Source organism: Xenopus laevis, chromosome 2L, assembly GCF_017654675.1.
Source record: "Xenopus laevis strain J_2021 chromosome 2L, Xenopus_laevis_v10.1, whole genome shotgun sequence".
NCBI classification, from domain to species: domain Eukaryota; kingdom Metazoa; phylum Chordata; class Amphibia; order Anura; family Pipidae; genus Xenopus; species Xenopus laevis.
The window spans coordinates 158,477,082-158,529,026 of record NC_054373.1 but is presented as its reverse complement, the minus strand read 5'-3'; the positions used below and the strand labels follow the sequence as shown (position 1 = coordinate 158,529,026).

Below are 51,945 nucleotides of genomic sequence, written 5' to 3'. Positions count from 1 at the left end.
TTGGGTTGTCTGTAACCATTCTCACAATCCTCCTCATATGTCGCTCCTGTATTTTTCTTGGCCTGCCAGACCTGGGTTTTACAGCAACTGTGCCTGTTGCCTTCCATTTCCTGATTCCATTCCTTACAGTTGAAACAGACAGTTTAAACCTCTGAGATAGCTTTTTGTAGCCTTCCCCTAAACCGTGATACTGAACAATCTTTGTTTTAAGATCATCTGAGAGTTGCTTTGAGGATCCCATGCTGTCACTCTTCAGAGGAGAGTCAAATAGAAGCACAACTTGCATACCACCTTTTTTCATGATTTTCTCATGATTAGACACATGACTATGAAGTTCAAGGCTTAACGAGCTAATCCAACCAATTTGGTGCTGCCAGTAATCAGTATTGAGCAGTTACATGCATTCAAATTGGCAAAATTACAAAGGTACCCAAATTTTTGCACAGCCAGTTTTTCACATTTGATTTAATTTTATACAACTAAAAATCTTTGTTCAGAAAACACCCCAGTACTTAGATGTTCCTGGGAAATGAAAGACATACCACGGTTATCTTTTTTGTTGAGAGTGGAGTAAATTATTATGCAGAGAGGGGTTCCCCAACTTTTCATATGACTGTTTATATATTCAACATACTTGCACTCCAGTTGAGTCTCGGGTGCTCCCCGTTTAAAGCATGTAGTAGTAGTAGTAGGAAGTATTGGAAGCACTCATGGGTATAACAATAAAGAAATTTATTGGAGCTTCATATGTTCCCCCACAAACATATGAAACTCCAAAAGCTCCAATAAATGTCTTTGTTTTCAATACTTACTAATTATATATTTATATTTGGGGCAGATTTATTAAGGGTCGAATATCGAGGGTTAATTAACCCTCGATATTTGACTGCCGAATTAAAATCCTTTGAATATCGAAGTCGAAGGATTTTGCGCAGTTCGATCGAACGATCGAAGGAATAATCGTTCCATCGAAGGATTAAATCCTTCGAATCGAACGATTCGAAGGATTTTAATCCATCGATCGAAGGATTATCGTTCGATCAGAAAAAACTTGGAAAGCCTATGGGGACCTTCCCCATAGGCTAACATTGACTTTGGTAGCTTTTAGGTGGTGAACTAGGGGGTCGAAGTTTTTTCTTAAAGAGACAGTACTTCGACTATCGAATAGTCGAACGGTTTTTAGTTCGAATCATTCGAGTCGTAGTCGAAGTAGCCAAAAAAAATTAGAAGTATTTTTTATTCTATTCCTTCACTCGAACTTAGTGAATGGGCCCCTTTGTGTTAATAAGTAACAAAACTGTGTCCTCGTATGTACAAGAATAGAAATTGAAAGCACAAAACAAAAGGGATACAACACAATTAAAAGTAGACGCTGCCAAATCAGAGCAGTGCCAGACATAACTGATCTCAGCCTGTGGAAAATCTGCTGCTCCACTGCTTGATGTACCTGCACATTGTCTCGCCAGGTACATGCAGTTTGTCTTCCAAAACCGATTTGTGTGTGTGTGTGTGTGTCTGCTCCTGGGCCTGGGATTCTTCTGAGATCTGCTATGTCTGCCACTGGCCTAAAATCTGTTCCTGACACAGTGTGATGCTGTTTCCTCTCTACAGGCAGAGTGTATGATGGGAGAACTACTGTAATTGACATGGGCAGATTTATCAAAAATGTGAGTTTTGAGGATAATCAATAAAAACTCACCCACATTCTATTCATTCCTAGGGAATTTTTGAAACCGTATTTATTAAGTAGAGTTCTGACTCTCACCCACTGATACAATACAATTCTAAAAATCCCATAGGAATGAAAAGAACGTGGGTGAGTTTTTATTTATTAATCTCTAAACTCACATTTTGATAAATCTGCCCCTATATGTGCTGTATCTTTGACTTGTTACAGTTAAGGTGGCCATAGACGCACAGATATCATACAAAACTAATTTTCGTCCGATATTCGTTGCGTGTTTGGTGGAAAAAGAGCCGACCGATATCGGCAGAAGACTTGGATATCGGTCGATCGGGCTGGATGGAAAATTTTGATCGGGTGCCTTTGAAGGGACCCAAACATCGGCCATTGTTAGTGCTGAATCGTCAGAAACAGGTAGAATTTTGTTGTTTCTTCCCGTATATCTGACGATTCAGCTCTACACGCGTGTATTGAAACAAACGATCTTTCTTGGAAAAATCTTTTCCAAGAAAGATCGTAATTGTTACGTCTATGGCCACTTAAGTCATAAGAGCACAGAACATCTCCTTCCCTGTCTGCATTTATCCATATACATAGTCATGTCGCTTGTTTTATATTATTTTTTATTATATATGAACTCATTAAGCCCAAAGAGTAAATAGAAGAGAAATGCCAGTGTAGGACTGGGATGCAGCACCTTCTTTCTCAGTCGACCCCTTCTTGGGTTTGGTTTTCACAGTTTCCATGTGCTTGCTGCAGTTTTCTCACTACTTGCTGTGAAAGCAACAGGAAATTCAAGTTCTTCTCTGCACCAGAAAGCAGAATTAACAAGTGCTGACTCTCTGGTCTCAGAATATACAGACACACTGTACCAAGGGAAAGCCACTCCCCACTGGAAAGAGTTTCCGTCTTCCATTCATTTGACTGTAGACACTAAAGACTTAATATAAAGTGCATGTTAGCAATGTTCTTCCCTATAGGAGTGTGAGCTGCCATGCTGCGGTGTAAGCTAAGGGTGGAGCTGAGGCTGAGCCCCACAGGCTGTAGAGTCTACTCTAGTGCAAGGATGGCACCAGGACTGTGACTGGCATTCAAAATAAGTCCTGGTATTTCAAGTATCCAAAGTCCAAACAGCCCAATAAATCATCATCATTTATTTATATAGCGCTGTCAAGATACGCAGTGCTTTAATAAATAGTCACTGTCAATGGCATATACCAGAATCCAGACCTGCATGGTACAAGTAAGGGACCTGTTATCCAGAATGCTCAGGACCTGGGGTTTTCCAGATTACAGATCTTTCAGTAATTCGGATCTTCCTACCTTAAATCTACTAGAAAATCATGTAAACATTAAATAAACCCAATAGGCTGGTTTTGCCTCCAATAAGGATTCATTTTATCTTAGTTTGGATCAAGTACAAGCTACTGTTTTATTATAAGAGAAAAGGGAATCATTTTTTAAAATGTGGATTATTTAATTATAATAGAGCCGGCCTTTCTATAATTCGGAGCTTTCTGGATAACGGCTCCCATACCTTTACTGCTTTTCTACAGTCTGTGTCTCAGCCAAGGCAGGTAATATGGCCTCTGGCTTCTTGTCTAACCAGTGAAATATACAAAGAAGGAATATGTGAGCACAATAAGCCTCTTTAAAGCTGAAAAGAAAATGGCTAAATATTGCAAAGGCACGTGGGTTTCTTTGGACTCTTTGCAATAAGGCTAGTGGCACACTAAAAGCCTACTTACTTACTGGTTTTTTGTACAAATCAGTATTCGGTTCAGGATTCGGCCTTTTTCAGCAGGATTCGGCCGAGTCCTTCTAACGGCTGAACCAAATGCATATGCAAATTAGAGGCAGGGAGGGAAATCGCATGACTTAGTGTCACAAAACAAGGAAGTAAAAAAATGTTTTCCCCCTTCACACCTCTAATTTGCATATGCAAATTAGGATTCGGTTCGGCCGAATCTTTCACAAAGGATTCGGGGGTTCGGCCGAATACTAAATAGTTGATTCGGTGCATCCCTAGTTTGTACACTGACAAGCACAGCAGGAATTGTTTCTGTGCAAACAGGACAGAGTTTGGCATCAAAAGCATGATTTTTTGCACCAAATTTAGCTTGAATTATCTCTGCATTGGCACAAATTTATCAAAAGGGTCAGCAACCCCTAAACTGAGCTTCTCACCAGTGCCCACAGCACACTGAGCATCAAGGCTGGAATTAGGGGCAGCAGAGCAGGTGATTGGGGCACAATAGGGTGGGAAGGGGGGCTGGGCACATAATCTTCTGCCTATCTGCTGGTCTTGGTGCTTGACTTGTGTGGGAGGGGGCATGTTGGGGCAGGTGTAGGGTTGCCTATCTGGTTTTTAAACCCGCTGACCTATTTGAAAATATGTGCTCTAAATCAATTCTGACTTTTAGAGGTTTTCGTATTTTTCTTTTCAATGGGAATTGTTCAAAAACAAGAATATTTAGAGGTTTTCGAGGTATTCAGATTTTTTTAGGATAGTAATTTTTCTTTTTCTCCGATTACCTAGGGAGCACTAGAGTAATTGTGGGCTAAAATTCATATTGAAGGCTGGGGCTTCAAAGGGGTGGTCCATCTTTAAGTTAATATTTAGTAGGATATAGATTGACCAATTCTAAGCAACTTTTCAACCATTATTTTTTTTATAGTTTTTGAATGATCTTCTTCTGACTCCAGCTTTCAAATGAGGGTCACTGACTCCATCTAAAAAAATGAATGCTCTGCAAGGTTACAAATTAATTGGGCTCCCCTTGAGCCGCAGGGTCTGCTTCCTCTGTTGTTACGCCCCTGGACCCTAGCAACCAGATTGCTGAAATTTAGGGATGCACCGAATCCAAGATTCGGTTCGGGATTCGGCCTTTTTCAGCAGGATTCGGATTTGGCCGAATCCTTCTGCCTGGCCGAACCGAATCCTAATTTGTATATGCAAATTAGGGGCAGGGAGGGACATTGCGTGACTTTTAGTCACAAAACAAGGAAGTAAAAAAAGTCTTCCCCTTCCCACCCCTAATTTGCATATGTAATTAGGATTTGGTTCGGTATTCGGCCGAATCTTTCGCAAAGGATTCGGGGGTTCGGCCGAATCCAAAATAGTGGATTTGGTGCATCCCTACTGAAATTACAAACTGAAGAGCTGCTGAATAAAAAGCTAAATAACAAAAACCACAAATAATAAACCATGAAAAACAATAACAAATTGTCTCAGAATATCACTCTCTACGTCATACTAAACCTTCATTTGAAGATGAACAACTCCTTTAACTATGGTGACCATGTCTAAAGGAGGAGACTTCGGTGACTAAAAGATAAGTGTGCTCATTATTACTATTGTCCACAAGTGAAATATGTTTTATTACTGTGGAAAGTAATTGATACTATTAAAAACAGCCTGGGATAATAAATGCTGGACAATCAGGGACAAATATACTGTAGCTTGTCTTACACATTTCATAAACTCCCATGAACTCAAAATTAAAAAAAAGAAACCCACTAGTGATGCACCGAATCCACTATTGTGGATTCGTGCAAACCCCCAAATCCTCCACGAAAGATTCTGCCGAATACCGAACCGAATCCTAATTTGCATATGCAAATTAGGGGTGGGAAGGGGAAAACATTTTTTACTTCCGAATCCCGAACCAAATCCTGGATTTGGTGCATCCCTAAAATGACCAATCGAATTTTTCAAATTCGAGTTAAGGGGAATTCACAAACTCAAATCGAAATCAATATTCACCAAAAAAGCCTTGATTTTCAGGATTGATTCCAGGACGTCCCCCCATAGGCTAAAACAGTAATTCAGCAGGTTTAAGGTGGAAAATAGTACATGATAAATTTAGAAATTCGATTTTTTTTCTTTAAAAAAACTTGAATCATATTTTAACTATTCCCTAGTCGAATTACACTAAAATAAACTCGAAAATTCAAATTTTTAAATTCAAAATTCAAATTTTTAAATTCAAATTTTCACTTTGACCCTTGATAAATCTGCCCCTAAGATGTGCTCATTTGTTGAGGTTGCCAAACATGTGGATCTTTGTCTGATTTAGCCACAATCTGGTTAAATTGGAGTCATACAACGGTTTGGCTCCCAAGCATCAACATGCGACGTGGTTCCTGCCTGACAGGATTTCGAAAACTTCCCAATAGATATCTGGCAAATTTTCACATATCAATCAGGGTGGCAGGCAGGGAGAACCCAAACACAGGCTGATAAGTGTCTTAAATATGCCCGTGTATGGTCAGCTTTAGTGCAGGAGGCAGTTGTGCTGATGTGGCTGTTCAAGGGGGGAGCTAGTAGGGAGAGTTTTGTTTCCCTTTAAATAACCGTCTATTTAAAGGAGAATTCAACCCGTAATGAAAAAAAACCCTCCCCCTACCCTGGGTAGACCCCTCTCCCTCCTCCCCCGAGCCTACCTGCCCCCTCGGGCAAATGCCCCTATTTTTTTTACTCACCTCTCCGTGCAAATTCTGGCCTCGGAGTTCACGGCAGCCATCTTCTTCTTCTCCGGTAATCTTTGTGTCTTGACGGCTTTTTCGTCGCATGCGCAGTTGGAGTAAATTTCCGGTCCCGAACCACTGCGCATGCACTGAAAGTCACGATAATTCCGAAATCATAATTTTCAGTAATTTTCGTGACATGCGCATGCGTGAATTAGGAATTTTCTGTAATGCGCCGAAAGTCACAAAAAATACAGAAAATTCCAATTTTGCGCATGCACTGAAAGTCACGAAAATTAAGATTTCTGAGCTCTCTGTAATTTTCGTGACTTTCGGCGCATGCGCAGTTGTTCGGGACCGGAAACTTACTCCATCTGCGCAAGCGCCGAAAACACCGTCAATACACGAAGAATAATGGAGAAGAAGAAGATGGCTGCCGTGAACTCTGAGGCCAGAATCTGCACGGAGGGGTGAGTTAAAAATTAGGGGCATTTGCCCGGGGGGGGTCAGATAGGCTGGGGGGGAGGAGGGAGGGGGTCTGCCCAGGGTAAGGGGAGGGTTTTTTTTATTACAGGTTGAATTCTCTTTTAACTAAATTGGACAAGGATAAAACCCTAAAATAACCCGTGGATTGGTTGCTGTACAGTCACTGACATTTATTATGAAAGGAGAACTGGATGAAACTGGGAAATGCAACTGATTTCCTAGGGTTAAACCTTGATTTTTTTCTGGTTGAGTTTTTCAAGGGGAAACACAAATTTTTAGAGGAAAAAAAAAAACCTTGACTTTTCAGAGATTTATTATACCCCAATGCTGCTAAAAATAAAAATCTGAAGATACTTCAACTAAAACCTGTCCAGGTCACATAGAAGTCAATGGCAAATGTCCCTGAAGAAGTTTTTTCACATTGTGACCTGCCCTGGTTTTCGTACTATAATCTGAAAAAGCCGTGGGTTTCGGGAAACAACTAAAAAAAAACCGAACTATTTCGTATTGTCGCTTGATTTTGTTGAGACTTTTCCCGCACCGACTTTTTCAAGCTGATATTTTTTGATAATGAGTTTAATTCATGGATGGGAGTCTGGTCGACTTTGTTTTAATAAAAAAACGGAGAAATTCGAGTTTTAGTAAATACCCCCCTAATGTTTATTCTGGTTATGTCTGTTGAAAGACAACCGCTGCTCAAAAGTGGAGCCTGCAATTATTGCAAGACAGGAAATCAATATGGCTGCCCACTGGGTCTGAGAGACAAACAAATGGAGTCGTGTTGTTACAGCAGCGAGTGCTCAGTGTCTGGCTGGTATCTCTGCTTGTAACTGGAAACTTGACACATTAAATGCATTTATTAGAAAATAAAATCAGCAGCTTTATTTAAAATTGGGCAGATCCTTCAAAAGCATCAGCACTTCCATTTCTGCAACTATCAAACCTGGCACCAAGCTGAGAGATGCAGTTCAATGGAAAGTCACAACTCCAGTAAATACCCATGGGGGGTTCACAAAAATCATCACACAGAGGGTTAAATCAAAGTTTGAGTAAAACGGTGGTAACCACTAAAGCCTCTCCAGTTACATAACGTGACATTTTTGGACACTTTGGATATTAAATTGTTATTGGAGGAAATACTGTCTAGCTCCGACTTTTTTAAAAAAAAAAGAAACGAAACATCTTCTGCCATAAACAGACAGTTTACTTCACTTAAATGCCACTCCAGCGCTAATGCCACTTGGATTTATTAAAACATGAAAATGAAGGAACAGAGACAAGTTGTTACATGTGAATATTGACCTACAATAAAAACAAACATTTCCAGTATTGTGAACTGCTGAATGTCAGCTGAAAATTAAGGCTATCGAGTGAGATTTCCCAAAAAAAGTCAAACAAAAGTAGTTAAAAATACAAAATCATTTATTAGGACATACAAAGGGGGGGGGGGGCTTTTTATGTCTTAATAAATGATTTTGTATTTTTAATCTAAATTTGGAGAAAATCTCACTAGATATCCTTATATCAGTAGATAACGCACCCATAGACTGGGGTGAACAGTGAGATTTTTTTTCCCCTTATTTCTACTTTTTCACTCAAACTCCTGAATATACTTGAGTGTTGCCCTAATTCTTATTTTTTAATGTGGGCAACTGCAGACTGTTTATTTTCTTTATTTTCAAAATGCAAAATGTCCCTGTGCAACTCACAGAAATACCCACAAACAGCAAATGGAACCCAGTGAGTTTACCCACACAGGCAGATAGGAATTGGTACCTTGAGTGATCACTTCCAATCAGTAGAGAGCTCAAAGTGATCACTTCCAATCAATAGAGAGCTCAGAGTGATCACCTCCAATCAGTATAAAGAGCTCAGAGTGATCACCTCCAATCAACAGAGAGATCACTTCCAATCAGTAGAGAGCTCAAAGTGATCACCTCCAATCAATAGAGAGCTCAGAGTGATCACTTCCGATCTGTAGAGCTCAGAGTGATCACCTTCAATCAGTAGAGAGCTCAGAGTGATCACCTCCAATCAATAGAGAGCTCAGAGTGATCACTTTCAATCAATAGAGAGCTCAGAGTGATCACCTCCAATCAATAGAGAGCCCAGAGTGATCACTTTCAATCAATAGAGAGCTCAGAGTAATCACTTCCAATCAGTAGAGAGCTCAGAATGATCACCTCCAATCAGTAGAGAGCTCAGAGTGATCACCTCCAATCAATAGAGAGCTCAGAGTGATCACCTCCAATCAATAGAGAGCGCAGAGTGATCACTTCCAATCAGTAGAGAGCTTAGAGTGATCACCTCCAATGAAAAGAGAGCTCAGAGTGATTACCTTCAATCAGAAGAGAGCTCAGAGGGACCACTTCAAATCAATAGAGAGCTCAGAGTGATCACTTCCAATCAGTAGAGAGCTCACATTAACACATTTAGGGCATTTTCATTTCTGACCCTTTAGGTCTATGGAACATGGGTTTTCAGTTTAGTGCCAAAACACCCTAAATTGCCCCTTACCATTTCCCATACTATTAAAGGAGAACTAAAACCAACCACCCTAGAATTTTGACATTAACAGTCATGGGAAAACAAGTTTCAGTTAATAGTGCTGCTCCAGCAGAATTCTGCACTGAAATTCTTTTCTCAAAAGAGCAAACAGATATTTTTATATTTAATTTTGAAATCTGAGATGGGGCTAGACATATTGTTAGTTTCCCAGCTGACCCCAGTCATGTGACTTGTGCTCTGATACACTTCAGTCACTCTTTACTGCAAGTTGGAGTGATATCACCCCCCTCCCAGCAGCCTTACAACAGAACAATGGGAAGGTAACCAGATAACAGCTCCCTGGTAGATCTAAGAACAACACTCAATAGTAAAATCCAGGTTCTATTGCGACACATTCAGTTACATTGAGTAGGAGAAACAACAGCCTGCCAGAAAGCAGTTCCATCCTAAAGTGCTGACTCTTTCTGAAAGCACATGACCAGGTTAAATGACCTGAGATTGCGGCTACACACCATTATTAGAACTAAAAAAATACACTTGTTGGTTCAGGAATGAAATTTTATATTGTAGAGTGAATTATTTGCAGTGTAAACAGTGTCATTTAGAAATAAAACTACACCATAAAAATCATGACTGGACAGCTGCACTGGGCCTCCTGCTTCTACCCAACTGCTCTGGTGCCATTTTACCTTTTATCTATATGAAAAGTTACGCAGCAGGGTTGGTGGTTGATATCTCTGGAGTTTATTGCTCCCTGGCATCAGGGGTGATTCAGGCCCCTAAGTCACCCTGAGGCAGCTCCTTTGGGGCCGCATTGCTAGTGCAGAGAGCACAATTGCACCCTCTTGCATTAGATGAGCTGAATTTCCAGTTTAAAATCTGAAAAGGCAGCTCTTAAAGTTACCAGGAGCGCCACTGCCTGACATACTAACTGGAAATCAATCTGTACCAGGGGGCCTAAAGTTGGATGCGATTTGGCCAAAGACAGCTGCACCACTTCCACTGTGCAACTCTGCCTCCAGAGACCAGGTACGAGGAAGCAGTGACGGACGAAGAAGAGCACGTCGGGGTCTCCACCAAATAAATTTTTGGAGGGTTCTGGTGCACAAAATATCTCCTGCTTGCAAGGAGGGATTGTAACACTATAAAGGAAGCTGATCATGAGGGGCCAGGCCCCCTTCATCCACAGGCCCCCCCATAACCGTGGGGTCTGCTTACTCTATAGTTACGCCACTGTGGGGAAGCACAGGTGGGGGGGGACTTTAAGCTCCGCCAATTAAGGTGGGAAGTGGGCTCTATATGGCTGCGCAAAAAGTAAAAAAAAAAGTCCTAGCTTGGTGGGGTCTAGGTCAATGTATGAATTCAAAAGCAATGGGACACATCAGGCACATGTCCGTCTGTAAGTTCTCTAGTACCTGTCTCATGCTGAAACAAGCCAGTGCAGGTGCTCAGTCATTTCATTTTTAAGTCTATGAGAAACAGCAGGAGATATTTGTTGGGCTAAAAAAAAAAAAAAATCAGGCCAAATGTTTGACTTACACCCCATGTGCTACAGATCTGAAAAAAAAACACAATAAAAAGCCAAGCCATACAAAGGGAAATTACGTTTTTTTGTTGTATTTCTGAAAAAGCTTAAGAATTAGCTGCCAGCCCTGGGTGCAAATACTACATGATTCTCATTGAATTCACTCGAGTGCCATGTTAATAACGAGCAGCCACCAGAATTCTCATAGTAAATAAAGCTCAAGGAACCAGCGCTCATGTTTAAGCAGATAATTAAGATTCCCTTTTTACTCCTCTAGAAGATAATGGTTACTATAATATAATGGCAAATTGATTTTTAGTGCATTACTTACAAAACAAAAACGCCACTTGGAATGTGAAGAAACCCACAGACGTGGTGCGGCTGCCAGGAGGGACGAATGGAAATGAATAATAGATGCGCTTTGTCATAAACCCATAAAGAGCTTCTACAGTGTGTCTGGAACACCAATTGGGATGGTTCAGCGAGCCATAAAAAGCCTCGGTAACTGAGATGCGGCAGAGATATGAAGTCTGGACCATGTCTGTTGTATACGGTCAATTCATCTAATGAGACTAAATCAAATACCTGAGATTAAAATAAAATGAATAAGAGCAGCTGTCTAATGTCTGTACCTGGTCTGCACAGTAAATAACACTGCGGCCTTCAGTTACTGGAATCCCAGCCAATAACCTATTGATTTATACAGGGAAATATATATATCAGCGTATTGTGTACATTCCTATAACTGTGAGATGGAAAGATGAAGAAAGATACTGTCTTGAGACTTAAGCAGCGCGTTAATCTGAGATTTCTGTAGAACATTTACAATGGCATTTTCTTTGCATCCTTCAGAAGTGTTTACGGCCACAGACTGCACAATGGATTCATATAGACTTCTTTGTACAAGTGGATCTAAGAGAATAACTTGAGCTAATGTAAGACATGGGACCAGCTACATAGAAAGCCTTGGACATGACCAGAGCTCTATCACAAGCATATCAAAATTGCATAACTTTAAAGCTCAACTAGCCCCTGTTGTTAAACCCCTGACCAATCCACATCAGAGTTTGTTTCGAGCATATGAATTTGCAACTTGTCTCCAAATCACTTAGAAGCTGCACTGTGCAAGACGTTTGGGAGATGTTTTCCAACAAGAGCTGGAGATTGAACATCCCTGCTGTAAGAGGAAACCAAAATATCGATGTGCAAAGCAATGGTCGCTATTGGTTAGCCCCAATATTTAGTGACCAGTCTTTGAAAATAAACAACGTTCGTCAAGCTCCCTTTGTCGAATTGAAAACAATGATGATGAGGAACCCAAGCTGTGGAATTCCAATATTCAGTAAAACCAGAAGCAGCTTGTCAGGCTTGGAGTAGGTAGGGCAGAGTTGTGGGCATCTTTGCCTTGGGTTACGCTTCAACATATTCTGTTCTGCCAAAGGAACGCTGCTTTTTCCCTCAGAGCCAACACACAAAAAAAGGATGAAGACAAAATCCAAAACTTGAGAAATCAGGGAGAGCATCAAGTGAAACCATATCTCTAAAAGAACTGTTAGGCATTGCAAACAAATTGCTTTTGTACTCTAAACAGCAGGCAACTCATTTCACCCAAAAGGATGGAAAATTCCGCAGCATGGCGCAAGCTGCAGGTTCACTCTTGTTAAAACCTAAAGCTCACAGAGGTTTTCAAACTGTGTCCAATGTAGAAGTTAAAACACGGCAACCAAATGACTTCTCCTCTGCAAAGGATTCATACTGAAAGGCTAAAGGTCCTAGGTGCTCTCGCTCTACTCCTTTAGAGCTGGAAGATATTCCCTTCTCTGGATCTTGTTTCCAACACTGAAGGATGCGTTTTGTCAGGATACCACTGGTGTCATATCCCACAGCTGGAAAAGAAAGAAAAAAACACTGGTCACTGCCCAGAAAACCTAAAGGACTTCAGGCATTTATTTAAATGAGATAGAAGGAATTCTGTTAAAGGAAAACTATACCCCCAAAATGAACAATTAAGCAACAGATAGTTCACATCATATTAAGTGGCATATTAAAGAATCTTACCAAACTGGAATATATATTTAAGTAAATATTGCCCTTTTACATCTCTTGCCTTGAACCACCATTTCGTGATGGTCTGTGTGCTGCCTCAGAGATCACCTGACCAGAAATACTACAGCTCTAACTGTAACAGGAAGAAGTGAGGAAGCAAAAGACACAACTCTGTCTGTTAATTGGCTCATGTGACCTAACATGTATGGTTTGTTGGTATGTTTGTGAGTACAGTGAATCCTACAATCCCAGGGGGCGGCCCTTATTTTTTAAAATGGCAATTTTCTATTTATGATTAACCAATGGCACATACTACTAGAAAAGTATATTATTATGAAAATGGTTTATTTACATGAAGCAGGGTTTTACATATGAGCTGTTTTATGCAATATCTTTTTATAGAGACCTACATTGTTTGGGGGGTATAGTTTTCCTTTAAGGGTCATGAAAGCTTAGAGCCAAGAACTTTGGAGAACATGTTGGAGAAGTACTTGATTGATATTGAATAATTGAATAAAAGGCATAATTGTATGCCATAGTATTATACACATATACATTATATATTTCATACACCTGTTTCAGGATAACATTTCAATGTGGCATGTCTAACAGTACTACTGGACTCATTCCACCACGTCAAAGTAAGACTCAGACATCTGGACAATGGTCCACTAACCTTAATAACTTTGTCACTTCCTGAGGTTAATAACCATACTCTAGTTGCATCAAAGTGTACGTGGATGATGTTGTGCTTGCTGTCATGGAAGGTTGCTGTCGGTGCACGCCTAAAAGGCAAATAACAACACTTTGCTCTAGTTCCTTTTCTCCAGTAGAAACAAAATCTATTCCCCACACCCAATAAGGGTTAGACGGGGACTTACTGTTCATCAGTGATGCTCTCATGGCAGCTGTCGCAGACTCGCACTTCAAACTCAAAGCCCATGAGCGGAATGGTGGACCTTTTGGAACTGCATTTGCCACAGACTGCTTTCCCACATTTCCTGCAATGATGCTAAAAAGGAATTAAATAGAAAAAAAAAGAAAGAATTATGAAAAAAATTGAAAATAAAGAATTTATGCTAGACTGTAAGAGCCACATAACTGGTGCAGTGCCAGTATATACACTACAGCTGACAGTTGCAGTCATACATGGAACTTATAGCTGCAGGTGTTTATAAGTAAGATGGAATACAATTTGCTTAAAAAAAAAGAGAGGAGGAAAGGACTGACTCCATGATATGCATCACAGTTAAACACGTTCATAATTTCAGAGGATGCACAAGAAGGGGCCATGTCATGAAGATCTGCATGGGAAGCTGAGAAGTGATGTCATTAAGCTGGAGTCCTGCAGCGGGTCGGGTAGCCGCAAGTTAACCTCAAAAAAAGTGGGCACCGAGGAATGAGGGGAGGATTCTCAGGTGCGGGTATGCAGTAGATGCGGGTCGCAGGTCTGCGGGTCGCGGTTCTCATCAGAATTTCTTATCTTATGTGCTATTGTCTATATTTTACTCCTTTTAAAGTTTTACAAAACTTGTTTCTGTCCCCACCCACTTTTGATGATGTCCCTCCCGGTTTGCAGCAACATCACTTCCTGTTTGATGGTGGTCGGTAGGTTGCGGATAATGCAGTTAGGGGTCCAGGTTGGGTAGCAGATCAAAGTGGGTAAATATGGGGGTTGCGGTCAGGTCGCGGGCTGCAGGTTTGGGTCCGGGTCTTAGAAATTGGTTCCACGCAGGACTCTACATTAAGTACCACCTTGTTGAAAGGGTATTGGTTGCTTGAAGCTCAAGCAGAAGAAGATAAGCAGCAGCAGGGACTAGTAATAATGAACGAGAATTGACGAAGTAGAAGAGGATCTGCTCATATGGCCTCAACTCTGTGAATGTCACCTACTGGGTTGAACCTACAGGAAAGCCTTTCTACATCAGCAAATACAAATGGTAAATGACCTCTTTAGACAGTTTAGAACAGATCTGTCCAACTTACTACATGTATATATCATACAGCATGTTTAAGGGGCAGATTAAATTAAAATGATGATGTCATACATCTAAAGAGCCTTTGAGCAGTCTGGGGGCCATAAAATCCTTTGGTGAGCCACATCCGGCCCGCGGGCCTCCAGTTGGACAGCTCTGGTTTAGAACCTACACTTGAAATATTTTTTCCTGAATGTGTTCTGGAGCACCTAAATTGGTCAACAGAATAGAATTTGACCATACAAGCTATTTGTAATTAATATCAAGTGATGTAATAAACAGATGTTTTTGCTGCCATTGCACTTTTGTCAATGTCCCGCAGCCAACAAAGTAAGAAAAGGCAAAAGAGATACAACAGCTCAGATTATCGCCTTCTGCTCTTATATACTGTATAACCAGTAAGCCAGCAAGAAGACCCAATTTCAGTTTGTTGAACTGGACCTGCTCACTGGGTTCCTGGGTTTATATAAGAGCAGCAGGAGATCATCTGAGCTGCTGTATCTATTTTTCACCTCCCTCATCTCTTGTACAAAACCAGGAAGCCAATAAACTTGAGTCTGCTAACTGGCTTCCTTATTATATATAAAGGCAGATGGGGATGCTCTGAGCTCCTATATCTCTACTTTTCTTTCTCAATTGTTTGTTGAGATTAATTTTTGGGTTGGGGTGCTCCCCTCTTGATGGTCTAGAACAAGAGTCCCCAACATTTTATACCTGTGAGCCACATGCAGATGTAAAAAGAGTTGGGGAGCAACACAAGCATGAAAAAGTCCCATGCCAAAAAGGGCTGTGATTGGATATTTGGTAGCCCTATATGGACTGGCAAACTACAGGAGACTCTGTTTGGCAGTACACTTGGCTTTTATGGAACTAAAACCTCCAAGCCTGGAATTCATAAATAAGCACCTGCTTTGAGGCCACTGGGAGCAACATCCAAGGGGTTGGAGAGTAACATGTTGCTCACGAGCTACTGGTTGGGGATCACTGGTCTAAATCGTGGGCCCCTCCTCTACATTCCTTAATTAGTTTGGGTGGTCAAGACAGAAATAATCCCAAAAAACTGGGACAGGCACACAAGCCTTAAGGGTAACATCCCTTCCACTGGAACAATGCCTACATTCATGGGACAGGAATGCCTATTCGTGCAACAGCCTGAAACTTGGACGTAGACCTGTACATAGCAGGACTTTACTGTCTCTACCATGATGCTGAAATGCTGTACTGCTGAACATTTTAATATCTGCAGGAATGACGTGCGCAAAACTGTTTCTATGCAGGAATAACATACCTGTCTGAGGCCAATCTTTTTATGGTCCCACATCTGCTTGAAGTTCCAGAAAAACGGTTGGTCACATTTTTGACAGGAATCGCTGTCCAACCACTCTGGTGTCTGAAGAACAGAAAAACACTTCAAAAACAGGAGAAAAGAATCTGCCTATACACAGTCAATAAGCTTGCCCAAAATAGGACTGTCACTCATCCCACCACAGAGAATAGCTCCTACTGTAATCACTCATTGTTGCGTCTATTCCAAAGTGTCACTATGAGAGGGAGAACATCATAGGAGTCATGACATGTGCCCTATAAGGACTGATGTATAGATTCCTCTCCATACACAAACGCTTTTTATTTATATTTATGGGATAGAATGCTTCTAGGTACATTTTTTATTGTGACTGTATCTGTAGCAATAGGATAGAATGCTTCTAGGCACATTCTTATTGTGACTGTATCTGTAGCAATAGGATAGAATGCTTCTAGGCACATTCTTATTGCAATTGTATTTGTAGCAATAGGATAGAATGCTTCTAGGCACATTCTACTTATTTTTAAACTGGGCCGTTTAGGTGCCACCAGAGAACATATCATTCATGGCCCACTTTCAGAAAAGGGGTGATATAGAGCTATGGTAGAAAGGGCTGATGGAAATGTTCTTGGATGTGGCCCACCAAGTGAATCTCCAGTACTGTGGCAGGCCTGGGAGGGAGTAATGGAAGATCTGTAAGATGAAAGCACTCCCTGTAAGGGCAATCAAGTCAGTTTGCAATTAGCATTGACGCTGTGCTCATCATTGGTATTCTAGTTGTCACACAATCTGATATATACATACATTTTGACTCCCAATATGTAATACCATAATCAATAAAAGAGTTTACATTGCTGCCTCGGTCTATGATGAGCTCACGTCACCAGGGAGTTGCATAATGGTCATGGATCTCCTATGGGACCTATATTATCCTTTTATATATTATGCCAAGGAATACATCATCCCCTTTATAACTACAAGTTATTTTCATTCAAAATTAATGGAAAAAAATACAACGTACCTCCTGCCGTTCCACATCCATATTCCAGACTACAATCCCACCATCTGCGCTGCATGAAATGAGTTGCCTTGTGTGATGTGCGTAACTGATGGACTGGACTTTATCACTGTGACAGACAGGGGCATGTTACAGGTCTGGAAACACTTCATATAGGTAAGACTACAAGCTAGGTTAGTTACTGAATTACCTAGTTATTACCATTACCTAGCACGGTCTGGGCCTGCACCTTCATTCACCACTTTACTCACCCATGGAAGGGACAAGCCCTTTGACTCATGTAAAAATTATAGAAATGTACCTGTTATAATACTGAGATATAGGGGTCCTTTTACAGAGTCTCTTCTATGAAGATCAATCAGTTAGGACAATTTGTAGTTTCTCAAGTCTGCACATATGATTGGTCAGCACTAGTATTGTACTGATCTCTTTTTAGGGTTCACGGGCTTTCAATCTGTTGTGCCATATATTCAGTGTTATATTTAAAAGCAATTTGTGCAAATAAGATTTGAAATGTATTTGTGCAAATTTATAGTGGGAAATGGCCTTCATCTCTATACCATCGGCAAAAAATCCACAACCTGCCGAAATAACGCTGGAGATCATTCTTATGCATTTAATGTATACAGAGACCACTGTCATCACATCATCAGATTGTTTTAATATACACAAGTGTTATTGATTTGTTATATTAGGGCACAATTTCAGTAACAAGGGCAATATTTGGTTTACTCTGCCTAAGCCCATAGTTGGGCTTACACAGCAAGAGCTTCTCATTCAGTACTGCTGCGGCCGATGCAATGGTATGAACCCCAAGCCAGTGATCGGATCAAGATTGGGGCCTATACCGACCAATCTGGAGAGGACTGAATCAACCCAATAAACAACGAGCTAACGTTTAGGTCAATAAGTTGCTGCCTTAGTCTGGATGGGACAAGTCAGTAGCTTTTATGGGCCCGTGTATGGCCAGCTTATGTGTAAGGGCATGGAACAGGTCAAGTGCTGTATATGTTCAGCCATGGCCATGCAATAGTATTAAATTGGTGATGATAAAGACTCTGTCTTATTATAACATGGGTTAACATCTTTTATCCTAGGCAATACTAGCCAGCAGGGAAAAATGAGCTTGAAAATGATGTAAGGGGAGGGGTGGGAGTAATGCAAAAAGGGGTGGAGTTGTGGCGTAGAAGGGGGAAGAAGGGAACCTAGGTGAGTAGGTAGGGTTGTCAGGGGGAGAAGGGATTGGGTTAGGCAGGGGCCGGAACGACAGAGTATTACAAACTTGCTGGCAAATACAAGGCTGGTATATTTGTAATACCGACCCCAGCAGGGTGGCAACCCTATTTTGCACACAGCTATCTACATAAAACTCTCCTGGAAGTCAGTGACCCTGAGCCACCACTTTGGAACTCTGCAAGTGCCAGTTCAGATCACATGATTATCAGGAAACAGATTTCTTCATGAAGCATAAAAAGTGCAAAATCACTTCCTATTCTGAATATTGTATCATCCCTTTAGCTTGGTTTGCAACTAAGGGTACAAAAACAATAGTGCATTATTGCAAAAAGTGTCCATCTTTGGTTTTCTTCGGAAAGGTATTGTACCGACTGTGCGTGTCCTAGAAAGCTGTAAATTGGTGAAGGGAAGGAAGAAGATCCGCAGATGCAGAAGATGGTGTCCTTCAATACTCAGCATGGATATGTGAGATTGACATTCAGAGACACCTTTTGCACTAATGTGGGAAGGAAGCAGCGAGGGGGGACTGTTTAGGCTATTGGGTTGGGCTTTTCTCATTGGGGGGGTTTAGTTCTCCTTAAAAATGTGGTTGACCCTTGAGTTAACTTTTAGTATGTTATAGATTGGCTAATTCTGAACAACGTTTCAATTGGCCTTCATTTTTTTTTATAGATTTTAATTATTTGCCTTCTTCTTCTGACTCTTTCCAGCTTTCAAATGGGGGTCACTGACCCCATCTAAAAACAAATGCCCTGTAAGGCTAAACATTTATTGTTAGAGAAAATACAAATGAACGCACAATTGCACGTATGACAGTTTGGAGACCAGCAAAATCTCCTGAGTGGAGACAGGCAAGATGCTGCCACGTTTGTTCCTAAGCGACAGTCATTAAAGGCCCTCCTTTAGTGAATTAGTGTCCCCTGAGAACAGGCACACACACAAACAAATCACTGGCTGCATTTTATATTGTACAACTGTACAGCTCCTAGTAATTCCTATAAAGGAATCTCTGCTCCAACAAAAATTGGTCTTCATACAAGTGGCTGCATAACACTTACTTGTGGCCCTGAAGTTCTAGTGCAGTTCCTTTGCGCCCCCCAATGTCCCATATGATGATGGAATGGTCGGAACTCCCAGAAAACAGCAGCCTCTGTACAGGATCCCAGCACAGCGCTGTAACTCCGGCTGTAAGACAAGAGCAGTCATTCCCTTCCACGACACTGCTGGAAACACAGGGACTTCTCTGGGTCACAAGCAAAGTGGGGACAAGTCCATGGGTTTATACAGTTGAGCACAATGGACCTTATAAGCTAAAATCAAATTGGTTGCTATGTGAATGGCTCATAGCAAACATTACTCATGTTGCTACTTTTTTTAGTACAGGTATGGGACCTGTTATCTAGAATGCTCGGACCTGGGGTTTTCCAGATAGCAGATGTTTCCCTAAATTGGATCTGGATGCATTAAGTCTACTAGAAAATCATGTAAACATTAAAGAAACCCAATAGGATGATTTTGCCTCCAATAAGGATTAATTATATCTTAGTTGGGATACAGTACAAGCTACTGTTTTATTATTACAGAGAAAAATGACATTTTTTAAAAAGAAATTGGATTATTTAGATAAAATGGAATCTATGGGAGAAAGCCTTTCTGTAATTCAAACAGTGTCACATGGGTTTAATTAATAACCCATGTTTTATTTAATTAATAAAAAAATAATACAGGTATGGGACCTGTTATCCAGAATGCTCAGGACCTGGGGTTTTCCAGATAACAGATCTTTCCATAATTTGGGTCTTCAGGCCTTAAGTCTACTAGAAATTCATTTAAACATTAAATAAACCCAATAGGCTGGTTTTGCTTCCAATAAGGATTAATTATTTCTTAGTTTGGATCAAGTACAAGCTACTATTTTATTATTACAGAATAAAATGAAATCATTTTTAAACATTTGGATTATTTGGATAAAATGAAGTCTATGGGAGACAGCAATTCTGTAATTCAGAGCTTTCTGGATATCGGGTTTCGGGATAAGGGATCCTATACCTGTATAACAAAATTAAATTTACCCTGTACTTTATAATGAGAATATTAGAAGTCGTCACATAATATCACAATTATATCTTAGTTTGGATCAGGTACAAGTTACTGTTTTATTATTACAAAAAAAAAGGAAATCATTTTTAAAAATTTGGATTATTTGGATACAATGGAGTCTATGGGAGACGGCCTTTCCATAATGGGTTTTCGGATAACATATCTCATACCTGTATTAAGAAATTATGCTAATGGGAAGGCCGATTCTGATAATCGATGGGGCAATCTAAAGGTGGCCAATCATGTATTGCATCCTGAATGGACAGACAGCCTTACAATTGGACAAACACACTATGGCCACTGTAAATTGTTCCATTTGTTTGGGCCCCTCTTCCCTTCCTTACGTTGCATGCATTGCATTCACTGTACATAGATATTGGGCAGGATGGTCTCACACATAAATAACAATTTTAGTCTGTGATTTCGATGACATCTTGCAAATAAAAAATGGACCGGGCAGGTTTATAATGAATATCCGGGATCCAGTGGCATCTTACCTGTGTGTCCCTTGAAGGTTGTGATAAGGCTACAGTTATCTTGTTCAAGTTTAAGGATGGTAACCTGTCCAGATTGGTCCCCAACAAACGCATGCTTTGTCTCCACATCAAATCTATCAGGATAGTGTTAAGAGGCATAAACACAGCTGGAAACCACTAGACCTGTATTCCCCGGATGCACAAGTATGGCCGACAGAGACCCATTCCAGCCTCCAACCTTCAGCCAAAGGCAACATCTGCAGGGCTGCCCCTAACTGCATTACTGGAAATTCAGGAATTCGTTTTTGACTTAAAGGGGGTTGTTCACTTTTAAAAGGACTTTGAGTACGATGCAGAGAGTGATATTCTGAGACATTCTGCAATTGGTTTTCATTTTTCATTATTTGTGGTTTTTGAGTTATTTAGCTTTTTATTCAGCAGCTCTCCGGTTTGCAGTTTCAGCAATATGATTGCTAGTGTCCACAGTAGCAATAACAATACGTTTGTAGCCTTATAGATTCTTTGTTTTTTCAATGGGGTCAGTGACCCCATTTAAAAGTTGGAAAGAGTCAGAAAAAGAAGGCAAATATTTAAGAAAAAACTATGAAAAAATGAAGACCTATTGAAAAGTTGCTTAGAATTAGCCATTCTGTAACATACTAAAAGTTAGTTTAAATGTGAACTACCCTTTAAATGATCTGTTATTTAAGGGGGAAAAGTAAAAAAAAAAAAAGAAGCCAGTGTATGGGGAAGTGCGTAGACATCAGAAACAATTATTTAAATAGCACGGCTTGTAGCTGCTTATTTCATGCTCTGACTATTAGGGCAGAGACACAAGCTCAGATTAGGGGGGAGCAGGGTTGATCGCCCAGCAACAAATGTCCTTTTCTTCGGGGCGACTAATCTGCTGGGTGAGCAGGGTGTTTTCATTGTTATGGATCACCATGATGGAAACCTGTGACCCGCTACCCATATTATAAAACATTGTGTAGCCCTAAACAAGAACTCGGGGGCAGAGATGAACCACACAGTCCAATGTTTGTGTCGATAAAATGCTTATTTCTAAGATTGGGTTTTTCTGTCATTCTTGGAGTGACTCTGGTACAAACAGTCTCTGCAGATGATAAACACAACTCAATAGATAATGTCTTATAAACACAGTTAGGCTACATGGGGAGAGATGGCGTGGGCATTGTCTGAAGATTAGGGATGCACTGAATTCACTATTTTGGATTCGGCCGAACCCCTAAATCCTTCACAAAAGATTCGGCCGAAGACCGAATCCGGTATTCATTTGCATATGCAAATTAGGGGTGGCAAGAGGAAAACATTTTTTACTTCCTTGTTTTGTGACAAAAAGTCACGGGATTTCTCTGTCCGCCCCTAATTTTCATTTGCATATGCAAATTAGGATTCAGATTTGGTTCAGAAGGCCAAATCCAAATCCTGCTGAAAAAGGCCGAATCCTGAACTGAATCCTGGATTCGGTGCATCCCTACTGAAGATTGCAGTCAGTCTGTAGCAAGGCATATAAAGAGGTATAAAGGAACCCCAGAAAGGATACTGTAGGCAGGAGGCACAGGCCGCGGTGCGATAGTTCCCCAGACGCTCCCCGGACTCGGAGCAGTGCCACGTGAAGAGTTTGTCTTGACCGGTGCTCAGTAGCCATTCCATCTCCAGCACAAACAGAACCATTGTTACTCTGCTCTGGTGAGCTGCACATACACAGTAAGCACCAGTCAGAGAGAGGCCTATACAGCAGCCATATTTAACCTTATAGCCTAACAGTTATATCACTACACTGTATCTAATAATTATAGGTGTTCCAGAAAGGGGTGCATTATGCATTCTCATACCTCTATAGCAATGAGTTCCCTAAATGCAACTGCCACTGTAACTGCGGCCCTGCGATCCATTAAATGCAACGAGGCCGTTAGACAAGGCAGCAGTTAGGGGTATGTATACTTATATGCATGGTTCTATTTTGTCCTTTTCATTTATCATAATCAGAATAATGTCCTATATTAATGGGTTACTTGGGGTATGTAAAACATAGGCGTGGTCACAGTGTCTCCTGCAAGATGTATTTGACTCTGGGTGGCGACGGTGTCTCTTACCAAGGTGGGTTTTTCCTGGGTTCATTTTGTTATAATCTTCTGACAAAATTAATTCCTAAAAAAAAAAAAAAAGATGATGATGATGAAAAAATAGATGGTTCTTTCTTTAAAACACATATGTGCAAAGACACTAAGTTTTAACATTATCCCCAATACACATCAGGAGTCATCACTGCTGCTAAAAGGAACACTAACACCACTGCACTGGTGTTTTTGCTTCAGAAACACTACTATAGTTTTTATAAACAAGCTGCTGTGTAGCCATGGGGGCAGCCATTCAAAGTGTAAAAAGGAGAAAAGGCACAGGATACACAACAGATAAACTCTGTAGGATACAATGGGATTCTTCAGAACTTATCTGTTGTCTACTGTGTATACTTTGCTTGAATGGCTACACAACAGCTTCTTTATATAAATATACTAGAGTTTCTGAAACAAACTCACCAGATTTACCAGTGCAGGGCAACAGTACATTATATTGTCATTCCTTTAATAGACTTTCATTTTTGGGTGTTACTGTTCCTTTAACATTCATCAAGATCATAGTCCTTATGCAGGAGGCATTGGTGTGCCCATTGTTTTCATGGTGCACTGGGTTTAGCAGCAGTATCCGGTGGCAGGATTTTTCAGGGTGATTTTTCCATTTAGCCACAATCGTTCCTCCCTAAAGCGGGCACCCTAGACATTAGTGATGTGCGGGTAGGCCCGATACCTGCGGGACCCGTGGATCGGGCGGGTTCGGGACGACCCCGCACCTCCATTTGCAGGTTGAGCTCTTTTTCCTGCTCTCCACACCAGCCATCCTTAACTGCCGGCTTATTGCTTGATCTTTTAAAGGCGCGCGCCTCCTGTCCCACCCCTTTTGTCACGTTATCGATGGGGCGGCGTGGGGCTTATAATGGAAGCAGTAAGTCAGGCTCAGGTGGGTTGGTGAAGGGCGGGTTAGGGTCGGGTGTGGGTCAGATTTCACCTGACCCGCACATCACTACTAGACATGGATCCAGTTGAGAAAGGGGGTTGATCCCCTGAAACATTGTGCAGAGATCTGAATAAATCATAAAAATACCGCACATTTTGCTTGGTGAGTGCCATCTGATTTCTCTTTGTTATTGCTACATGGATCCACAGTTGCCTAAATAGTACATCCAAACCTGCGCATTCTGCCTCTTTCTGGCTTACATGTGAAAATGCTATTGGAATTGATCAGCAAAGTAATCACTGAACACGAAAGGATTCGTTATAATGAGCAGTTACAGACAAATAGAAATGTGACCACAGTGAAAAGCCCTGAACAATTAGTCAAAACACTGTTATATTGGTTATAAACCGTTATTACCCATTTATTCTAGCGATGGCCTTGTGCCTTCTCCAAGCAAATTCTATATAATTTCAGCTGGAAATTCACAAAAGCAGGGGGATATTTATCAAAGGTCGAGTTGTGTTTTTCCAAAAAATTTGAGTTTTTCAAGGGTAGTTTGCAGCCACAAATTCGGATTTTCAGGTAAAAAAAACTCAACTTTTTCAGGGATTTCTCAAAAAAAAAAACTTGAATTTTACATTTTTTTTTTGAGATTTACTATACCCCGAACCCTGGAAATAGCTCGAATCTGAAAATACTCCAGTTAAAACCTGTCACGGTCATGTTGAAGTCAAAGGCAGAGTCCCTTGAACCATTTGAAGAAGTTAACAGCCTTCATGATGTTCGGGGTTTTTTCGGTGAGTTTTGCTTGAAAACTTGATTAACTCGAACAATTCGCGTGAATTCACAGATTCAATGTTTTTTTTCTTAAATTAAAAACATTCAATTTTGCCAGTTCATTTGAGGTATAAAAAAAACTCACAAACCTCTAAAACTCGACCTTTGATAAATAACCTCCTATATATTGCGATGGTGCTTAAAGGGCAAGGCAAAATGACAAGCACCCCATATACTGCTGGTCTCTGCACTGTCCCATAATAACCTACTACGAAGGACAAATTCCACTTTCTTTGCTTTCTTTTCAGTTGCACATACCCCATTCATCACTGGGATTTCCAACTCTACTAGGAGGGACAAAGCACACTTGCATTTTGGGCTTCAGACAGTGATATGCCACCTACCAAGAAAGAATTATAGCAGTTCGGAGCATTGTCTCTAATGAAAGGGTCATTTATGTGGGTTTTGTTTCCCTTTAATCCAACATTATCTTACAGCAGTGGTCCCCAACCAGTAGCTCGCGAGCAACATGTTGCTCACCAACCCCTTGGATGTTGCTCCCAATGGCATCGAAGTAGGTGCTTATTTTTGAATTCCAGACTTAAAGGCAAGTTTTGGTTCTATAAAAACCAGATGTACTGCAAAGCAGAGCCTCCTGGAGGCTACCAGTCCATATAGGGGCTACCAAACAGCCAAAAACAGCCCTTATTTGACATCCCCATGGACTTTTTCATGCTTGTGTTGCTCTCCAACTCTTTTTTACATTTAAATGTGGCTCACGAGTAAAAAAGGTTGGGGACCCCTGTCTTACAGTATCACTTTCTGTGGCTGAAATGGGTTAAGCACCTTGCAATATACAGTATATGTGTTGTTTTGCCTCCCAAGTAACATTTTGGATGGTCTATATTGGGTTTTTTCTTGCAATTGAGTAACATTTAGGAAATACTATACATATAAGATATATTAAAGCACTGCGTATCTTGACAGTGCTATATAAATAAATGATGATGATGATGATGATGATATTATACATATTTTAAGCACTAACATATTCTGCAGTGCTGTACAATAAGGGGGTGTACACATTGAACATACAGATGTCCATACCAAGCAGTCAATGACCAGTGCAAAAGAGCGTATTGCAATAGACACAGGTAAGTAACTTTATAGCTGTACATTAAATATTAACAAGGCAATGGGAAGTATTATAGATAAAGGTCACATTCCCAGCTCACTCACTCACTCTGCATCCAGGCAATGACCTTTATGAAAGTCACTGGGGGTCATTTATAAAGTTCGCGCAGCACAAATTTATTCGCAAATGGTTGCATTATCCATGTTATTTCCGTAACGCTAAAATATTGCACTGCTGTGCCCGTCTTTCCATTTTGTGCGAATTCGCATTGAGACGTGTATTTGCACCAGTGCGCCCAATGTGCGCAGTTGTTATGCATGAAAATCGCATCGGCCGTAACTGTTTTGCGAATATTTTCTCCGCCACCAAAGTTGTGTCGTAATTTAAACACAGGAGTGAGCACATCATATTCGCAATTTTTGCCATATTTAAAAAGCTATTATAGATATGCGCAGTGTGGAAAAAAAAAATCGCAATTCTGTTTGCACACTCTTATTCAGCTTCATAAATGTAACCATGTGCAGGGCAACTATATTCACTGTGCGAACCAAACGGCCCTGCCCCAAAGTTTATAAATGAGCCCCACTGGATATGGAGAAGAATCATCAGCAAGTTCGGACTGAAAGGATGACCTGAAAAAACACCCGGCGTGGTGAGCTACTGGCAGCGCTGCCTGTGTCTGATCGTGGGAAGGGATACTGTGCATTTTAATTATTCACTATATTGTTCCCTAACCCTTTGCTTTGGTCTCAGAGGCCAAACGTCGTCAACTGCCCTAGTCATGTGACTTATAATGGACAGAAGAACTGTCAGTTCATAAGAAGAAAGAAAGAGACCACAATACAAAGGAGAACAATAGAGGTGGATTCAATGTCAGGCTAATCTGCCGGCTGGTCACCAGAATATCTCAGTCATATCCTTCCTGCTCCCAATGACTTAAATGTAAACACTAACAGTGCAGGCAGTTCTCAGTCTCAACAACATCCATTTTTATTTCCACTGGTTCACTAGTTATTCACAGGCTCGCAAGGCAACAATAATAAGAGATCAGAAATGAACAGAACAGGATTTATATATTTCTTCTTTCTTAAAAGGGTTGAATCAACTTTACATTAAAGGAGAAGGAAAGTTTAAATGTAAAATCTGGTCCATGTAAAGGAATACTGTAATCCTCTCCATTGGTGCTCTTAATTCGTTCAACTTTAATTCGTTCATCTTTCAGTTCATTTACATGTACCACAGCCGCACTTATCATAAAACCACCGACTAAATAAAATTCCCACAATGCACCAAAACTATGAGCATGCACAGCAGAAACAATTTCCAATAGGTGCATGCGCACAAAATCTTTTTCGGGAGGGAATTTGGTCTACTGTGAGTAGTACTCATACAGAGCAAGGGTCAGCAGGCGGGGAAATAATCGCGCATGCGCAGTGCAGAGAAGTCCTCCATAATGATGACGCAGGAAAGGCAAAGATGGCGGCCGGGACGGAGCAGACGCATAGAAAATTGAACAGACGAGCTGAGATATAAGCGGTATTTTTAAAAAAAACGCGCTAGCAATCTAAATTAGCACGGGGTACCTTCTTATAAATTGCAATCATAAAATGATAGGTTTCCTTGCCCTTTAACAAGTTAAAGAGTGGCCTTTTCCTAGAATCTTCACAATTGTTTTTCATTATTTATTTGTTTATAGTTTTTGAATTATTTGCCTTATTCTTCTGACTTTTCCATCTTTTAAATGGAAGTCACTGACCTCCACAGCCTTGCGGGTCTACAATCTTATTCTTATTTATTAGTTATTTGTCTATGCAGGCCCTCTCCTATTCTTGTTGCTTGTTTAAACAACTGCCTGGTTGCTAGGGTAAATAAGACCAGAGCAACCAGATCGCTGCTGAAATTCCAAACTGAAGAGCTGTTGAACAAACAAATAATAGCTCAAAAACCATAAAAAAATATAAAATCACCTTAGAATATCAGCGTCTACATCATACTAAAAGCTAATTTAAAGGTGAATATGCCCTTTACAAGAAGAGGTCTATAAGAATGGTTACACAGTCATTACTGTGAGCTCAAGCCTAAAGAAGAAATTCTACTACTGGTGAAATGCAAATATATACTGTATTTATAAGTGCCTGACAATTAGAGGCATTGTGTCATTATTTAAAGGGATACTGTCATGGGAAAATACATTTTTTTCAAAACGAATCAGTTAATTCTGCACTGAAATCCATTTCTCAAAAGAGCAAACAGATTGTTCTATATTCAATTTTGAAATCTGACATGGGGCTAGACATTTTCTCAATTTCCCAGCTGCCCCAAGTCATGTAACTTGTGCTCTGAAAAACTTCAATCACTCTTTACTGCTGTACTGCAAGTTGGAGTGATATCACCCCCTCCCTTTCCCCCGCAGCAGCCTAACAAAAGAACAATGGGAAGGTAACCAGATAGCAGCTCCCTAACACAAGATAACAGCTGCCTGGTAGATCTAAGAACAACACTCAATAGTAAAAACCCATGTCCCACTGAGACACATTGTTACATTGAGAAGGAAAAACAGCAGCCTGCCAGAAAGCATTTCTCTCCTAAAGTGCAGGTACAAGTCACATGACCAGGGGCATCTGGGAAATTGACAAAATGTCTAGCCCCATGTCAGATTTCAAAACTGAATATAAAAAAAATCTGTTTGCTCTTTTGAGAAATGGATTTCAGTGCAGAATTCTGCTGGAGTAGCAATATTAACTGATGTGTTTTGAAAAAAAACATGTTTTCTGATGACAGGGTCCCTTTAAGTACAACTTTCCCTGCATTATTGGTTCCCTAGCATCAGTTGAAAGTGGAAGAGCTAAAACACTTGACAACAGGCTGGAACTTCCTGAACAAAGGGACAAATAGCTGAGCCACCCACAGTCTTTAGAGCCATCAAATAACGTCATTCTGTAAGCGATGGCAGGACTTCTGATACACAAGAAGCCAGATGTTGATTTTCAAACTACAGAAGTCTATGGAAGTATCACAGAAACTGACAGCAATCTGTAGCCAGCCAACTGGGAGCTGTAGTTCTGCAGGGCACTGTTGTAATAGATTGCATTAACGTTCTTTTTAACTATGTATATTTAGAATTTTTCCTTTACAGACAGTAACATGAACCCTGTATTAGAAGGAGGCACAGATTTACAAGCAGTGGATATACAGACATACTTACTGAGATTGTACCATTGTCTAACCCCACAGTCAGTCGTCTGGTTTCAGGGTTAAAACACATGCAACAACATGGAGCTGAAAGACAAGAAGACAAGAATGGACCATTAGCAAGTCAATGCTGTTTGGAAGATCCCAATATCACCCAGTTTAGGTGGCATATCAGTGAAAAGAACTCCTCATTTAGTGTAGAACAATAACAAACCAGCCGATCTTAATAGTGTAAGGCCAGCTTTACTTAAACTGGACTTGAACATATAGTTGAGTTTAGTTGAGAATTCTTGATGGTTATTATACACAGTCTATTGTCGGTAAAGTTTAAAGTACCAACTTCCATTGGGCCCTGAAGGGCTCACAGACTCTCATTATTTAACCACTGCACATTCTGTACTCAGAACCCGAGGCTCCTGTTTACTTTTACGAGTTTGTGACCATAAACCTTTGAGCTTGTGCCACAAAATATTTACAGAGATTTTCTGATGATACCAATTTGGGTTACACAATACAGTCATTTCGGTTATTGTCCTACAGGGGTCTAACTTGGTGTTGGATGTAGGCGTTTGCCTGTTGGTTTTTGAGAAGTTTACTAAACTTATTAAAGATCTGAGACTTTATACAATATATTAGTATAATATGCATTAGTCTACATTGTGCAGCCCTGTTGTGCCCCTTTTATAGTCAATGTCTTAAATGAAGTATAAATTGTTGGACAATAATGGGAGCACACCTACATATAGGGATCAGATAAACTGAATAGGAGTAATTGGTTCTTGCTTTGCTCTATATATATATATATATATATATATATATATATATATATATATATATATATATATATATATATATATATATATATATATATATATATATATATATATATATATATATATATATATTGCATACAAGGAGCACTCACAGTTCTTAGCAGAAAAACCTTTGAGGATTGCACCCAGGCGCTATTAGTGCTGGTATTTTCTATTTTTGCTATTTTTGTTATTATATATATACATATAATAAATGTATTATTATTCTGTATTGTGAGTGTTGGTTTTGGAAACTTAGTTATCAGGCAATTTAGACTGTACTACTCCAATCTAAGGCCCAGACAAAAAACACATGAGCATGGAACAACTATTTGCACTTTCTAGAAACACTTTATGGACATAGCTGGACAGTGGCCAAGATATACCCATGGCTAGGGTTGCCAACTGGCCGATATTTTTCATCCTGGCCGGTAAAAATGATGGCTGATCCCAATGTTATTCATAGGGAAAAAAGATAAATATATAGGAAGGCCGGTATATATTTCCAGAAAAGGTGGCAACACTACCCACTGCCATAATAGATGTTAAATCTCCAGCTACTTTTTCATGTCTCCTTTGGTATGGCACCCTTTAGCTCAAAACAAGGAAGCAGTGGAGCCAGGCCCACAGATCAGGGACTTGTGAATCCCCATTGTGTTTAGAGTAGGGATGCACCGAATTCAGGATACGGTTCGGGATTCGTCCTTTTTCAGCAGGATTCGGATTCAGCTGAATCAACCGAACCGAATCCTCATTTGCATATGCAAATTAGGGGCGGGAGGGAAATTGTGTGACCTTTTTGTCACAAAACAAGGAAGAAAAAAAAAGTTTTCCCCTTCCCACATGTAATTTGCATATGCAAATTAGGGTTCGGATTCGGTTCAGTATTCAGCCGAATCTTTCACAAAGGATTCAGGGGGTTCGGCCGAATCCAAAAAGTGGATTCGGTGCATCCCTAGTTTAGAGTGGGTCCTTATAACCTCTATAAAGTTGCTAAAAATAAATCCTAAATAAATGCTAAATAAAACCCCCCCCCCGATAAGATACTAACTACTGAATCCAGTACAGTGCTGTGGGGGATACCTGCTTCCTCAGTGATCAGCACATACCCAGGATAGACATGCCTTCATGTGACAATCACCAGGGAGGTGCCTAAAGGTCCCCATACAGGGGCAGATACAAGTCAACAGCTTATTGCCCAGTGTATGGGGCCCTCCGACAAGATTCCCAGATCGATATCTGGCCAAAAGTCCAGATGTCGATTGGACAGGAATAAATATCTTGCTGGATCCAGGATGTCATTGTTTTGTTGATGTGATCCTCGAACGAACCACCTGTATGCTCAATGTTGTGATCCGATCATTGGGCCCTAGGGCTCACGATCAGATCAGCCCAATATCACCCACCTCAAGGTGTACATATCAGGGAGAGATCCACTTGTCTGGCAAGGTTGCAAAATGAGTGTAAATGAGTATATCTCTACATGTATGTACATGTGCTGCCTGTATGTACCTTAAGGCAGCACTGGACCTATATTCAGCCCGGGTGAAGTTACTTACTGTAATAGAAAATAGTAATTAAAACAGGTGGCCTAAATCTTTTTTATCTGTTCCCAGAAAAAGTAGATAAAATAGCCCAGATGAAAGTGGGACCCAGTAGCAAAGACCACGCGCTGACTTTACTGGGAAGTTGCACAATGAAACTATTAATGAGAAAGTAAAAACATAGCTGCAGCAACGGTTGTCTTTCTGCCAAATTACTTATTCCATTCATTCTTGCTCATCTTCGCTTATTAATTGTGAATGCTACACCAGGTGTGGGAATACCATTAATGTGCAGCAGAGATTGTGTGGCCTGCCGGCTGTCACTAGCCATATGTTTACTGATCAATAGTAATAAGTGCCCTAGTGCAGAGATATTAACTTTATCACCCAGACGAACCTGCCTTTGTTTCCTCTGTAACACAAATGATGGCTCAGTCTTAGGGCTAGTCCACACGGGGAGATGGCGACAAAGCGCCGCGACAGTCGCCGCGACCGGCGCAGGCGACAGTTTTGTATGGGCGCCTATGTAAAAACGCCTGTGCTAACCACACGAGGCGATGCGCTTTTCAACAGTCGCCTGAAAAAGCCTGGCGAGGCATTTTCAGGCGACTGTTGAAAAGCGCATCGCCTCGTGTGGTTAGCACAGGCGTTTTTACATAGGCGCCCATACAAAACTGTCGCCTGCGCCGGTCGCGGCGACTGTTGCGGCGCTTTGTCGCCGCGACCGCAAACGCGTCGCTATCTCCCCGTGTGGACTAGCCCTTACACAGAGGGAGTCTTTGTGTGGCTTCGAGAAGGAAATGTCGCCTGTAAACACGGATTTATTTTAAGTCATAACATCAGAATAAAAAAGTAACTATAATTACAATGGCCAAATCCATTATCACCGGTTGTTAGAAAACAAAAATATGATTGTATGGGGGAAGGAGAGGGAAATTGTAAACACTGAAGCTTCTCAGCTTCCATTCCAGATCAGAGATCTTGCCATACACTATAAAATCTGCTGGTTTGTCAAGGTCACCAAATGAGCGGATCTTACCCCCCGCCCCATATGCCCACCAAAAGTTGGCGATATTGCACTAATCCGATTGTTTAGCCATACGGCCAAACAACCGAATTACAATGATTGGCATAACAGCTAACGGGATGAGGACCGAATCAATTACAGGTATGGGACCTGTTAACCAGAATGCTCGGGACCTGGAGTTATCCGGCTAATGGATCTTTCTGTAATTTGCATCTTCATATCTTAAATCTACTAGAAAATCATTTCAACATTAAATAAACCCAATGGGCTGGTTTTGCTTCCAATAAGGAATAATTATATCTTAGTTGGGATCAAGGACAAGATACTGTTTTATTATTACAATTTTTTTTAAAATTTGGATTAATTGGATAAAATGGAGTCTATGGGAGATGACCATTCCGTAATTCAGAGCTTTCTGGATAACGGGTTTCTAGATAACGGATCCCATGCCTGTACCTGATGTGGTCCTTGATTTGGCTGGAAAATCAAACCTGCCCAATTGAGATTTGGAAGATTTTTGGCCAGATATTGGTCTGGGAGACCTGTTGCAGGGCCCCATACGATGGCAGCTTAAATCTGCTCGTGTATGGCCAAGGTGTCCATGCAAGGTTCCAAAATGAAAATTCCCTCCAACACAGAATTCCATTTTTGCACCAGTGCACTTATTCTCTATTGTAGGGTTATACATGCATTGTCACCTTTATTCTGAATGGCATCCCAAAGTTTGTCAATAGGTGTATACATTCAACTTATCTCTAAGAATGGTCTCAAATGGCCAGATGTTAGTGAGAGGGGCTGCCAGGGATCATGAAAAAGCTGCAGTCAAGTTGCTCCTTCCCTTCTCAACCTTAGCACAGACAGTGGGTTGGCCGGGGCAGCAACAACAATGTAGGGAGGCTTCCCGCACATTTCACCCCAAACCTTATATTATACATTAATTTCAGGCAAATATACAAAATGCATTGTTGTTTTTATTGTCCTTTTAACCAAAGCAGAATCCTTGGTGCCTGCTCATTATCTTCTATCTCCTAACGTAAAGAGAGGCGGAAGACCGCCTGACCTGAAATGTATGACAACTGTCTCCATCTGCATTACTGCAACCAATAAGATCAGATGTGTAATCTCTCAAGCTTGCGGCGCACACTACACACAACACTGGTATCTCTTGTTCTCAGCCCATATTAGATCATGGGATTGTGTTACTCACTGGTTTCCTGGATTCAACCACCATGCCCTTTTGTTTCACCCTTAAATTCGGTTTAAGATAAGAGTACAGAAATGGCACAGATGTGTTATGTACCCCCACTTATTGCCATTATCCTTACCTGTATATCTCCTTTTCTGTCACTCTGTGACCCCATTAGGAATTGTTTCCATCTTATTTTGTGTATGTATTACACCAAGTGGGCAACCATAACAGGCAAGAATATTTGCAATCTTTGTCTTCATTTTTGCACATAATTTACCTGCTCCCGTATTTCTGATAATGTTACAGTTTCCCCAGTAAATTTTATGGATGATCATACTTCTCTCTGTTCCTAAAGGCATCACAATGAATGTTGCCAGGAAACAGCTAAACAGCAATCTGTTTAGCAAATAAAGCAGCATGGCCGTGTAATCTCATCTGCACTCCATCTGCATATGCCCAACTCTTCTTAAAGGGGACCCGTCACCCAAAAAAATTATTCAAAATCCTATTTTATCACATTAGTCAAGCAAAATGAACTTTAATTACACTGTATAAATTATTTGAATCTTGTTTCCTTCCGTCTGGGAAATAATAATTATAGCAAGCAGGCAGGAGCCATTTTGTGGACACTGTTATTAAGACAAGCCTTGTATCATCTCAGAATCTTGTTTGTGCACCAGAATGGGGGACCCGATGTCCATCCCCATGCCCTGGCTACACAATTAAATGGTAAAAAGAACGGGGGGAAAATATGGAGAGCAGTGACATCTAAGAAGTGCTGAATGGAAAGTGAAAGTAATTATCTGCCCCGCCTATATGCCACGGGCATAGAGGAGTGGCGACAATATTTGATTGACAGCTGAGATTTTTAAATGAGTTCACAACAGCTATGAATGCTTTAATAAAAAAAATAGAAATTGGATTTCATGTTTAATTTGAAAAGGACTTTTATTATACAGATTTTTGTGTCTGGGTGACAGGTCCACTTTAAAGGACACCTATCAAAGCAAAATGGTTTCCCACACTGGAGCATGGGCTCTATTAGCTTGCACCTCTGGCATGAGAAACAATTTTGCCCCATTAACCTTTAATGGTACATGCATATAATTGGTGTGCTGCCTGGGATGGGCATAGGGTTGCCACCCGGCTGGTATTACAAAAAGGCTGGGGCTGGTATTATAAATTTACTGACAATGTAGTTGCCGGTAATTTGTAATATCCTTAAAAAAAAGCCCTTGGCCAGCCCCAATTCACTCAGAACTTACTATTTTTTTCAGGCTTCTGGCCATCGCGTGTGTTGCCTCGCCCCTTTTGCTTCACTGTGCTTGGCTCCGCCCCTTTTGCATCACGGACCACCCCCTTTTGTTCCCACACCCACTGGCCAGTAACATTTTTTAGAAAAGGTGGCAACCCTATACATTTTTCCACCTAATGTTACATTCATACTTATAAAAGTTAAAGGGGATGTAAACCCCAAACTAATGGTAAAAAAATCAATTCAAAGCAGTTTTCCAATATAGTGTGAGGCCAAACTGACCCACAACCTAGGCAACCTGGCTGGTCCCATCACTACTTCCCCTGCTCATGTGTTCCAACAATCGTATGCACATCCATGTGCAAGTGGGCTCACACTCACTGTCTAGTTAAATTACCAGTGGGGTTGGGGGGTTTAAAAGAGCCCGGACTAGGATATGTGACAGAAGAGATACATGCATGGTGCCATAGGTACAGGTCTCTTCTATCACCTATCCCTAGATACCGGCCCTGTTTCAATATACAGTAAAACATTAAAGGAGAAGGAAAGGCTAAAATTAACTAAGCTTAATTAGAAAGGTCTATATAAATACACCAGTAAACCCTCAAAGTAATGCTGAGTCCTTTGTCAAAGGAAAACTGCATTTATTTCCTTTTATTGTGTACACATGGGCTTCTGTATCAGACTTCCTTCTTTCAGCTTTAACCTCCGGGGCACGGCCTTGAGCATGCTCAGTTTGCTCCTCTCCCCCTCCCTCCTCCCCTCCTTGCTGTAATCTGAGCCCAGAGCTATGAGCGAGCAGGGAGAGACTCAGGCAGGAAGTGATGTCACACCAAGATAATATGGCAGCTGCTATCCTAAACAAAAAGAGAGCTTCTAGAGCTGTTTACTCAGGTATGGTAAAGCATTCTGCAGAATAAATATAGTGTTATAGCTTGCACTATTGTGGCTAATCTATTGGCAATAAACTGCTTCAGTAGCTTTCCTTCTCCTTTAAACATGTTCATAGGTTTTAAAGTTATCTGTATGTGTAACTGCAACTGAAGGCAGTATCTGCCCGTCCCTTGCTATTCTCTGCACTGCTGGTTCTGACTTTTTTATGTTAACGGTTCGAAAAAAGCCAGTTGGTTAACAGGCCTCTCTGGAGAACAGCAAAGTTGTGTTTCAAGAGTGAGAACCAGGAGTGCACAAAGAGACAGACTGCAACGGCAAGTAACAATATGAACCACTGGAAACTTTTCATTGATGAATATTGGAAAGCCGCTTAGGATGACATTTAGTTCAATGTGACACATTTTTACATCCCTCAAAACACTCACCTGGCATCGCATGGTAAATACTCGGCCAGAACTGCCCATTGTCCCTCTTCATCCAAACTCGCACTGTTCTGAAACAATCACAAAGAAATTCCATTATTCAATTTTTACTTAGATCAAACTGTAATGAAATACAACTCCTCCATTCCTAATGGTGTTCCGTATCAATATAAAGGCAAGAGGCTGTGTATTCTATTAGAGTTCATGGAGGAGGTTCATAGCCATATAAAGACACAAGGGCACAGGGTGAGGGTTTTTTTTAAAATGGTCATGGAACAACATGGTGACTATTAACATCATAAATGTATATTATTTATTTAAAACAAAACCTCACGCTGGAATGGAATATGTCATTGGAGCAAAGCTTGACCTTCCCTTTGTTACACAACATTGTTCAGTTTTGCAATAAATAAGGTGGGGATCCTCTGCACTACACATATGTGGCTGTGTGAAACCACGTTGCCCACACTGATCAGAAAACCCGAACAGGACAGCAAATAAATATTCAAATCATTATAAATGGACTGAGACACCTCCCACACTTGTTTTAGTCAGCCCCGCAGTTTGAGAACATATGCCCTAGGGCAGGGGTCGCCAACCTTTCCACTACAATTGCCCCACAGCAAATTATTTTTCAGGCCCCCAAAATGTCTAGAGGTTGACCTGTTTTACCAATATCTATTCAAACTGTATATGAATTAGGGTTTCATGGGGCCCCTATACCTCCTGGGCTCCCCTGCATTAGCAGTGTCCTCTTCCTCTGTAGTTACACCCCTGCAAAACCAAACCCAATTTCATAACCATTGCTGGTTCCTGAATCTAAGCTTCTAGTAGCTCTTTGTTCTGCTGCCCTGCATCTTCTCATGAAGCAGTTTTGCAGGGAAATAAAGATTCCTCATTAATATGGGTCACAGGAAACCATGAACAACTTGACAAATTTACCTTTAAAGCAAAGAAATGGAACCTCATGGGGGTGAGCAGAAGAGAATCGCCTGTGTTACCATTCAAAGAAACATTGCAAATATTGCCTTGTTTAATTGCTCCCAATGAATTTTTGCGGTAGCCAGCCAGATCCCACCAGACCCACGAGTAAACCGGCCCACTAGAGGGAGCGGCCTGTGCCCTAACTTGTACATAGCACACAAGTGAATCCAAGATTCGGTTCGGGATTCGGACTTTTTCAGCAGGATTCGGCCGAATCCTTCTGTCCGGCCGAACTGAATCCAAATCCTAATTTGCATATGCGGGAAATTAAGAGCCCCCCCTTCCCCAGCTGCTCTCTTACCTGCAGCGGGGAAGCAGAGTGTGTCGGCACAGGGTGGACAGTGGGCTGAGTCCAGTCGCTGGAGTGGGTGGGGTCTGGAGGAGTGGGAGGAGTCCAAGTGAGTAGTGGGCAGGGGCGGGAAGTGAGCGGTAGGATAGGGATCAGAGTGTGCTGGGCCCCTCTAAAGATTTTTTTGCAGGAGGACCGAGTGCACTCTAGTTACCCCTCTGTCTGGCATCTTGTGAGCTGTGCTCTGCACCCTGTGCCAGTCAATGCTATGTGCAATGTGCTCCCTGTATGAGTTCAATGAGGCAGTTTGTTTTCCTGCCATCACCACACTGATAGGCAAGTGCTTTTCTTCATTGCTGCCAATGGAATGCAGAACATGGAATCTATAATGTGTGGCAGTCAAGTCCATTTCCCCTACCCACTGTTTTCCTAAGCCAGTTTGGGAGCACATAGAAAGTAGTTCAGAACAACTGTTACCCAGCGTTGCAATTTGTATTCCATATCTGTGAGCGTTACATACACATTCTCTGGATTTCTCTACTGAAGGTCAGTCATTCACTTTCTGTACTTTTGTATTGTGCACTGTACAGTCACGACTACTGACAAACACTCCCACGTTTGGAAAAGGCCAAAGGCAGGAGGGATAAGGACACTGGGATCCTCAACGCTTTCACCATGAAAGATATGAATGTTAAAGGCAAAGTTTACCAACCAGCAACAAAACCGTATTAATCCAACTTTTCAGCGTTATGCCCTATGGTTGCTTTGGTCAGTGATAAAACAGAATTTAAACATCATTTGTTGTGTCAATATCCTATTCTGGTTTAAATGCTGTATTTGTGTGTGTGTAAATTCTTGGAGGACACCAAAGCTTTCAAATGGGGGTCACTGACACCATCTAAAAAAATGCTCCGTAAGGCTACACATGTATGGTTATTGCTTATCTTACTATTCAGGCCCTCTCTCCTATTCAAATTCTAGTCTCTTATTTAAATCACTGCATGGTTGCTAGGGTAAACTGGAGAGCTGCTGAATAAAAAGATAAATAACTAAAAAAAAAACACAAATAATAAAAACCAATTGCAAATTGTCTCAGAATATCAATCTCTTTACGCCATACTAAAAGTTAACTCAACCCTTTTAATCTGCCTCTGAAACTGATACATAAGGGAATACAGAGCTGTGAAATTGCACTTTGAGAACCGGGTTGAGCTCTGTTTTCACTCTTTGATAAATATACCTGCAATACTAAGTACTGAGCATGGTGGTGCAGAGGTTAATGTTGTTACCTGTGGTCCTAAGTTTGATTCCAGCCAGGGCAGTATGTGCAAGGAATTTGTATGGTTTCCCTGTGTCTGTGTGGGTTTCCTCTAGGTTCTCGGGTATCTTCCAGTTAGAGTCCTGCACCGGGTTGAGTAACCGCAGAATACCAGCAAAGTGGTCGGGTTTCAGGCAAAAAGTTCCCATTTCCCTGGGTGGTCTGTGGGTACCCAACAAAGTTACGGACTTGAACCCAATCCTGTAGATGTGGTAGTTTATTTCTATTTTTGTGAGGATTCAGAGCCGGAGTGACATCACTTCTGGCCCTAAGTGACGCCACTCCCGATTTTACATGTCCCCGGGTCGGATTATAAACTGGCCTACTGCCGGTCGGGGGGCTGGAAATTGTGGGTTGCGGGTCACGACGAGAAGCAGGTATGGGTCGGGTACGGGTATAAGAAAATGGACCCGCGCAGGATTCTACTTCCAGTTACAAGAACATACAGGCAGGTTAATTGACTCTTGAAAAAGGACCATAGTGTGTGCGATATTGCAAAGTGCTGTGGAATATATCTGCACTACAGAAATAATATCAACCCCCCTATGTTCCTTCTTACATACCTGCCTGTATATACTGGGGTGCGGGAGGGTACAAGCGCAAAAACAGGGAGAATACTCACACAATATAAAACTCTCAGTGCTACACAGCAGCAAGACAAGACTAGCAGTCTCTCCATGCCACCCCCATAGATAACAGAGTGGCACCATTACCATTAAGATGACACTTTCTTTGGGGAATATCACTGCAGTGGAGAATAAACTAGAACTGCACACGCATTCAGGGAAAGAGAACAACTTTGCAAATACGTTACAGATATTTACTTGTCTAAGGAAATATCCAGTTAAAATGAATTTGCATGGAGAGCTCCTCATATACAAAGGCAAACCTGTGTCCCTTTCCTACCAAACTGTACATCATTTCATAATTTAAAATACATTTTAAAATAACATTTTACCCTATTCACACAATTGTCTTTATATTCCCAGTGCAACATTATCCTGCCAGCCAGATTATATATATATAATTACATAGTGGTGGCTAGTGGCACGCATTAGCCTTATTAAACTCCAAGCATTCTGAATGGCCACATTGTTAGCACCCACTGTAACAGGAGAAGTCACATATAATTGATTTCCTTTGTGCTCTTATCTGTGGTTTAACTGAAATGAATTTATAAACACTGTGTGGATATGTTGTCACTTTCCGATGCATGATTAAATGAATACTTAACCTCTCACTCTCTAAGACAAACTATGAATAAACTACAGGGTATGGGACCTGTTATCCAGAATGCTCGGGACCTGGGGTTTTCCTGATAATGGATCTTTCTGTAATTTGGATCTTCATACCTTAAGTCTACTAGAAAATCATGTAAATATTAAATAAACCCAATAGGCTGGTTTAGCTTCCAATAAGGATTAATTATATCTTAGTTTGGATCAAGTACGAGGGACTGTTTTATTATTGTAGAGAAAAGGGAAATCATTTTTAAAAATGTGGATTATTTGGATAAAGTGGAGTCTAAAGCTGGCCATAGATGTTGAGATTTTTAAAAGATCAGATCCTGATCGTGAGACCACGATCTTCTCAGAACGTTCGTACGAATTTACCATCAACTAAAAAGACCAATTTTTGGGAGCTGCCTGCTTGGCCCTGCAAACATAGATACATTGCACTGGGACCAACAAAGATTTTTTGACCTGGCCGATCAATTTCCCGACAGATGTCGGCCGAAAAATCGTAAGATGTACGATCGTTCGAATACCACTAACCGCACGATAATTTCGAAGGATTGGTCGGGCTTCCCTAAAATCGGCCGTTCGGCAACAAGAATCGTCGCGTCTATGGGGAGCTTATGGGAGACGGCCTTTCTGTAAATCAGAGCTTTCTAGATAACAGGTTTCCAGATAATAGACCCCACACCTGTACAAAAAAAGCAGTGTCACATGGGTTTCATTAATAAAAAAAAATTATATAAAAAAAATTAAATGTACCCACTTTATCATGAGAATATTAGAAGTCATCACATGACTTCTATGTGGAATATCATTATATTTATGTTATGAACTGCCTTATATTTGACAATATATGTATACAGGTATTTATCAGAGGTGTGTTTAGAAGTCTCAGTCCATTAGCAGGACATATAGTAAAGGAATGCCACTCGCTTCCTTGAGATCTGTCCTACTACAAAAATAATGGGACGAGTTCTACCAAATTAGCCAAGTCCCTTGTGAGTACAATTGAGGTTTAGTATATGTTCTACTGACTGCAGAATTATACCCAGTGGTCTCCCAACAGAAAGTGTCAGTTGATGCTTAGGAGTTGCAGTTGAGCAGCAGCACACCATCCCTAGTAGAGACTTCTTCTAAACCCTGGCACCTAATGAAGTCGGAATACACACAGGAGCAAACACAAGAAATAAAGATGGCAGAATATGTAAGGAACCAGTAAAGTTTAAGCAGAGGCCATGATGGGTTCCTCAGATGATAGACAAGGTAAAAAAAAAAAGAATTTTTATTTCAAGTGTCTCATTCCAGACATTCCAAGCTAAAGCTGTCAGTGTAAGTATTGCAGAAACACCCTCAGGGGCCTATTAATGAACATTAGAATTTCTATTTTTTTTTTTTATGAAATAAATTTTTTTCTCAAACTTTCTGGGTTCTTTAATTACTCAAAAATGCTAAAAAAAAACAAAATGAAAAACCAATACACAATATCAGTAAATAAAAGCAATCTAGGTCCTATAGCAGTTAATGGGAGCTGCACTGATCCTATTGGACCATTTTTAGCCATTTCGACTTTTATAGGTTTTCAGACTTCTATTTTTTGGTAGTACTTGTCTGAAAAACTTGATTTTTTTGAGGTTTTCCTATTTTTTTATAGATCGTTCAGCTTTTTTTCATTCCTACCTTTTATATTCGGATATTTTAATAAATTACAAGGCATTCATGGCTTTAGAGAAAATGTAGATTAAAGGGGTTGTCCACCGTCCAACATTTTTAAGTTCAGTTGGTTTCAGTTCACCAGAAATAGAGACTATATTGAAGTGTAAAATTACATTTTTCACTTTTTTATGTCTTTCTGAAGCAGCTGTCGGGGGGGGGGGTCTCCGACCCTGTAAACTGTTCTAAATTGATACATTTTTTATCTTTGTCCCCGCTGAGCAGAATCCCTGAGTTTCATTACAGGCAGCTGTTAGAATTGATACAATAGTTGCTAATACTCCAGATGCTGCTGAGAAATGTATCTACTAATTTAGCAAATTGTAACAGTTCCAAATCTGCATCTGGATTACTGCCATATTGAAACACCAGAGACAAGAAAATTAAATTTAAGTAAAAATTTATGTTTTAAAGTCGTTTAAAAAAACAAAAAAAACTCAGAATGAATGAGCCTCCCTGAGTCACTATGATCATAATGCTTTCTGCTGCACCAGACCGAAGAAACGCAGCTGCCTTACAGCTACAACCCACTCAGTACAAGCCGATATAGGAGACAGCAAGGAATGAGGAGCAGCAAGGAGAAATAAGTCACTTCTTGTTTTTTGCAGAGCTGCACTTTCTGCCAGCTTTTCCTACAGCTGAAAAGTGCATCCTGTCTGACAAAGCATTTGAGAGCATTGGCCTTGAAAGTAACCTTGTAATACAGTAAGGAGGGAAATGGTTAAAAGCCCACGCAAACACGTGACCTTGTCGAGAAAAGTGCTGTGAACCCAACAGAATGTGCTGCAGCAGCTTCCCAAAGTAATATGTGCCAGCGCGAGGATTACATGCTGCCCGGGTCACCGTGTGCCAACTCTAAGGATCACAGGGCTTTTTGTCACCCTAAAAAAAATACAATATTGCACATTAAGGGGCAGATTTATCAAAATGTGAGATTAGATTTTGTTACAGAAAAATTCACCCACTTTCTATTCATTCCTATGTGATTTTTAGAAGTGTAGTTATCGATGGGTGAAAGTGAGAACTCAACATTTGATAAATTCGCTTCTAAAAATCCCATGGGAATGAACAGAAAGTGGGTGAATGTTTCTGTTCTCTAATCTCACTTTTTGATAAATCTGCCCCAATGGCCCACAAGGGGTGCTTTGCCCGTGGCTTGTGCCAAAAACATCAAGACGCATCAAAAAAGGTGCATAATAGGCCAAAAGAGTGAGTTACTAGTAAGTGTAAGCCTTAAAGGGATACTGTCATGGGAAAAAAATGTGACTTGTGCCTGCACTTTAGTAGAGAAATGCTTTCTGGCAGGCTGCTGTTTTTCCTTCTCAATGTAACTGAATGTGTCTCAGAGGAACATGGGTTTTTACCATTGAGTGTTGTTCTCAGATCTACCAGGCAGCTGTTATCTTGTGTTAGGGAGCTGTTATCTGGTTACCTTCCCATTGTTCGTTTGTTTGGCTGCTGGGGGGGAAAAGGGAGGGGTGATATCACTCCAACTTGCAGTACAGCAGTAAAGAGTGATTGAACTTTATCAGAGCACAAGTCACATGACTTGGGGCAGCTGGGAAATTGACAATATGTCTAGCCCCATGTCAGATTTCAAAACTGAATATAAAAAAATCTGTTTGCTCTTTTGAGAAATGGATTTCAGTGCAGAATTCTGCTGAAGCAGCACTATTTACTGATTCATATTGAAAAAATTTTTTTTTCCCATGACAGTATCCCTTTAATGCCACTTTCCCTATGAACTCCCAATAGCAGCACCTTAGTGGCACCGTGGGGATGTAAATCAAGCATGGGCCAATAAAAGCAGCTTACTGGCCCGTGTATGGGGCCCTTCCGATGGGCTCCCCCGATTGATATTGGGCAGGGTTAAGAATCCCGTTGGATCCGACCGCCCATACTCCTGCATTATAATCAGTCCAAAATCGCCAACCTCAAGGTGGTCATATTGGGGAGAGATCTCTGAAGGAATGGCCACCTTTAGTGAAATCTTTGTCTCTGCTTCATACAGAATATTTCCAAAGGAATAACTGTAATCATTTAATAAAATACTGGCTGCCATTTAGAAACCATGTGGAATATGAGGTTTTCATAGTAAAATTCAGTTTGGGCACAAGACATGGAAGCACTGTCCTAGCTTTTTCTTACAATTTCCACTTCGGGGAAATGAGTAGCTGCCACTTGTAGCTGTTAAGAAATTGGTTTCTGTTCAGCCAGTGGTCTCTTACACATTTATACACATGTATAGCTATTTACAAGCTAGACCTGACAATTATACATATATTTAAAATACAGAGGTGTCAGCCTCCCCAGACATAAATATAAGTGATTTCTGGCCATGCCCCAATTAATCCCAGACCGCACCTTACCTGTTACGTCCCCCTGTTACACGGGTGATCCCTGAAAGAACAGAACAGCTGACAGGTCTAAACACATTAAGCATGTAAGAGGCTTAGTTGGAGTTATATATATTTAACATGTTGGAAATGCATCTGTTGTAGCTCAAAAAAAGAAAAGGAAACCCCCATACCCTCCACTCAGGCCACCGTAAATCTCGGAGCAAGTAAAAAGAACACCCTAAAGTTGGCCATAGACGCAAAGATACCATCATAGGAAACAATGATTTGTACAATTTTCGGACTATTTCTGGAGTCACGACTGACATTTTTCGTTCCATGACGATTGGTCGTGCAGTCACAGGACGGGTTAAAAATTTATATTTATTTATATATCTGATAATATCAATGGGAGACTGTCACTACTATTTGTTGGACATAACTTTCATAGGAATGGCCCGAGCATCATGTGATTTTTTCTCTTTACTACTTTATATTAATCTGCATGGTTAGTTGCAGGTCGGAAGATTGGAACGGATGATTGTTTGTCCGAAATTGGCTAATAATCTGCAAGTCTGATGGCCAGCTGAAGAGTGTTGTTCCACGTCACTGGATCTCAATACGTAGCATTGGCAGCCCAATTCACAGCCAGTTTCTGACTCTGATTGGTGAGCAGGAATGAGCACAACAGAAATCTCCTCTTAGCGTCCACCACTTAGGTTAGGGCCCACCATACACACGGGCATTTGTTCCTGTGCCCCCCTGAACCTAATCTTTTGTATGTTTCACTGCTGAGGACCGCAGGAACAAACACAACCCAAACTTCCTAATCAGGTTGTACTCATTCAGGCTCCAGATGCATGAAGAATGAATGCAAAGGGGTTCAGCAACAAATGCCTCATGAGTAATGGGCCCTTTAACTTACATTTGGAAACAATCATTGTATGGACTTATCAAATATGGGATGTGAATTACTGTGCAAAAGACAAGTATTTGTGTGCCAGAAAACATGGCAGGCAATGGCTGCCAAATGAGTCCCTTGCAGGCCTGGACTGGCAATCTGTGGGTTCTGGCAAATGCCAGAGGGGCTGCTATAAGGTGCCATAGCCTTTTTGTGGGTAGATTGGGCCTCTGTGTACCTGAAATGCCAAGGCCTATTTTAATTCTCAGTCCAGACCTGGTCCCTTGGTATACAGGGGCTTCCTGATGGGCATCACTGGTGTTCACTGATTTGATATTCCTTTCTAATACTTTCTTTTTTAAAAGACCTGGTAAAGTTGTTGTACTGAAAAATTAACTCCTTTTAGATTCAGTAACAAAACATTCAAATTCTAAATTATTCGTTATGAAAAGTGAGCTCTAGCATTATAGCTGCTTCCACTACTACAAACCGGTTTATTTCTGGGCAGGGCTTACATGGGAAGAAACAATAACCTGGAATGATCCTTTTTATATAATCAGGTGATTGTAGGTGGTGGTGCTCACCAAATTCTAACCCCCCTTACCAGTAGAATCCCAGCCAAACTAAATCAATGCTCCTCCATTTTCATGTAGAACTTTTCTTTACAAAGCAGCACAATAGAAAGATCTGGAAATCTATGTTGTGACACCAGAGAAATCTAAAACAGGAACTAGAACTTGATGACCGGAGATTTCTGTTTTTCCCTGATGCTGAATAAAATGTGGTGAGAAAAAAAGGAAAAGGCATTATGTTGTGCTTAGTCATTTCCATGCAATATCTGCACTTGTCAGAGAGTAGGAAGGAGAGGGTAAAAGTCCATGGACACTCAACAATCAGATCAGCCAAGTCCTGGGAAACTGTCTTGTAGGGCTTCATGTCAACGTTAGCAGCCAACCAGATGTTTGCTTTCAGTATTCTAAATGAGCCAGACCAGTAAAAGCGAATAGAGGATTGGATACCCTGGTAAATATACAACCGAAGTTTATACTCCTATGTGCCCATATAGAATGCACATATTCCTAATGCAATAAAGGTGTTGGATCCATTATCCAGAAAGTTCCGAATTACGGAAAGACCATCTCCTATAGACTCCATTTTATCCAAATAATCCAGATTTTTAAAAATGATTTCCTTTTTTTCTCTGTAATAGTAAAATAGTAAAACAGTAAGATCCAATTAATCTTTCCTGGAAGCAATACCAGTTCCAAAGGGGTTTGAGGGGCACACACTCCTCCTCAATTGCTTGGGTGCACCTCCCGCAGTGTCCTTCCACACTGAGCCACAGGAATCAGAGAAGAGATGGGCAGCACGCCAGGATAAAGTAAAAATTGCCTTTATTTACATACAGCAGGGCTGGAAGCAATACCAGCCTGTTGTGTTTCTGTTGTCTAGTTGACTTAAGTTATGAAGATCTAAATTACAGAAAGATCAGTTATTCGGAAACCGCCAGGTCCCGAGCATTCTGGATAACAGGTCCCATACCTGTAAATGTAAGCATGTGAGCACATATGTAAAGGCACAATACATGTGATCACTCTCTTATAGTTTCCACTAGTCATAGCTGATGAGCTGCTGGAAGGACGCATGAGGAAAGAACAGAGATGAATAAAAAAAAAATTATAAACTGTACCTGCCCTCGCCTATCCTGATTGGTCCATGGAGCTTACTCCATGATTCTGCAAAGACACAGGCAGCCTCTATTCTGGCACGGTGGAGCTACATGAAGGCAATGAGTACATGGATGGGGATCCTTGCTTTGGGTGCTGGTACTACTTGCAGTTATATTCAATTCAGCAATTCAGCCCATTTTTGCTAGAGGGAGGGGCATTCCTGGTGAAAACATTGCCTCAGGTGGCAAAAGACTCCAACGTCAGTAGCCACATTTACAGTTATATTGTATTGTAGAAGGCACTAGTAAAGCACCTCCTTAAACCCTTCCCAAGTGTCAGTGAGGTAAGGGGCAGATAACTATAAAGAAAAAATAAAATGTAATATAAGCTTAATTTCACCAAAATATTAGACGTTCCAAATACAATCAATTACAAATTCTGTCCAGTTTCTAAAATAATAAAGTTAATCTTCAGTATCAACATCTCAGCATCTGTCTCTCTACATGCAGACACACGCAGGTGTCGGAGTCAGTTATTTGCTTAATACATTGTCTAGGGAGAAGGAGCAAACACTATCAAAATCTGACTCTGGCTCCTGCATAAAGAGAGGCAGATTTCGGGGGGGAATATGGGAATATGAAAGAGTAATTTACTCTTACTTACAGAATGTTTAACTGATTATATTTAGGAAGTTTTTTATTTCCACAAGATGACCATGTTCAATTTTCATGACTCCCCCCCCCCTTAAAGTTTTATCTGTAATTAGGGATGCACTGAATGCACTATTTTGGATTTGGCCAAACCGTGAATCCTTTGCGTAAGATTTGGCTGAATACCGAACCCTAATTTGCATATGCAAATTATGGATGGGAAGGGAAAAACATTTTTTACTTCCTTGTTTTATGACAAAAAGTCATGCGACTTCCCTCACCGCTCCTAATTTGCATATGCAAATTCGGATTTGGTTCGGCCGAATCCGAATCCTGCTGAAAAAGGCCGAATCCCGAACCAAATCCTGGATTTGGTGCATCCCTATCTGTAATTGAACTGCAGTTCAGAGCAGTATTAGTTATCCCTTTCGCTTCTCTGGATTTGATTTATGAAGTCCATTCTCCAGATCTGTTAATAATCTGACTTCTGCTACAGGGAGGCACATTTCTCAAGGGTTGAATTTCGAATTCATGAGAGTTTTTTTTTTTAAAACTCCCATAAACTGGAAATTCGACCATTCAAAATGTATTAATAAAATCGCATTTTCTCTGCTCGGACAAATTGAATCGGCCCAAAAACTCGAATCAAATTCAATTCGAATTCTAAAAACTCGAATTGAATTAAAATAACTCAAATGTCAGGAAGGCATTGATTCCTGGACCTTTCCCATTGACATACAGCAATTCGGCAGGTTTAAGGTGGCGAATGGTCGAATTTGAGTTCTTAAAGGGCCAGAGTATGATAAATGTTGAAATTTGAATTAAAACTCAAATCGAGTTTGCATAATTTACAATTCGAATTTGAGAGTTTTGACCGAAAAAAAACATTCGACCCTTAATAAATCTGCCACATAGTGTCAGGACCAGAGGTGCAGAAAATATACACAGCAGCAAAGATACTGCTTTCAACAGCAATTACTTTACCACATATCTTTGAAACCATTGAAAATGGCACTAATGAGTATTGGAAAGTTGCTTATATTACATTTTCTTTAAACCCTTCACCTCTAGATTAGCCAGGCAAAGATGAGATAAGACTAGTGTAGAATCCTAATAAGCAGTGCCGTAACTAGAGGGGGGCGGGCCCTGGTGCGTGATGCGCAGCTGGGCCCCGCCCCCCTCCATACACGGCGGATTCCAGTGGCGAGCGGGCTGCCGGGGGGCCCTGAAGGGGTGCGGGCCCTGGCCCGGCATAGTGTGTGGCATGTGGGTTGGCTTGTAGGTCAGCAAGTCTGGGTCGGGCATGGGTCTCCCGACCCGCGCAGGACTGTAACATATGCTACTGGTATTTGCAGCCATGACAGGCACGTTCTTTAAAAGCAAAAGAAAGGCTACACGGCCAAGTTCAGGTGCTTCATCTCAAAGAGTGTCGGCAGACAAGATGCCACGAGCCTTATGAAAAGGATCTTGGTGACAGAGGAGACAATGTTTTTATTCCGACACCTACTGGGGAGCATGCCATATTGACACACAAGCCTAATGTTTATCTGTCTCACTGTTGCTCAACTACACTCCTCACCAGGATCCCCAAACAGACTGTTGGTAAATCGATTCAACACCCCTGGAGTAATTGATACAGTTGCCCACCTTCTAATTAACTTCAATAATGAAGTGGGGGCAAATTAAAATATTTTGGCCCTGCACTACTAAACATGACAGGCCAAAGAACCTGCAATTGCACCACTGCCATAAAGGGACACATTTCTTTCCCCTGTGTATTTAAAGGGCACATACGTGTCAAGAATTGGCAATTGGCATATCTTCTAATGTTATCTTAATTTTGGATTCAGCAGAACCCCCGAATCCTTCGTGAAAGATTTGGCCGAATACCAAACTGAATCAAAGGGGAAAACGCGATTTCCCTCCCCGCCCCTAAACTTCGAAGTATGGGAAGATCATCTCCCATAGACTCTATTTTAAACAAATGTTTAAAAATTCTAAATGTTTCAAAATTCCTTTTTCTCTAAAATAATAAAGCAGTACCTTATACAGGTATGGGATCCATTATCCGGAAACCTGTAATCCAGAAAGCTAAGAATTACAGAAAGGCCATCTGCCATAGGCTCTATTATAATCAAATAATCCAAGTTTTAAGAAATGATTTCCTTTTTATCTGTAATAATAACACAGTACCTTGTACTAGATACAAACTAAGAGATAATTAATCCTTAAGGAGAGCAATTCCAGCCTATTGGGTTTAGTTAATGTTTAAATGATTTTCTAGTAGACTTAAGGTATGAAGATCCATATTATGGAAAGATCCGTTAAGGTCCTGAGCATTCTGGATAACAGGACCAATACCTGTAGATGATTCCAACGAAGATATAATTAATCCTTATAGTTGGGTTTATTTAATGCTTAAATAATATTTTAGCAAACTTAAGGTATAGAGATCCAAATTACAGAAATAGCTCTTATCCGGAAAATTCCAGGTCCCGAGCATTCTGGATTAATAGCCCCCATACCTGTACTATTTATCAATGGCTACCTGGCTGTGAGTGATATAAAAGCAGAAAAAAACAATGTCCTTTTTAATATATGATACTGTTACTATTCAGAATCTGTGTTATGGTTTATAAATAAGTTACTGTGCAGCCAGGCTCCTATTGTAGGGCTCATATTTACAAAGCAGATAACAGATAAGAAGTTTGGATACAATAGCTCTAGTAATGGAGATGAACACTATTCGCCGCGACTTTTAGGGTAAGGCCACACTAAGCGATAGCGCGGCGATTTGACTCGCCGCGACTATTCGCCGCGACTTTTAATCCTCAAGCGCTGGCGAAACTTTGGCGCTGGCGTCTATGGGAAATCGCGCAAAATCGCCAGCGTAAAAACACACGCGGCGATCTTTTTTCTATTGTCGCTCGAAATCGCCTAGCGAGGCGATTTCGAGCGACAATAGAAAAAAGATCGCCGCGTGTGTTTTTACGCAGCGATTCCCCATAGACGCCAGCGCTAAAGTTTCGCCAGCGCTTGAGGATTAAAAGTCGCGGCGAATAGTCGCGGCGAGTCAAATCGCCGCGCTATCGCTTAGTGTGGCCTTACCCTTAACAGTTATGGCTCCTTGCACACTTACACAATGAAATCCATTTCAAGGAAAGGTCATAATAAATCAGGAAAAACATTACTCGGGGCATTCTCCGTGAGCGATAAGAAACAGCATTTACACAAAGGGTTAACAGGTCTGATCAATTATACAGTAAGCCATTGCTACATAGCCCGTGCCAGGGTTCTACAGTTACAAGGTGGCAGCATTGCATCCCAAGCTCCTTTACTAATTCATCACAGTGTCAGAATCTGTCAGATACCCGGCACAATACAGCTTCAGTATAAGTCCATGGGCAAAGGAAATGTGCCCATACATTATTTGTATACACTTTGAACTTTCAGCCTATGACTCTTCAGCTGTTGTTGAACTACAATTTTCAGGGCCCCCTGTCTGTCTTTGTATATTAGCGGGTGCTGGGGGAAGGGGGGGTTGTACTCAAGCAACTGCTGATATCCTGGTTGCCAGGGTAGACTGATGCCAATGGGACTAACAGAAAAGAAACATAACAGAGATGAGAATTCTTAAAGAATAATGCCGTCCCCATTCTGTCCCTATCTCTGTCTACAAACTGCCTGTCACATTGGCATCTGTCCCACTTCTGCACATCATTACCCACAATGCTAAAGGCAGGGCTGATATGGGGGCAGTTAGAAGGGCTGGACTGTGACTTATGCCTATGCAGGTGCCATGGGACTGTGGGTGCCACAGAGAAGTATGGGTGTCATACCGAGTGCACCTTCCAAATGGCAAATTCTGGGCAGAACAATCAATTATCCTTAATAAATGAGACACAAAGTCTCCTGAAAACTAAGGATATCCTGTGATAGAGAACTACACAGATGGCACCCCTGTATGGGAAGAGTGTCACCCCTGTATGAGAAGAGTGGCGCCCCTGTATGGGAAGAGTGGCACCCCTGTAAGGGAAGAGTAGCACCCAGTATGAGAAGAGTGGAACCCCTGTATGGGAAGAGTGGCACCCCTGTATGGGATGAGTGGCACCCCTGTAAGGGAAGAGTGGCACCCAGTATGAGAAGAGTGGCACCCCTGTATGAGAAGAGTGGCACCTCTGTAATGGAAGAGTAGAACCCCACGCATAGAGTGTGCGACTTACCTGTCCTCGGAGACACTAATGAGCCCGTCCTCCTTGGGCACGATCACTGCCATGTTCACCACGTCCTGCGAGCCCTCCACCTTACTCAGCAAGACGGGCTTGCGAGTCAGGGGCTTGGGGTGGATCTCCGTTGCCATCCCCACAGCGGGGCTTTGCCGAGCAGGGTAACCGTGAGGCGGGGCCGGGCTGCAGCGTTAGCGAGAGGTTCGACCCACTGCCCATATGATGCACAACCCGCAGCAGCAGCACTGATAGCCCCTCTGGCAGCTGAGCGCATGCGTCACTTCTAGGAACGCCTTCTTCTACAGAGGGCTCCTGTTCATTGGCTGGAGGAGGAGGCCGGAGCGCTCATTGAGGGACAATCACCCCAAGGGAGGGCTGGGCACAGTCTGGCTTCTCCCATTCCGAAGCTGCTGGGGTTTAATATCATACGCACAGACCCCACAGCTCCAGTAGTACAGCCCGTCTGTGTCATTTCTGCTAACATGCAGCAATCTAGTGTCAATAATGTA

The 51,945-nt window shown here is 41.2% G+C and overlaps 1 protein-coding gene across 1 annotated transcript; it reads right to left on the bottom strand.

The window, feature by feature from the left end:
* Nucleotides 1-9,696: 9,696 nt before the first annotated feature.
* On the bottom strand, nt 9,697-51,723 carry wdfy2.L (WD repeat and FYVE domain containing 2 L homeolog). The gene is made up of 12 exons (XM_018247609.2): nt 51,434-51,723; nt 36,118-36,185; nt 28,985-29,058; nt 22,949-23,003; nt 22,396-22,546; nt 20,853-20,965; nt 19,314-19,440; nt 17,023-17,128; nt 15,984-16,085; nt 13,601-13,731; nt 13,396-13,504; nt 9,697-12,559 (listed from the first exon to the last, which is right to left on the bottom strand). Exons 1-12 carry the CDS (start codon nt 51,568-51,570, stop codon nt 12,530-12,532), a joined length of 1,203 nt encoding a protein of 400 aa, XP_018103098.1. The 5' UTR covers nt 51,571-51,723; the 3' UTR covers nt 9,697-12,529.
* Nucleotides 51,724-51,945: the final 222 nt, after the last annotated feature.

Coding starts and splice junctions, on each gene's coding strand:
- wdfy2.L (XM_018247609.2), bottom strand. CDS start 51,570: ATGGCAACGGAGATCCACCCCAAGCCCCTGACTCGCAAGCCCGTCTTG. Junction 36,186..51,433: donor ATTAGTGTCTCCGAGGACAG/GTAAGTCGCACA, acceptor TGATTGTTTCAG/AACAGTGCGAGTTTGGATGA. Junction 20,966..22,395: donor GCCTGTGCCTCCTGCCTACA/GTATCCTTTCTG, acceptor CTATCCTGATAG/ATTTGATGTGGAGACAAAGC.